The sequence below is a fragment of the Bufo bufo genome, chromosome 2, assembly GCF_905171765.1.
Source record: "Bufo bufo chromosome 2, aBufBuf1.1, whole genome shotgun sequence".
Taxonomy (NCBI): Eukaryota; Metazoa; Chordata; class Amphibia; order Anura; family Bufonidae; genus Bufo; species Bufo bufo.
In genome coordinates, this window is record NC_053390.1 from 174,584,667 (window position 1) to 174,656,755 (window position 72,089).

At 44.3% G+C, this 72,089-nt stretch overlaps 1 long non-coding RNA gene across 1 annotated transcript in view; it reads right to left on the reverse strand.

Annotated features, from left to right (window-relative positions):
- LOC120991387 overlaps positions 1–731 on the reverse strand; it is a 12,412-nt gene extending 11,681 nt beyond the window's left edge. The window contains exon 1 of the long non-coding RNA XR_005776656.1: positions 721–731. This is a non-coding gene — a long non-coding RNA (uncharacterized LOC120991387). The remainder of the gene's footprint in view (positions 1–720) is intronic.
- Positions 732–72,089: the final 71,358 nt, after the last annotated feature.

Consider the following 72,089-nt stretch of genomic DNA (forward strand, 5'->3'; position numbering starts at 1 on the left):
TGGTTGTGTTGTTTCCAAGAAAAAAAAGACTCAAGATCCCCTGCGCTGTTGGATAATGCGCCTAATTGATGACGAGGCGTACATGTGCCTAACCAGAAATCTACGACAACTCAGAGCTGCTGCAGATTTCGGTCTTCATTTATGCCAGAAAACAGGTGTAAATGAAGATAAATTTGTCGCTGTCTCTACATAGAGATGCCTGGCCCCACTATTCTCTACACTGACACCCTAATTTGCATAAATAATAAGTCCTTTTACTAGGGAATGCTGCAACCAATTTTTTTAAAGACATGTTATATTTTATTCAATAGGGTCAACCCTACTGGACAGTATGCCAAGTTTCATGGCCTTGATTCTACTGACAGGTGCACTTTAAATTACAATAATATGAATTCATATAAAATTAGACTATAAATATTTTAAAATCCGAGCTATTCCTATGATTTGTAGGAAAGAAGGCTTACAGTAAAATGCCCCTGAAATACTTACCATTTTTTTCTTTGTGCTTTTTTTTTCTATAGTACTCACATAAAAACTGATCTAGGACGAGTCACAGTGTGATCATTTCATTTCTTTGATATATATTAAGAATGGAATATTGATGACACAGATACATTTTAACATAGTTTAAGGAAACCACTTTAGGGAAATGAAATGTTTCAGAAGAAACAGAAGGCTGACAAAATGTGGCTTAAATATACAGTAATTTAATTGGATTACTATCCATAACAACACACATTCTGTGAGGCAAAAAATGGCAGTAGCTTAAGATCTGAAGAAAGATGTTGAAATTCCAAACAATCACTTTGAGTAAGGCATGCAGTGATGAAGAGTAGAGAAGGCCTTGTGGTTCATCCGGCGGTCGTTTCGCGGCGAACTTTGCGTGTTTGCGATTCGCCGAAAATGCGAACATATGGAGAAATTTGCGCCCGCCATATTCTTTTACATTGCGAAGAACTTTGACCCATGACACATCCATCAGGTGGTACAGGACAGCTAATACAGACATTTCAGCACATGGACATACCCCTTACCTTATAAATAAACCTGATCTGGCAGCCATTTTAAAATCAGTGTTTTGCCAGTGTAGGGAGAGGTTGCTGTGTGGAGCAGGGACAGGCTCTTAGGGACACCAAACGCTAGCTAATAGGGCCACAAAAGTCCTTTAAAGGACTGGAATAGGTGTGCTATATATATGTGTGATACACAGAGGGGTGCGATATACTTATAATATACTTTTATAATGAGTCAAAAACACATAGATCTATATAGTGATCACCTGGAAGTCAGGGGCCTAGGGGCTAGGGGCTTACTAGGGCCATTTTTATATAGGTTAAGGTTCCGGACGGGGTCACTCTTATCAGGGCGGGTGCTCTGTGGTTAGGCTATCGGGGCCAGAATAGCACCCCCCTGTAGGGCAATATCAGGGACAGTTCTTTGCCCACCCTGTCCTTCAATACCATATCATCATCTAGCCCACGGATAGATGTTTTTTGCTTTCCCTCCGGGATTCATGGATGTGCACTGGAACCCCCCGGATTGTGGTAGAACATATGGTTTCTGATTTGGTGCCGCCGAGCACCTGATTTAGTGCCGCCGAGCACTTGTTATTGCCTACCACAGCTATTCTTTTTGCTTAACTTTAATAATTTAATTTATTTTTATTTTGAGGGATATCTTTTCCATTCACACATCCGCAAAATGGGTCCACATCCGTTCCGCAATTTTGCCCATCCATTTTCAATGGGGCTGGATCCATATCCGCATTTGCGAATCCTCACTTCCGCATCCGTGCTTCCGTTTCCGCAAAAAAATAGAACATGTCCTATTCTTGTCCGCAATTGCAGGCAAGATTATGCATTTTCTATTATAGTGCCGGCGATGTGCGGTCCACAAATTGCGGAATGCACATTGCCGGTGTCCATGTTTTCCGGATCCGCAAAACACTTACGGACGTGTGAATGGCCCCTTATAGTAACATTATTAAAGGTTACGTTTTATCGTTATGTATATTCTAACGGATTGTCTTCCTTGTACAATGTTATAATATACTTTCTATGTTAGAAAGTATATTATAGTGCATTTGTATTGTGCGGCAGTTGTGTGCGGTTCTGCTGCGATACTGCAGGTATATAGAGGGACAAGCGTTATTGGAACAAATCATTTCTACTGGTGTGATATACCAGTCCCCCCCCAAAAAAAACTGATTGAAGCGGGGTGTTATATACCAATATACTTTCTTTATAGTGCATTTAGGTACTGTATAGTGCATTTGCGCATGCGCGTATGCAAAAATAATATTGCCGATATTTCACATTGAAAAAAATAATGAATGGAGATCGCAAATTCGAATAATACATCTGGAATGTCACTGTCCATGTTGTGGGACTATTTGTGCACTTCTAGTAATTATTTGTTGGCTGCAAACATGAGCTGAATTATTTTCAGGTTCGCCTGCCATTAAAATGAATGGGACCCGCCGCGAACTTGCGGTTCGTGAACATTTGATCGCGTTCGTGAACCGTCCCGGCAGATGTTCGTCCATCCCTAATGAAGAGACCATCAGTAAATTACTTATATGTCCTGCAGTTTGTGTTTGCAATCATAGAGGCACAAATAGTTAGAGATGACCTTGCGGTTCGTCCTGCGGTCGTTTCGCGGTAAACTTTGCTCTTTCGCAATTCGCCAAACATGCGAACATATGGCGATGTTCGCATGCACCATATTCTTTTGCATTGCGCCTAACTTTGACCCATGACACAACCATCAGGTGGGACAGGACAGCCAATTGAGATGTTTCAGCACATGGACACACCCCCACCCTAAAACAGAACCATATCTGGCAGCCATTTTACATTCTCTGTTTTGCCAGTGTAGGGAGAGGTTGCTTTGTAGAGCAGGGACAGACCGTTAAGGAAACAAAACGCTAGCTAATAGGGCCACAAAAGTCTTTTTAAGGACTGGTATAGGTGTGCTATCAATAGGTGTGATATACTTACACTCACCTAAAGAATTATTAGGAACACCATACTAATACGGTGTTATACCCCCTTTTGCCTTCAGAACTGCCTTAATTCTACGTGGCATTGATTCAACAAGGTGCTGATAGCATTCTTGTCACGAGTTGGAGGTCCCAGGAGAGACCACCGCATCGTCAAGCAATAAACAAACAGAAATCAGGTACAGACACATAAGAGTTTATTGCACAAACAAAAATCAGGGAAGGCAGCACAGACAAAACATGAGCTCTATGTACCGTCAGCACAGTGGGAGAAAACCCCCACTGCGCCACTGTCTAGCAATACTCCAGAGGGGCGTGACTAAGCAACTCCTGGTGTTCACTAGGGCCCCAGAAGGTAGGGTTAGGCTTTGCCGCAGGAAGTTGCCAGGGCCTATCTGGAGCGTGAACTAGACAGTGACAGCAGGAACGAATGGACAACAGGTACCAGAAGGTACCGACGGCACATAGGAAAACATAACAGACAGGCAAATACAAAACAGGGCAACTAATAATACAAGCAGGAGTTCACACAAGGGAGCAGGAGTGGCAATGAGCAGAGAAGGACTTGCTCCACCAGTAGTAAACTGCATGGCCTTGCGCATGCCACTCTGCTGCAAAGGCTTGCTGAACACAGACATATGAATACAGACAAAGTAACTAAAACATAACTGGCAGAACAGATAACAGAAAGAGGACGTCAAAGAGGACGGGAAAGGACGTAAATGAACAAGTAGGGAAACCCACGGAGCACAGACAGACAGACACGGATCCCATGGGTCAGCAGCATGGGAGAGAGAGTACAAACCAGGAGCAGGACAAGACAACACACACCAGGAGAGCTGACACAGAACTGAGGAAACCTCAGCCTTAGGCCTAGTTCACACGAACGTTTTTTTGCGAGTGTACGGGCCGTTTTTTTGTGTTCCGTATACGGTCCGTATACGGAACCATTCATTTCAATGGTTCCGCAAAAAAAACGGAATGTGTTCCGTATGCATTCCGTTTCCATATTTCCGTTTTTCCGTTCCGTTGAAAGATAGAGCTAGTCCTATATTTGGCCGTAAATCACGGGTCGTGCCTCCATTCAAGTCAATGGGTCCGCAAAAAAAACGGAACGCATACGGAAATGCATCCGTATGTCACAACGGAACTCAAAAACGGAACAACGGATCCGTGAAAAACGGACCGCAAAAAACAATAAAAGCCATACGGTCGTGTGAACTAGGCCTTATATACAGGTTGCATGGGTACAGCAAAGAGGCCACACCCATGGAGCAGACAGAGAGGATTAACTGCCAATAGGAACACAGGGGAGTTAACCCATACAGAACCACAAATAACACACAGAAACGAAACTTCAGCGAGGAGCGCCGAACGAGCAAGGACGGAAGGTCACGGCCAGAGATAGTGGCTGTGACAATTCTTTAGAAATGTTAGCCCATATTGATAGGATAGCATTTTGCAGTTGATGGAGATTTGAGGGATGCACATCCAGGGCACGAAGCTCCCGTTCCACCACATCCCAAAGATGCTCTATTGGGTTGAGATCTGGTGACTGTGGGGGCCATTTTAGTACAGTGAACTCATTGTCATGTTCAAGAAACCAATTTGAAATGATTCGAGCTTTGTGACATGATGCATTATCCTGCTGGAAGTAGCCAGCGGAGGATGGGTACATGGTGGTCATGAAGGGATGGACATGGTCAGAAACAATGCTCAGGTAGCCCGTGGCATTTTAACGATGCCCAATTGGCACTAAGGGGCCTAAAGTGTGCCCAGAAAACATCCCCCACACCATTACACCACCACCACCTGCCTGCACAGTGGTAAAAAGGCATGATGGATACATGTTCTCATTCTGTTTACGCCAAATTCGGACTCTACCATTTGAATGTCTCAACAGAAATCGAGACTCATCAGACCAGGCAACATTTTTCCAGTCTTCAACAGTCCAATTTTGGTGAGCTCGTGCAAATTGTAGCCTCTTTTTCCTATTTGTAGTGGAGATGAGTGGTACCCGGTGGGGTCTTCTGCTGTTGTAGCCCATCCGCCTCAAGGTTGTGCATGTTGTGGCTTCACAAATGCTTTGCTGCATACCTCGGTTGTAATGTTATCAACGTTGCTCTTCTATCAGCTTGAATCAGTCGGCCCATTCTCCTCTGACCTCTAGCATCAACAAGGCATTTTCGCCCACAGGACTGCTGCGTACTGGATGTTTTTCCCCTTTTCACACTATTCTTTGTAAACCCTAGAAATGGTTGTGTGTGAAAATCCCAGTAACTGAGCAGATTGTGAAATACTCAGACCGGCCCGTCTGGCACCAACAACCATGCCACGCTCAAAATTGCTTAAATCACCTTTCTTTCCCATTCTGACATTCAGTTTGGAGTTCAGGAGATTGTCTTAACCAGGACCACATCCCTAAATGCATTGAAGCAACTGCCATGTGATTGGTTGACTAGATAATTGCATTAATTAGAAATAGAACAGGTGTTCCTAATAATTCTTTAGGTGAGTGTATAATATACTTTCCAACATAGAAAGTTTATTATGTGCATTTGTATCATGCAGCAGTTGTGTGTGGTTCTGCTGCGAATCCGCAGCTATATAGAGGGACAAACGCTTTTGGAATTACTAATTGCAACTGGTGTGATATACCTGTTAGCCGAAAAAACTGATTGAGGGGTGTGATATACCTGCTTCCACCAAATAATGATTAAGGGGTTTGATATACCTGCTTCCACAAAATACTGATTGAGGGGTGCGATATAACTGCTTCTACAAAATACTGATTAAGGGGTTCTACATACTTGCATCCACAAAATACTGATTGATGGGTGCGATATACCTGCTTCCACCAAATATTGATTCAGGTGTTCAATATAGCTATTTCCACAAAATAATGATTGAGGGGTGGGATATACCTGCTGCTACAAAATACTAATTAAGGGGTTTTATATACCTGCTACCAAAAAATACTGATTGAGGGGTGCGATATACCTGCTTCCACCAAATATTGAAGGAGGCCTGCGATACACCGGCTTTCACAAAATACTGATTGAGGGGTGCAATATACCTGCTTCCGTCAAATATTGATTCAGGTGTTCTATATACCTAGTTCCACAAATACTGATTAACCTCTTCAGGACACATGACGTACCGGTACCCCCCCGTGTCAGCGATCGCCGCAAACCGCAGGTCAATTCAGACCTGCGGTTTGAGGTTTACCTGCGGTTTGCGGCGGCGATCGGCAGTGCCATCGGGTCCCAATGCGGCTGTAGGGGGAACCCGATGGCATGGAAGGCAGCGCGATGTCTAAGGAAGGCATCGCGCCTCCTTCCGGTGACGAACCTGTGAGATCCAGCCCCCTGGATCTCACAGGCCGGAAGCTGTATGAGTAATACTCACTGTATTACTCATACAGCCAATGCATTCCAATACAGAAGTATTGGAATGCATTGTAAAGGATTAGACCCCCAAAGTGGGACAAAAAATAAAGTGAAAAAAAAGTTTCAAAAAATAAGTTTCCCCCCCAAAAATTTAAAGTTTCAAGTAAAAATAACCAAAAACGTAATTTTCCCCAAATAAAAAAATATAAAAATTGGTAAAGAATCGGGGGGAAAAAAAGTATACATATTAGGTATCGCCACGTCCGTATCGACCGGCTCTATAAACATATCACATGACCTAACCCCTCAGATGAACACCGTAAAAAATAAAAAAAACTGTGCTAAATAAGCCATTTTTTTTCACCTTACATCACAAAAAGTACAACAGCAAGCGATCAAAAAGGCGTTTGCCCACCAAAATAGTACCAATCTAACTGACACCTCATCCCGCAAAAAATGAGCCCCTAACTGAGACAATCGCCCAAAAAAAAAAAACTATGGCTCAGAATATGGAGACACTAAAACATCATTTTTTTTGTTTTAAAAAAGCTGTTATTGTGTTAAACTTACATAAATTACAAAAATGTATACATATTAGGTATCGTCACTTCCGTATCGACCGGCTCTATAAAAATATCACATGACCTAACCCCTCAGATGAACACCGTAAAAAATGTAAAATAAAAACTGTGCTAAATAAACCATTTTTTTGTCACCTTACATCACAAAAAGTGTAATAGCAAGCGATCAAAAATTCACACGCACCCCAAAATAGTGCCAATAAAATGGTCATCTCATCCCGCAAAAATCATACCCCACCCAAGGTAATCGCCCAAAAACTGAAAGAATTATGGCTCTCAGACTATGGAAACACTAAAACATGATTTTTTTTTGCTTCAAAAATGAAATCATTGTGTAAAACTTACATAAATTTAAAAAAGTATACATATTAGGTATCGCAGCATCCGTAATAATTGCTCTATAAAAATATCACATGACCTAACCCCTCAGGTGAATACCGTAAAAAAATAAAAATAAAAATGGTGTAAAAAAAGCTGTGCTAAATAAGCCATTTTTTTTCACCTTACATCACAAAAAGTACAACAGCAAGCAATCAAAAAGGCGTTTGCCCACCAAAATAGTACCAATCTAACCGTCGCCTCATCCCGCAAAAAATGAGCCCCTAACTGAGACAATCGCCCAAAAAAAAAAAACACTATGGCTCAGAATATGGAAACACTAAAACATCATTTTTTTGTTTTAAAAAAGCTGTTATTGTGTTAAACTTACATAAAACCGTAAAAAAATAAAAATAAAAATGGTGTAAAAAAAGCTATTTTTTGTCACCTTACTGTACATCACAAAAAGTGTAATAGCAAGCGATCAAACAGTCACACGCACCCCAAAATAGTGCCAATAAAATGGTCATCTCATCCCGCAAAAATCATACCCCACCCAAGGTAATCGCCCAAAAACTGAAAAAATGATGGCTCTCAGACTATGGAAACACTAAAAAATTTTTTTTTTGGTTTAAAAAAAATAAATCATTGTGTAAAACTTACATAAATAAAAAGAAGTATACATATTAGGTATCGCTGCATCCGTAACAACCTGGTCTATAAAAATATCACATGATCTAACCTGTCAGATGAATGTTGTAAATAACAAAAAATAAAAACGCTGCCAAAACAGCTATTTCTTGTTACCTTGCCTCACAAAAAGTGTAATATAGAGCAACCAAAAATCATATGTACCCTAAACTAGTACCGACAATTCTGCCACCCTATGCCGTAGTTTCTAAAATGGGGTCACTTTTTTGGAGTTTCTACTCTAGGGGTGCATCAGGGGGGCTTCAAATGGGACATAGTGTCAAAAAAACCAGTCCAGCAAAATCTGCCTTCCAAAAACCGTATGGCATTCCTTTCCTTCTGCGCCCTGCAGTCTGCTCATACAGCAGTTTACAACCACATATGGAGTGTTTCTGTAAACTACAGAATCAGGCCCCAAAATATTGAGTTTTGTTTGGCTATTAACCCTTGCTTTGTTGCTGGGAAAAATTTATTAAAATGGAAAATTTGCACAAAAATTGCAATTCTGAAATTTCATCTCCATTTGCCAATAACTCTTGTGGAACACCTAAAGGGTTAAAGACATTTGTAAAAATCTGTTTTGAATACCTTCAGGGGTGTAGTTTATTAGATGGGGTCACTTTTATGGAGTTTCTACTCTAGGGGTGCATCAGGGGGGCTTCAAATGGGACATGGTGTAAAAAAAAAACAGTCCAGCAAAACCTGCCTTCCAAAAACCGTATGGCATTCCTTTCCTTCTGCGCCCTGCCGTGTGCCTGTACAGCGGTTTACGACCACATATGGGGTGTTTCTGTAAACTACAGAATCAGGGCCATACATATTGAGTTTGGTTTGGCTGTTAACCCTTGCTTTGTAACTGGAAGAAAATTATTAAAACGGAAAATCTGCCAAAAAAGTGAAATTTTGAAATTGTATCTCTATTTTCTATTAATTCTTGTGGAACACCTAAAGGGTTGACAACGTTTGTAAAATCAGTTTTGAATACCTTGAGGGGTGTAGTTTATAGAATGGGGTCATTTTTGGGTGGTTTATATTATGTAAGCCTCGCAAATTGACTTCAGACCTGAACTGGTCCCTAAAAATAGGGTTTTTGAAAATTTCTGAAAAATTTCAAGATTTGCTTCTAAACTTCTAAGCCTTGTAATATCCCCAAAAAATAAAATATCATTCCCAAAATAATCCAAACATCATGTAGACATATGGGGAATGTAAAGTAATAACTATTTTTGGAGGTATTACTATGTATTATAGAAGTAGAGAAATTGAAACTTGGAAATTTGCAATTTTTTACAAATCTATAATTAAAAATTATTATTTTTTACTTCATTTTACCAGTGTCATGAAGTACAATATGTGATGAAAAAACTGTCTCAAAATGGCCTGAATAAGTCAAAGCATTTTAAAGTTATCACCACTTAAAGTGACACTGGTCAGATTTGCAAAAAATGGCCTGGTCCTTAAGGTGAAATAATGCTGTGTCCCAAAGGGGTAAGGGGTGCGATATACCTGCTTCTACAAAATACTGAATAAGTGGTTCTATATACCTGTTTCCACAAAATACTAATTGAGGGATATGATATACCTGATTCCACCAAATATTGATTGAGGCCTGCGATACACTGGCTTCCACAACATACTGATTGAGGGGTGGGATATACCTGCTTCTACAAAATACTGATTAAGGGGTTCTATATACCTGCTCCACAAAATAATGATTGAGGGGTGCGATATACCTGCTTCCACCAAATATTGATTGAGGCCTGCTATACACCGGCTTCCACAAAATACTGATTGAGGGGTGCGATATACCTGCTTCCACCAAATATTGATTGAGGCCTGCTATACCCCGGCTTCCACAAAATATTGATTGAGGGTGCGATATACCTGCTTCCACAAAATACTGATTGAAGGTTTCATATACCTGCTTCAACAAAATACTGATTGAGGGGTGCGATATACCTGCTTCTACAAACACTAAATAAGAAGTTATATATACCTGCTTCCACAAAATACTAATTGAGGGGTGCGATATACCAGCTTTCACCAAATACTGATTGAGGCCTGAGATATACCTGCTTCCACAAATATTGCTCTTTTCTATGGACTTCGGCACAGTGTCATTTTGAAAATGATAGGCAGAAGAAGAGGCAGGCTATTCCACATTGGTGGTTAGGGGTGGGGCAGGTGTACCAGGCTGGAGCCTAAGTGGGAAGTTGGAGAAGGTGCATACGATTACATCAAAAGACGCACCAGAGTTGGTTGAGTGGCTCACTCAGCCTTCCGCTTCTGCATCCTCTTTATCCTCTGTATTTGAACCTTCCTCACTCTCTGAAATGTGCACCCCAAAAGACACCACCACCTCCATAGTCCCTCCACTCTAGTCAGAGGATTTATTTTCCCATCCATTTCCAGATTCTTGGCATCGTATGAGGAAGAGGAGGTAGCAACGGCCGCCACCCAGCGGTCTGACGACAGAACCCAGATCAGCCCAAGGAGGGTGGTCCCCGCTGTTGCTGCCTAGATCTCTAATGTCAGTGGTGGTGAAGGTGATGATGATGACATGTCGATGGACATCACGAGGGTGCCCACAAAAGAGGAAGAGGAGGGTAGTTCAGAGGAAGAGACGAAGCAGCAGATAGGGAGGAGAAACAGGCAGAACTCGCAGTGCACAGGAGGCAAAAAGCAGACTGCAAACATATCTGGAGCAATCCATCCACCATGCACGGTCACATCTTGCGCTCCCAGGTAGAGATGTCCCAAACTATTTGCCAGCGAACAGGCGAACATATGCGATGTTCGGTCCGCCCCCTATACATCATCATTGAGCAAACTTTGACCCTCTACCTCACAGTCAGCAGACACATTCCAGCCAATCAGCATACCCTCCCTCCCAGACCCTCCCACCTCCTATCAAAAAGCAAGGACAGCATCCATCTTAGATTCATTCTGAAGCTGCAGTGTCACAAATTTGACTAAGTTGTAATCGCAATGCGATTAATACAGGTTATATTAATCGCATTGCGAATTCAACTTAGAGCTGGGTGCCTAATGGTTGTATTGCTAGAATATAGCGAAGATTGAGAATATAGTGCTATATTCGTTATATTCGTCAATTCTAGCAATACAACCATTAGGAACTCAGATCTAAGTTGTAATCGCAATGCGATTAAGGCTGAGATCACACGGGCGAGATTTCCACGTGGGTGCAATGCGTGAGGTGAACGCATTGCACCCGCACTGAATCTGGACCCATTTATTTCTAAGGGGCTGTGCACATGAGATGTGATTTTCACGCATCACTTATGCGTTGCGTGAAAATCGCAGCTTGCTCTATATTGTGTTTTTATCACACAACGCAGGCCCTATAGAAGTGAATGGGGCTGAGTGAAAATCGCAAGCATCCTCAATCAAGTGCGGATGCAATGCGATTTTCACGCATGGTTGCTAAGATGACAGTCTATTCACTGTATTATTTTCCCTTATAACATGCTTAGTAGGTGGTCAATTGGGGGTTAAAAAATAATTAACTCACCTTCTCCTCTTGATCGCGTAGCTGCCGGTCTCTTCTTACTTCTTTAATCATGAGCTGCCGGCTAAAGGACCTGTGGTGACGTCAGATCACATGGTCCAATCACATGATTAGAGTTGAGCGAACACCTGGATGTTCGGGTTCGAGAAGTTCGGCCAAACTTCTCCGGAAATGTTCGGGTTCGGGATCCGAACCCGACCCGAACTTCATCCCGAACCCGAACCCCATTGAAGTCAATGGGGACCCAAACTTTTCAGCACTAAAACGGCTGTAAAACAGCCCAGGAAAGAGCTAGAGGGCTGCAAAAGGCAGCAACATGTAGGTAAATCCCCTGCAAACAAATGTGGATAGGGAAATGAATTAAAATAAAAATAAAATATATAAAAATAAACCAATATCAATTGGAGAGAGGTCCCATAGCAGAGAATCTGGCTTCACGTCAGCAGAGAATCAGTCTTCATGCCATAGCAGATAATCTGGCTTCACGTCACCCACCACTGTAACAGTCCATTGTCATATATTTAGGCCCCGGCACCCAGGCAGAGGAGAGAGGTCCCGTAACAGAGAATCTGGCTTCATGTCAGCAGAGAATCAGTCTGCATGTCATAGCAGAGAATCAGGCTTTACGTCACCCAACACTGGAACAGTCCATTGTCAGATATTTAGGCCCAGGCACCCAGGCAGAGGAGAGAGGTCCCGTAACAGAGAATCTGGCTTCATGTCAGCAGAGAATCAGTCTGCATGTCATAGCAGAGAATCAGGCTTCACGTCACCCACCACTGGAATAGGCCACTGTCACATATTTAGGCCCAGGCACCCAGGCAGAGGAGAGAGGTCCCATAACAGAGATTCAGGCTTCATGTCAGCAGAGAATCAGTCTTCATGTCATAGCAGAGAATCAGGCTTCACGTCACCCACCACTGGAACAGGCCACTGTCACATATTTAGGCCCAGGCACCCAGACAGAGGAGAGAGGTCCCGTAACAGAGAATCTGGCTTCATGTCAGCACAGAATCAGTCTTCATGTCATAGCAGAGAATCAGGCTTCACGTCACCCACCACTGGAACAGGCCACTGTCACATATTTAGGCCCAGGCACCCAGGCAGAGGAGAGAGGTCCCATAACAGAGATTCAGGCTTCATGTCAGCAGAGAATCAGTCTTCATGTCATAGCAGAGAATCAGGCTTCACATCACCCACCACTGGAACAGGCCACTGTCACATATTTAGGCCCAGGCACCCAGGCAGAGGAGAGAGGTCCCATAACAGAGATTCAGGCTTCATGTCAGCAGAGAATCAGTCTTCATGTCATAGCAGAGAATCAGGCTTCACGTCACCCACCACTGGAACAGGCCACTGTCACATATTTAGGCCCAGGCACCCAGGCAGATGAGAGAGGTCGCGTAACAGAGAATCTGGCTTCATGTCAGCACAGAATCAGTCTTCATGTCATAGCAGAGAATCAGGCTTCACGTCACCCAACACTGGAACAGGCCACTGTCACACATTTAGGCCCCGGCACCCAGACAGAGGAGAGGTTCAATCAACTTTGGGTTGCCCCGCAATATAATGGTAAAATGAAAATAAAAATAGGATTGAATGAGGAATTGCCCTGGAGTACAATAATATATTGTTAAGGGGAGGTAGTTAATGTCTAATCTGCACAAGGGATGGACAGGTCCCGTGGGATCCATGCCTGGTTCATTTTTATGAACGTCAGCTTGTCCACATTGGCTGTAGACAGGCGGCTGCGTTTGTCTGTAATGACGCCCCCTGCCGTGCTGAATACACGTTCAGACAAAACGCTGGCCGCCGGGCAGGCCAGCACCTCCAAGGCATAAAAGGCTAGCTCTGGCCACGTGGACAATTTGGAGACCCAGAAGTTGAATGGGGCCGAACCATCAGTCAGTACGTGGAGGGGTGTGCACAGGTACTGTTCCACCATGTTAGTGAAATGTTGCCTCCTGCTAACACGTTCCGTATCAGGTGGTGGTGCACTTAGCTGTGGCGTGGTGACAAAACTTTTCCACATCTCTGCCATGCTAACTCTGCCGTCAGAGGAGCTGGCCGTGACACAGCTGCGTTGGCGACCTCTTGCTCCTCCTCTGTCTTCGCCTTGGGCTTCCACTGGTTCCCCTGTGACATTTGGGAATGCTCTCAGTAGCGCGTCTACCAACGTGCGCTTGTACTCGCGCATCTTCCTATCACGCTCCAGTGTAGGAAGTAAGGTGGGCACATTGTCTTTGTACCGGGGATCCAGCAGGGTGGCAACCCAGTAGTCCGCACACGTTAAAATGTGGGCAACTCTGCTGTCGTTGCGCAGGCACTGCAGCATGTAGTCGCTCATGTGTGCCAGGCTGCCCAGAGGTAAGGACAAGCTGTCCTCTGTGGGAGGCATATCGTCATCGTCCTGTGTTTCCCCCCAGCCACGCACCAGTGATGGGCCCGAGCTGCTTTGGGTGCCACCCCGCTGTGAACATGCTTCATCCTCATCCTCCTCCACCTCCTCCTCATCCTCGTCCTCCAGTAGTGGGCCCTGTCTGGCCACATTTGTACCTGGCCTCTGGTGTTGCAAAAAACCTCCCTCTGAGTCACTTCGAAGAGACTGGCCTGAAAGTGCTAAAAATGACCCCTCTTCCTCCTCTTCCTCCTGGGCCACCTCCTCTTCCATCATCGCCCTAAGTGTTTTCTCAAGGAGACATAGAAGTGGTATTGTAACGCTGATAACGGCGTCATCGCCACTGGCCATGTTGGTGGAGTACTCGAAACAGCGCAACAGGGCACACAGGTCTCGCATGGAGGCCCAGTCATTGGTAATGAAGTGGTGCTGTTCCACAGTGCGACTGACCCGTGCGTGCTGCAGCTGAAATTCCACTATGGCCTGCTGCTGCTCGCACAGTCTGTCCAGCATGTGCAAGGTGGAGTTCCACCTGGTGGGCACATCGCATATGAGGCGGTGAGCGGGAAGGCCGAAGTTACGCTGTAGCGCAGACAGGCGTGCAGCAGCAGGGTGTGAACGCCGAAAGCACGAACAGACGGCCCGCACTTTATGCAGCAGCTCTGACATGTCGGGGTAATTGTGAATGAACTTCTGCACAACCAAATTCAGCACATGCGCCAGGCAAGGGATGTGCGTCAAACCGGCTAGTCCCAGAGCTGCAACGAGATTTCGCCCATTATCGCACACCACCAGGCCGGGCTTGAGGCTCACCGGCAGCAACCACTCGTCGGTCTGTTGTTCTATACCCCGCCACAACTCCTGTGCGGTGTGGGGCCTGTCCCCCAAACATATGAGTTTCAGAACGGCCTGCTGACGTTTACCCCGGGCTGTGCTGAAGTTGTTGGTGAAAGTGTGTGGCTGACTGGATGAGCAGGTGGAAGAAGAGGAGGAGGAAGCTGAGTAGGAGGAGGAGGAGACAGGAGGCAAAGAATGTTGCCCTGCGATCCTTGGCGGAGGAAGGACGTGCGCCAAACAGCTCTCCGCCTGGGGCCCAGCCGCCACTACATTTACCCAGTGTGCAGTTAGGGAGATATAGCGTCCCTGGCCGTGCTTACTGGTCCACGTATCTGTGGTTAGGTGGACCTTGCCACAGATGGCGTTGCGCAGTGCACACTTGATTTTATCGGACACTTGGTTGTGCAGGGAAGGCACGGCTCTCTTGGAGAAGTAGTGCCGGCTGGGAACAACATACTGTGGGACAGCAAGCGACATGAGCTGTTTGAAGCTGTCTGTGTCCACCAGCCTAAATGACAGCATTTCATAAGCCAGTAGTTTAGAAATGCTGGCATTCAGGGCCAGGGATCGAGGGTGGCTAGGTGGGAATTTTTACGCTTTCTCTCAAATGTTTGTGAGATGGAGAGCTGAACGCTGCCGTGTGACATGGTTGAGATGCTTGGTGACGCAGGTGGTGGTGTTGGTGGTACATCCATGTTTGCTGGGCGGCAGGTGCCAACGTTCCTCCAGAGGCGGAGGAAGAGGCCGAGGCGGCGGCAGCAGCAGAAGAGGCCGAGGCAGCAGCAGCAGAAGAGGTAGCAGGGGGAGCCTGAGTGACTTCTTTGTTTTTAAGGTGTTTACTCCACTGCAGTTCATGCTTTGCATGCAGGTGCCTGGTCATGCAGGTTGTGCTAAGGTTCAGAACGTTAATGCCTCGCTTCAGGCTCTGATGGCACAGCGTGCAAACCACTCGGGTCTTGTCGTCAGCACATTGTTTAAAGAAGTGCCATGCCAGGGAACTCCTTGAAGCTGCCTTTGGAATGCTCGGTCCCAGATGGCGGCGGTCAGTAGCAGGCGGAGTCTCTTGGCGGCGGGTGTTCTGATTTTGCCCACTGCTCGCTCTTTGTCTTTTGCTACGCTGTTGGCTCGGTCTCACCACTGCCTCTTCCTCCGAACTGTGAAAGTCAGTGGCACGATCTTCATTCCATGTGGGGTCTAGGACTTCATCGTCCCCTGCATCGTCTTCCACCCAGTCTTGATCCCTGACCTCCTGTTCAGTCTGCACACTGCAGAAAGACGCAGCAGTTGGCACCTGTGTTTCTTCATCATCAGAGACGTGCTGAGGTGGTATTCCCATGTCCTCATCATCAGGAAACATAAGTGGTTGTGCGTTAGTGCATTCTATCTCTTCCACCCCTGGGGAAGGGCTAGGTGGATGCCCTTGGGAATCCCTGGCAGCAGAGTCTTCAAACAGCATAAGAGACTGATGCATAACTAGAGGCTTAGACAGTTTCCCTGATATGCATGGGGGTGATGTGACAGACTGATGGGCTTGGTTTTCATGCGCCATCTGTGCGCTTTCTGCAGAAGACTGGGTGGGAGATAATGTGAACGTTCTGGATGCACTGTCGGCCACCCAATTGACTAATGCCTGTACCTGCTCAGGCTTTACCATCCTTAGAACGGCATTGGGCCCCACCAAATATCCCTGTAAATTCTGGCGGCTACTGGGACCTGAGGTAGTTGGTACACTAGGACGTGTGGCTGTGGCAGAACGGCCACATCCTCTCCCAGCACCAGAGGGTCCACTAACACCACCACGACCATGTCCGCGTCCGCGTCCCTTACTAGTTGTTTTCCTCATTGTTACCGTTCACCACAATAAGAAAAATATTATTCGGGCCAATGTATTGAATTAAAATTCAAGCCTTTTTTTACAGACACCTAACACTGTCTGGCTATCTATTTAGGTACCGTATTACACTAATACAGGCACACAAGTAATGACAGATTTGGTTGAATATAAATGTGAGGCCTATTTTTTACGCGCTGTGTGACAGATATATCTTTAATCACAGAATTAGACTTGTATCTGCACTGTAGCGTGTGTGTTAAGTTTTTCAGAATGACACTATCAGCACCTTCAATCTAAGATATCCTTTTTGGGATAGATTTAAAGTAGGCCTGATATAGCAGAAACTACTAATTTTGAGAATGGCAAATTTGGGAATAGTTTTTCAACCCAGAACAAAAACTGTGCTTTTACGGTCACTAAATATAACTTGACCAGCTAAAACTGTACTGATTTGGAGGAATAGAAATGTCAGGCCTATTTTTTACGGGCTGTGTGACAGATATACCTTTAATCACAGAATTAGACTTGTATCTGCACGGTAGCGTGTGTGTTAAGTTTTTCAGAATGACACTATCAGCACCTTCAATCTAAGATAATCTTTTTGGGATAGATTTAAAGTAGGCCTGATATAGCAGAAACTACTAATTTTGAGAATGGCAAATTTGGGAATAGTTTTTCAACCCAGAACAAAAACTGTGCTTTTACGGTCACTAAATATAACTTGACCAGCTAAAACAGTACTGATTTGGAGTAATATAAATGTCAGGCCTATTTTTTACGCGCTGTGTGACAGATATACCTTAAATCACAGAATTAGACTTGTATCTGCACGGTAGCGTGTGTGTTAAGTTTTTCAGAATGACACTATCAGCACCTTCAATCTAAGATATCCTTTTTGGGATAGATTTAAAGTAGGCCTGATATAGCAGAAACTACTAATTTTGAGAATGGCAAACTTGGAAATAGTTTTTCAACCCAGAACAAAAACTGTGCTTTTACGGTCACTAAATATAACTTGACCAGCTAAAACTGTACTGATTTGGAGGAATAGAAATGTCAGGCCTATTTTTTAGGCGCTGGGTGACAGGCTCAACTTGCCCCTGATGTAGTATATGGCCAAAAAATAACCACACTGTTGATGGTTAAATGCACTTGGGTGACACAGGCTCAGCCTGCACCTAATGTAGTATATGGCCAAAAATAACCACACTATTGATGGTTAAATGCACTTGATGAAAGCTTGACCCTGATGTAGGATATAGCAAAAATAACCACACTATTGATGGTTAAATGCACTTGGGTGACACAGGCTCAGCCTGCACCTGATGTAATATATGGCCAAAAAATAACCACACTATTGATGGTTAAATGCACTTGGTGGTAGCTTGTGCTGGGCACCACAAGCCACAAAATGGCCGCAGATCACCCCAGAAAAAAGTGATATAAAAACGCTCTGGGCAGCCTAAAAAAGTGAGCAATTCAATATCAGCACTTCAATGATCCACAGCTGGAAATCGATCACTGAATTAAGTCTTTTGGAGGAGTTAATCTGCCTAATCTCGCCCTAACATCGCAGCAGCAACCTCTCCCTACGCTTGATCAGCAGAGTGACGTGCAGCGCTACGTGACCCAAGCTTATATAGAGGCTGGGTCACATGCTGCACTGGCCAATCACAGCCATGCCAATAGTAGTCATGGCTGTGATGGCCTCTTGGGGCAAGTAGTATGACGCTTGTTGATTGGCTGCTTTGCAGCCTTTCAAAAGCGCCAAGAAAGCGCCGAACACCGAACCCGAACCCAGACTTTTACGAAAATGTTCGGGTCCGTGTCACGACACCCTAAAATCGGTACGAACCCGAACTATACAGTTCGGGTTCGCTCATCCCTACACATGATCCATCACCGTGGACGCCGGATAGCCCTCTTGCCCAATGGCTGACCGCTTGCTTGTCGGATCTGCTAGCCTGCCAACTACTGCCATTTAAACTGGTGGATTCGGAGACCTTTCGAAAATTTGTGGCCATTGGAACACCACAATGTAAGGTTACCCGGAAGGAAATATTTCTCCCAGAATGGCATCCCAGAGATAGATGGCCACGTTCTGCTGCAATTGAATATATCTCTGGCACACAGTGTCGGTGCCAAGATATGTCGGTCCCAAGAAACATCTGACCACAGACACATGGTCTAGCAAACAGGCAGGGAAGGTACATAACTTTTTATGCCCACTTGGTGAATTTCCTGATGGCCGTCAAGCATGTAACCCGTGGCACCCGTGTGGATTTGGTGTTACCGCCACGGATTGCATGCAGGCCTGCCTCCTCTTCTCCTCCTCCTACTCCATCCTCCGTCTCCTCCTCGGCTGACTCCTCCTTTTCCACTGCTACGCGCCTCTTCCGCTGCACCCCCCAAGCTCCCAGAACCTATTCGTGCCTGGTGAGACATTTGCCATGCTGTTCTGTGGCTATGTGCCTGGAAGTCAAGAGCCACCACCGGTCCTGCACTGCTTTCAGTTCTGCGGTCACAGGCCGATCAATGGCTAACCCCGCTCAATTTGACAGTTAGTAAAGTGGTGTGCGACAACAGTGCCAATCTGCTGAGCGCGCTGAAACAGGGCAAATGACACACGTCCGTGCATGGCACACGTCCTTAATAGTGTTGAGCGAGCACGGCACATGGCTGTACTCGGCCGAGTACCTCATGCGCTCGAGTGCAATGCTTGAGTCTCCTTCCCGCACGTTTTGCAGCTGCAAAGCAGCCAATAAATGTGCAGGTAAGTACTTCCCTCACTGTAATGCCAGTAGCCATGTTGGCTACTAGCATTACAGTGATTGGCTGGCACTCAATGACGCTTGTTCGGCTCATTCGAAGTCAGGGAGAGCTGAGCATAGGAAGGGACAGACCGTGTAGGGAGTTTAATTGAATATTATTTCCGTACAAAAACGTTTCTGAGACCCAAAAGTCCTTGTAAGGACTATTGTGTGTGACAGCAGCAATATATGTTTGTAGCACAACCTGCGCTAAATTACTCAGTGTTAGGGAGAGCTGTGCATAGGAAGGGAGTGTAGGGAGTGTAATAGGAAGATTTTTATACAAAAAACTTTTCAGAGACCCAAAAGTCCTTTTAAGGACTATTGTGTGTGACAACAGCAATATATATTTTTAGCACATTCTGCGCAAAATACAGTGTAATAGGTCGCTGCGGACTTAAATTATTAAATTATTTGCGCCGCATATACTGTGCAAAGTATGCGCATCCCTAAAATATCAGTGACATCCAGTGCAGTTTTTCCGTAGACTGTTTCTGCTGCAGACATTTAAATTATCTGCACCACATCTCTTGTTTAAAAGTGTGTGCATCCTTAAAATATGAGTGACATCCAGTGCACTTTTTCCGTAGACGGTGTCCGCTGTGGACTGTTAAATTATCTGCGCCACATCTCCTGTTTAAAGTGTACGCATCCCTAAAATATCAGTGACATCCAGTACACTTTTTCCATAGATGGTGTCTGCTGCGGACAGTTAAATTATCCGTGCCACATCTCCTGTTTAAAGTGTGCGCATCCCTAAAATATCAGTGATATCCATTGCATATTTTCCGTAGACGGTGTCCGCTGCGGACATTTAAATTATCTGCGCCACTTCTCCTGTTTAAAGTGTGTGCATCCTTTAAAGGGAACCAGTCACCTGGATTTTGTGTATAGAGCTGAGGACATGGGTTGCTAGATGGCCGCTAGCCCATCCGCAATATCCAGTCCCCATAGCTCTGTGTGCTTTTATTGTGTAAAAAAAAAACTATTTGATACATATGCAAATTAACCTGAGATGAGTCAGAGCTTGAAAATATGACTCTTCTCTGGTCACACAAGTAAGATATGACTCTTTTATGTTAATTTGCATAAAAAGCGGGAAGTACAAAAATGCATAATACTTATTGAATTCATCTGCAAATGAAATTAAAAGTGTAATTTATATGTTTAGGGTAACACAATGAACATTTAGAAATGCTCAGTAAGGGTAGCATAGTAGAGGTGACAGGTTCCCTTTAAATATCAGTGACATCCAGCGCACTTTTTCCGTAGATGGTGTCCGCTGTGGACTGTTAAATTATCCGCGCCACTTCTCCTGTTTAACCACTTCCCATCTGGGCCATTTGCCCCCTTCCTGACCAGGCCAAATTTTGCAAAACTGACATATCTCACTTTATGTGGTAATAACTTTGGAACGCCTTTATTTATCCTAATCATTCAGAGATCGTTTTCTCGTGACACATTGTACTTCATGATAGTCATAAATTTGAGTCAAAATATTTCACCTTTATTTATGAAAAAATCCCAAATTTACCCAAAAATTTGAAAAATTCGCAATTTTCTAAATTTCAATTTCTCTGCTTTTAAAACAGAAAGTGATACCTCATAAAATATTTATTACTTAACATTCCCCATATGTCTACTTTATGTTGGCATCATTTTGGAAATGTCATTTTATTTTTTTAGGACGTTAGAAGGCTTAGAAGTTTAGAAGCAATTCTTCAAATTTTTAATAAAATTGCCAAAACCCACTTTTTAAGGACCAGTTCAGGTATGAAGTCACTTTGTGGGGCCTACATAGTGGATACCCCCATAAATGACCCCATTGTAGAAACTACACCCCTCAAGGTATTCAAAACCGATTTTACAAACTTTGTTAACCCTTTAGGCGTTCCACAAGAATTAAAGGAAAATGGAGATCAAATTTTTAAATTTCACTTTTCTGGCAGATTTTCCATTTTAATCATTTTTTTTCTTTAACACATCGATGGTTAACAGCCAAACAAAACTCAATATTTATTACCCAGATTATGCGGTTTACAGAAACACCCCACATGTGGTCATAAACTGCTGTATGGGCACACGGCAGGGCGCAGAAGAAAAGGAACTCCACATGGTTTTTAGATGCCATGTCCCATTTGAAGCCCCCTGATGCACCCTTACAGTAGAAACTCCCAAGAAGTGACCCTATTTTGGAAACTAGGGGATAAGATGCCAGTTTTATTAGTACTATTTTTGGGTACATATGATTTTTTGATCATTCATTATAACACTTTATGGGGCAAGGTGACCAAAAAATTGGTTGTTTTAGCACAGTTTCTATTTATTTATTTTTACAGCGTTCACCTGAGGGGTTCAGTCAAGTGACATTTTTATAGAGCAGATTGTTACGGACGTGGCGATACCTAATATGTATACTTTTTCTCATTTATTAAAGTTTTACACAATAATAGCATTTTCAAAACCCAAAAATTATGTTTTAATGTGTCCATGTTCTGAGAGCTATAGTTTTTTTATTTTTTGAGAGATTTTCTTATGTAGGGACCCTTTTTTTGTGGGATGAGGTGACGGTTTTATTGGTACCATTTTGTGGGACATACGTGTTTTTGATCACTTGGTGTTGCACCTTTTGTGATGCAAGGTGACAAAAATTGCTAATTGTTTCACTTTAACACAATAATAGCATTTTTGAAACCAAAAAAATTATGTTTTAATGTCTCCATGTTCTAAGAGCTATAGTTTTTTTATTTTTTGAGAGATTTTCTTATGTAGGGGCTCATTTTTTGCGGGATGAGGTGACGGTTTTATTGGTACTATTTTGTGGGACATACTCGTTTTTGATCACTTGGTGTTGCACCTTTTGTGATGCAAAGTGACAAAAATTGCTTGTTTTGACACAGTTTTTTTTTTTTTTTTTTTTACGGTGTTCACCCGAGGGGTTAGGTCATGTGATATTTTTATAGAGCTGGTTTTTACGGACGCGGCAATACTAAATATGTCTATTTTATTTTATTTTTTTCTATTTAAAAAATTTTTTTTTATTCCTTACTTGGGATTTTTTTTTTTTTTTACATGTGAAACTTTTTTTTATTTTATTTTTTCAACCCTTTATTTTATTTTTATTTTATTTTACACTTTTCGTCCCCCATAAGGTCAAACAAGACCTCTGGGGGACATTTGCTCCACTTTTTCATTTTTTTTTTCACTGTTGATTTCTCCTGTAACTGGGGCTGACATAGTAGCCCCAGTTACAGGACAAATACACCCCCCAGAGAGGCTGTACAGCAGCAATCCAGCGCTGTACAGCCTCACAGCAGGGCTGATCGAGGTCTCTGAGAGACCTCACACAGCTCCTGCACACTCCGGTCACGGCGGTCACATGACCGCCGGGCCGGAACAGGAAGCGCACGGCGCTTCCTGCTCTGCAGACACAGCGCTCGGTGAGCGCTGTGTCTGCAGCGATCGTGAAGGCAGGGACACCTGGGAACTGTCCCTGCCTTGTGTTAGGGTTGCCCTGCTGTCACTGACAGCGGGCAACCCGATCAGCAGCTGCACGATTAGCGTGCAGCTGCTGTTTTTGAAAAGACGTTTTAAAACGTGCATTAGGAGATAGACGTCCACCCATAGGACGTTTATATCCTATGGGCGAACGTGAAGCGGTTAAAGTGTGTGCATCCCTAAAATATCAGTGACATCCAGTACACTTTTTCCGTAGATGGTGTCCGCTGCGGACAGTTAAATTATCCGCGCCTTTTTGAATCCAGAGGGAAAAAAAAACAGGCTGGTGTAGTGAGCTACATTTATATTTATATAAGCAGATATATAACGCGAGTTTGACCGCGACGCGTGGTTGATTAAGTGTGTGGTTGTGTAAGTGTATGACTTAGGATTAAGTGAGGGAGTATCTAAGAGCTAAATTATTTGTGGACATTGATGAGTGGCTGTATTTGACTGTATTGTGTGCTGTGATAACACTTTTTTTTCCCCTTCTCCAGAGGTTGCACAGGTCAGTAATTAGGGTGTGGCTGTCTAATTAGGGTGTGGCTGTCTAATAAGAAGACTATAAAAATTCAGCAGCGAGAGCAGCTCAGCCTTTTTGAATCCAGAGGGAAAACAAACCAGGCTGGTGTAGTGAGCTGCATTTATATAACGTGAGTTTGACCGCGACACGTGGTTGATTAAGTGTGTGGTTGTGTAAGTGTGTGACTTAAGATTAAGGTACTTTAGATTCAGGGACTTCAGTGGGGGACTGCAATTAGCCAGTTTCTTAGTACTACATTATATTGTATTTTCCGCTTTTGTGGTGTAATCCCCATTTAGTATGTGTTGCACAATTGACAACGCAGTCCAGTGCACATCTTGCATGATGTATGCAGTCCTGGAACAGCCGTTCGAGGGTGTATATCTTTGTTTAAGATCTGAGCAAATTACCCGTTTGGAATCGCAAATAGAGTCTCTAAATGGGCAAGTTGCAACACTGAGAGGCATTGATAATTTGCAAAAGAGTTTGCTTCTCACAGAGCAAGCACTCTTTGGGGTAGATGAGGAGGATGGTGACAGAGAGGAGGCTGAGGAAAGTGAGGTAGCTAGCTGGGTAACAGTTAGAAAGCGGGGTAGAGGGAAGAGTGCCAGGGAGGCTAGCCCTGATCTGACACACCGCAACAAGTTTGCACATTTGGCAAATGAGGGGGATGTTAGTCCAGGGACGGCACTGCTGCAGCCGCACACTTCCTCTGCCAGTCAGGGGAATGTCAGCTCCAGTAAGCAGGGGTCCAGGAGAGCAGGGCAGGCCAGACAGGTGCTGGTAGTGGGAGACTCCATTATTAGGGGAACAGATAGGAAAATCTGTCACAAAGACCGTGATCGCCGAACAGTGTGCTGTCTTCCTGGCGCTAGAGTTCGACACATCCCGGATCGGGTTGACAGATTACTGGGATGGGCTTGAGAAGATCCAGCGGTCATGGTCCATATCGGAACCAATGACAAAGTTAGAGGTAGGTGGAGAGTCCTTAAAAATGATTTCAGGGATTTATGTCAAAAGCTTAGGGCAAGGACCTCAAAGGTAGTATTTTCCGAAATACTACCTGTACCACGGGCCACACAAGAAAAGCAGCGGGAGATTAGGGAGATTAACAAGTGGCTCAAGAACTGGTGTAGGAAGGAGGGGTTTGGGTTCCTGGAGAACTGGGCCGACTTCTCTATCGGCTACAGGCTCTATCGTAGGGACGGGCTGCCCCTCAATGGGGAAGGGGCAGCTGTGTTGGGGAAGAAGATGGCTATAAGGTTGGAGGAGTGTTTAAACTAGGGACTGAGGGGAGGGAAATTACATTATAGGAGGGGAAGATAGTGCAGATAGAGACCGGGGGCCAGGTAGTGGGACTGGGGTAGGAATGGAAGGAGGGATTAGAACAGTTCAGAAGGAAAGGTGTAGGGTAGAAAATGTACATAAACCTCTCAAATGTATGTATACTAATGCCAGAAGCCTGACTAATAAAACTGGGTAACTGGAATTAGTGATGTGTGAGGAGGACTATGACATAGTGGGAAAAACTGAGACATGGCTGGATGACAGCTATGACTGGGCAGTTAATGTACAAGGTTACAGTCTGTTTAGAAAGGATCGTCAAAAACGGAGAGGGGGAGGGGTCTGCCTTTATGTAAAGTCCTGTCTAAAGCCCACACTCCGGGAATATATAAGTGAGGGACATGAACATGTGGAGTTACTGTGGGTAGAGATACATGGAGCTTAAAACAATAATAAATTAGTAATAGGAGTTTACTATTAACCACCTAGTATACCAGTGTTCACAGAAAATCTACTACTACATGAGATAGACAAGGCGGCAAATCATAATGAGGTGGTTATTATGGGGGACTTCAACTACCAGATATAGACAGGGAAACTAAAACTTGTATATCTCATAAAGGAAACAGGTTCTTGGCAATAACCAAAGACAATTACCTCTCCCAACTGGTTCAGGACCCGACTAGAGGGACAGCAATACTGGACTTAGTATTAACCAATAGGCCTGACAGAACAACAGACATGCAGGTTGGGGGACACCTGGGAAATAGTGACCATAAAGTAATAACCTTCCAATTATCATTTAAAAGAGCGTTTCTACAGGGAGGAACAAAAATACCAAACTTAAAAAAAGCTAAATTTAGCCAACTAAGAGAGGCCATAGGCCTAACTAACTGGGACAAAGTCCTCAAAAATAAAAACACAGCCACAAAATGGGATATCTTTAGAAGCATCCTAAAATCTCATTGTGAGAGGTACATACCGTATGGGAATAAAAGGTTAAGGAACAAAAAGAAACAATGTGGATAAACAGAACTGTAAAGAAAGCAATAAATGACAAAAAGAAAGCATATAAATCACTAAAACAGGAGGGTAGCACGGAATCACTGAAAAACTATAAGGAAAAAAATAGAACATGTAAAAAACGAATAAAAGCGGCCAAACTAGAGACCGAGAGATTAATTGCCAAAGAGAGTAAAACTAACCCTAAAATGTTCTTCAATTATATAAATGGTAAAAAGTATAAATCTGAAGTTGTCGGCCCTTTAAAGAGTAATGAAGGGGGAGTCGCAGAGAGTGATGAGGAGAAAGCAAAGCTGTTAAATATTTTTTTCTCCAATGTATTCACTGAGGAAAATAAACTGTCAGATGAAATGCTGAATGTAAAAATAAATTCCCCACTAAAAGTGTCCTTTCTGACCCAGGAAGAAGTACAACAGTGACTTAAAAAGATTAAAATAGACAAATCGCCAGGACCGTATGGCATACACCCCCGTATCCTAAGGGAATTAAGTAATGTCAGGTAAGTTTAACATCTGTTGTGGGGACTGCTATCTTAGAGCCATAGCCATAAAGCAAATAACAGCATGGCTTCATGAAGGATCGGTCATGCCAAACTAATTTAATCAGTTTCTATGAGGAGGTAAGTTCTATAATTGACAGCGGCGAATCAATGGATGTCGTATATCTGGACTTCTCCAAAGCATTTGACACTGTACCACATAAAAGGTTAGTATATAAAATGAGAATGCTTGGATTGGGAGAAAATGTCTCTATGTGGGTAAGTAACTGGCTGAGTGATAGAAAACAGAGGGTGTTTATTAGTGGTACACACTCAGATTGGGTCACTGTCACTAGTGGGGTACCTCAGGGATCAGTATTAGGCCCTATCCTCTTCAATATATTAATTAATGATCTTATAGAAGGCTTGCATAGTAAAATATAAATTTTCACAGATGACACTAAACTGTGTAAAGTAATTAACACTGAAGAGGACAGTATACTACTACAGAGGGATCTGGATAGTGTGAGACAGTGACAGGTCTCACTCAGGTTAGAGGCAAGGACGGGGTGGATAGTTCGGTCCACACCCCTATTCCACCACAGATGAGACCAGCTGGAAGTAATCAGGCTGGCATAAGGCACCTCCCAGAGTGTCAGAAAGGGGGGAGTATGTTGCCTGTGGACAGAGGCCTGGAGGCTCTGTCAGTGTGGTCCAAGCCAGGAGGGCTGAGAGACCACGATTCCCCAAGAGACACTGGACTGGAGACAGTGGGCGTACTGTGCTCTGTACAGCCAGGAGGCTGTGGGACATTGGCTTAGAAAGCCGCACGAGTTCACAGGGTGTGAACTGTAACTTAGGTGAGTCAGGAAACGCTGTGTTAGTTAGAGCCTAGCCGGGCAAGTGTTTATTATTTTGTATCATTTATGTTTGGTTTGCTGAGGTGCCAAATAAATGCACTGTTTGGAATTATATCCGTGTCTGGTGAAGTAACCTGTGAGAATGACCCCCGGAGAAGAGCTAATCCCCCACAATAGATTGAAGGCTTGGGCAGATAAGTGGCAGATGAGGTTTAACACTGACAAATGTAACGTTATGCACATGGGAAGGAATAATGCAAGTCACCCGTACATACTAAATGGTAAAACACTCGGTAACACTGACATGGAAAAGGATCTAGGAATTTTAATAAACAGCAAACTAAGCTGCAAAAACCAGTGTCAGGCAGCTGCTGCTAAGGCCAATAAGATAATGGGTTGCATCAAAAGGGGCATAGATGCCCGTGATGAGAACATAGTCCTACCACTTTACAAATCATTAGTCAGACCACACATGGAGTACTGTGTACAGTTCTGGGCTCCTGTGAACAAGACAGACATACCGTAGCAGAGCTGGAGAGGGTCCAGATGAGGACAACTAAAGTAATAACTGGAATGGGGCAACTACAGTACCCTGAAAGATTATCAAAATTAGGGTTATTCACTTTAGGAAAAAGACGACTGAGGGGAGATCTAATTACTATGTATAAATATATCAGGGGTCAGTACAGAGATTTATTTTATTTATTTTTTCCATTTTATATCTTTATTAGTATACAAACCATATACACAAAATAATTTCAAACTTAATATAATTAATACCATTTTTTTTTCTTTACCCCTACGCATTTCCCCACCAACCCCCCACCCACCCTGTGATGCGACCGCCCCACCAATTGTATATTTGGACAATCCTTCTCCCAGGCCCTTTGTCCCGGCGATTGTGTCTCACCGAATCGTGATTTAAGTAGTGATTTATATATATTAGAGATCTTCCTTCTTAGTGATAACTTCCCTACCCACTCATTTAGCAGAGAACAATTATCTATTTCTAGCAGTGATTTGTCATCCAAACTAAAAAGTGCCGACCGAAGCTGAAGATATCGGAACCAGGAAAGGTTCTCTACATTATGTGATAACTCTACAAACGACTTAATCTCTCTATTCTTAACAACCTGTGTGATATAAAGAATCCCTTTCTTTTGCCAGTATTGATCCATTGCTATACCCTCTAGGACGTGTAAGTGAATATTATGCCAAAGAGGCGTGAATATAAGTGATCCCTTTACCCCATCCATCCTCTAGTAGTAGCCCACATTTTTAATAGTAATTTTGTAGTCTCTTTATAACCCTGATCTCTATTATTCAACAGCCCTGATTCCAGGAATGTAAATATGTTATTATATAAAGAATTTCTTAGAAGTATGGAGTAAGTGATCAAAATTTAAAACTTAACATTTAATATAATCAATATAGAAAATAGGTCCCATGATAATTGGATGCAAATAGTACAGATATACAAGAAAAAAGAGCAATGCGGTGGTTCACCACACCGGTAGTAAGGTACAAACAACCAGAACACATTAATAAATTAAGAGGTGCTCGGCGGCACCCAAAAATAACCAGGTAGTCCTACCGCTCTGATGAGATGCTCCTTGGTAACGCGACTGCCTATCCGGTGCTAATGTATGTACACACCGTTATTGACGGCAGACGTGTAAGACAGGGTTAGGGATGCTAGGTTTGCTGACCCTGGTGATAGATACCCTAGGGGCCTACAATGACCTAAATGGCCTGACCACGGATCCCCGTGATCAGCCAGAAGCAGGAACCTAACCCTAGAATTTGTGCGCCCTAGAAAGCCCTCGCCTGCCTGATCCCTACACGCATGTTTCGCAGACAAAGATGAGTGAATAGCTCATCAGGGGAAACACGGGAGCTTGGGCTGAAACTGTGCAGAGAACGCTGACAATAGTATCGAATGCGAGCACTGCACAGAGGCAAAGTTTGACCACAGTCCAGATATGGAGATATGTGGCCAGACTAACTGTAGGGTAAATAGGGCAAACTGATACTCAACCCCTCTCCTACTAATACACTCATGGCGCATGGGCTGATGTAGCCTGAGGTAGCGCTCAAAACCGCCACCTTTTAAAGAGAGAGCCAGCCAAAAAAGAGGCTTGGCCAGGACACTCCCACCTGTCTCAGACGATGCGATGCGCCCACGCATGCGCGAGTGGACGGATCGCATAGGGAAAGGAGGTCACTCGGCGGACGCCTGTGAACTTGATGAAGTCACCGCGCCCGATCTCGTTTGTTCGCACGAGATCATACGGCAGTTGCCAGGCAATCGGGATGCTACTCCCTGACACTGTCGGATGGCGCCGCTCCAGATGTAAGGCTGCGCTATGGGAAATATGACATTAAAGGCAAACACATTAGTGAAAGAATCATGAATATATTGACAATACACGGACACATGTCGACAGGGGAAGGGACGGTAGAAAAGGACTACCATAAAGAGGCAAGGGGACAGGTATACGGGAGAAAGGAAAAAGGACAAAACAATAAAATAAATGAAGATTAATGAGCTGAAGACAGTGTGAACAATATTGCACAACATGGGGATCGGTGTGGGCTGCCTAGATGAAACAGCTATAGTTAAGCTGCTCATTCAGGCCAGTGGGTGAGACCGTGCGTAAGGTGTAAATCCAGCGGGATTCTCGCTGGAGTAGCACACGATCCCAGTCACCACCGCGGATTGGGCGCCCAACCTTATCGATTCCCATTGCCCTCAGACAGCCAGGGTTGCCCTGATGATAATCATGGACATGCTTGGAAACCACAGTGTCCCTCTTATTGGCAATGTCGCCAAGATGCTCGCCCAGACGCCTACGCAGTTCACGCCTCGTCTTGCCCACGTACTCCAAATTGCACTCGCAGGTAATCTTATAGATCACACCCTGCGTTTTGCAATTAATGAAGTCCTTGATTGGGAAAGACTTTTTCAAGTTGGAACTAAAGAAGGTTTTCCCTGTCTGGACAATACTGCAAGCTACACAGCCACTGCACCTAAAACAGCCTGTGGGCCTACGATCAAGCCAGGTTCCCTGCCTGGGCACAGGTGCAAAATGGCTGTGCACAAGGAGGTCTTTTAGATTGCTACCCCTTCGGAAAGTTATCTGGGGGTAGTCGTGTATGATGTCCTTTATGTCCGGGTCCATCATCAAAATGGGCCAATGTTTGACCAGGATCCCCTTCATTCTATCAGCACAGCCATCAAAGGTGGCTAACAGTCGGATCCTCTGGTCCCCAGCTACCTTAGCCTTGGGCACCAGAAGGTCCGACCGGGCCGTATCGGCCGCTCTATGATAAGCCTGCTTGAGAACATTATCCGGGTATCCCCTATTCAGGAACCGTGCCCTAAGGTCGTTCGCCTTCTTCCTAAAATCTGGCCCCTCGGAGCAATTGCTCCTAAGGCCCAAGTATTGACCACACGGGATACCCCTCTTAAGGGGGGTAGGGTGACTACTGCTCCAATGTAGGACCGAGTTGGTAGAAGTGGGCTTTCTGAAAATGGTTGTTGAGAGTTCATCAGTACCCTTTCTAGAGATGGAAATATCGAGGAAAGAGAGACTGTTAGGGTCGGACTCATGTGTGAATCTCAGACCTATGTTGTTATGATTCAACTTAGTGACCAAGCCAGAGAATGATGATTGAAAGTCATTCCAAATGATGAAAATGTCGTAGATATAAGGGGCCCACAATGCTATAGGCCCGGTACTCGACGAAATTTCCACAGAGAAAACACTGGTTGCCTCCCACCAGCCCAGGAGCAGATTGGCGTAGGCCGGTGCGCAAGAACAGCCCATCGCCGTGCCCCTGAGCTGGTGGTAGAGCTTGGTGCCAAAATGAAAAAAGTTGTGTGTCAGTAGATACTCAAGAAGTCTCAGCACAAAGTCATTGTGCTGAGAGAACTGACAACCTCTCATACTGAGAAAATGGCCCACTGCTTTAAGACCGGCTGCATGGGGGATAGACGAGTATAGTGCCTCGACATCAATACTCCCCAAAATTGCCTCCCTTTAAGAGGGGTTGTCACCTTATGGACTTTCGGCAGGCTGTAAAACGTGGCGTTCACTGGATGTTTAGGATATAAAAAGTCCAATTACATAGAAACATAGAAACATAGAATGTGTCGGCAGATAAGAACCATTTGGCCCATCTAGTCTGCCCAATATACTGAATACTATGGATAGCCCCCGGCCCTATCTTATATGAAGGATGGCCTTATGCCTATCCCATGCATGCTTAAACCCCTTCACTGTATTTGCAGCTACCACTTCTGCAGGAAGGCTATTCCATGCATCCACTACTCTCTCAGTAAAGTAATACTTCCTTATATTACTTTTAAACCTTTGCCCCTCTAATTTAAAACTGTGTCCTCTTGTGGTAGTTTTTCTTCTTTTAAATATGCTCTCTTCCTTTACCGAGTTGATTCCCTTTATGTATTTAAAAGTTTCTATCATATCCCCTCTGTCTCTTCTTTCTTCCAAGCTATACATATTAAGGTCCTTTAACCTTTCCTGGTAAGTTTTATCCTGCAATCCATGTACTAGTTTAGTAGCTCTTCTCTGAACTCTCTCTAGAGTATCTATATCCTTCTGGAGATATGGCCTCCAGTACTGCGCACAATACTCCAAGTGAGGTCTCACCAGTGTTCTGTACAGCGGCATAAGCACTTCACTCTTTCTACTGCTTATACCTCTCCCTATACATCCAAGCATTCTGCTGGCATTTCGTGCTGCTCTATTACATTGTCTTCCCACCTTTAAGTCTTCTGAAATAATTACTCCTAAATCCCTTTCCTCAGATACTGAGGTCAGGACTGTGTCAAATATTCTATATTCTGCCCTTGGGTTTTTATGCCCCAGGTGCATTATCTTGCACTTATCCACATTAAATTTCAGTTTCCAGAGTTCTGACCATTCTTCTAGTTTTCCTAAATCCTTTTCCATTTGGCGTTTCCCTCCAGGAAAATCAACCCTGTTACATATCTTTGTGTCATCAGCAAAAAGACAAACCTTACCAGCGAGGCCTTTTGCAATATCACTTATGAAGATATTAAACAAAATCGGTCCCAGTACAGATCCCTGTGGAACCCCACTGGTAACATTACCTTGTTTTGAATGTTCTCCATTGACTACAACCCTCTGTTGTCTGTCACTCAGCCACTGCCTAATCCACTCAACAATATGGGAGTCCATGCTCAATGACTGCAGTTTATTGATAAGTCTTCTATGTGGGACAGTGTCAAAAGCCTTACTAAAATCTAGATATGCGATGTCTACTGCACCTCCACCGTCTATTATTTTATTCACCCAGTCAAAAAAATCTATAAGATTTGTTTGACATGATCTCCCTGAAGTAAACCCATGTTGTTTTTCATCTTGCAATCCATGGGATTTTAGATGTTCCACAATCCTATCCTTTAATAGGGTTTCCATTAATTTGCCTACTATTGATGTCAGACTCACTGGTCTATAGTTGCTCGATTCCTCCCTACTACCTTTCTTGTGAATGGGCACGACATTTGCCAATTTCCAATCTTCCGGGACGACTCCTGTTACTAATGATTGGTTAAATAAATCTGTTAACGGTTTTGCCAGCTCACCACTAAGCTCTTTTAATAATTTTGGGTGTATCTCATCAGGCCCCTGTGACTTATCTGTCTTCACCTTAGACAGCAAACTTAGAACATCTTCCTCTGTAAAGATACATGCATCAAACGATTTAATAGTCATTCTTTCTAGTGGAGGTCCTTCTTCTTTTTCTTTTGTAAAAACTGAACAGAAGTATTCATTAAGGCAGTCGGCTAGCCCTTTATTCTCTTCTACATACCTTCCGTCCTTTGTTTTTAATTTAGTTATTCCTTGTTTTAATTTCCTTTTTTCATTTATATATCTGAAGAATGTCTTATCCCCTTTTTTCATAGACTGAGCTAGTTTTTCTTCTGCCTGCGCTTTAGAAGTTCTTATAACTTGCTTGGCCTCTCTCTGCCTAATCTTGTAGATTTCCTTATCTTCATTGCTCTGGGTTTTTTTATAATTACAAAATGCTAGCTTTTTATTTTTAATGATTTGGGCCACTTCTGCTGAGTACCACATTGGTCTCCTCCTTTTTTTGCTTTTACTGACGAGTCTAATGCAATTTTCTGTTGCCTTCAATAATGCACCTTTTAAGTAGTCCCATTTCTCCTGGACTCCATGTAATCCGTTCCAGTCTGATAAGGACTCATTTATGACATTTATGACTCATTTATGCAATTCCTCTGCAGAGATAGATTTTTTGGAGTATGTGTGAGCAGATCCTCCGGGATAAAAACAGTTATGAAGTTCTGTTATCCAACCCGACAGACTCATACCTGCTAGAACTGAGGGATATCCTGCAGGATGCAAAAACTAAAAAATTGATCTCTGCAGAGGAATTGGACTTTTTATATCCTAAACATCCAGTGAATGCCACGTTTTACAGCCTGCCGAAGGTCCATAAGGGGACAACCCCTCTTAAAGGGAGACCTATCGTTTTGGGGGTTGGCTGTATCAGTGGAAAATCTTGGCATTTACATCGATAAAGTCCTTATACCCTTTGTAGTGTCCCTGCCATCTTATGTCAGGGACACTATGGACCTACTTAAAAGACTTGATGGCGTGAACATCGAACCCCAGGCAATTTTGGGGAGTATTGATGTCGAGGCACTATACTCGTCTATCCCCCATGCAGCCGGTCTTAAAGCAGTGGGCCATTTTATCAGTATGAGAGGTTGTCAGTTCTCTCAGCACAATGACTTTGTGCTGAGACTTCTTGAGTATCTACTGACACACAACTTTTTTCATTTTGGCACCAAGCTCTACCACCAGCTCAGGGGCATGGCGATGGGCTGTTCTTGCGCACCGGCCTACGCCAATCTGCTCCTGGGCTGGTGGGAGGCAACCAGTGTTTTCTCTGAGGAAATGTCGTCGAGTACCGGGCCTAAAGCATTGTGGGCCCCTTATTTCTATGACATTTTCATCATTTGGAATGACTCTCAATCATCATTCTCTGGCTTGGTCACTAAGTTGAATCATAACAACATCGGTCTGAGATTCACACATGAGTCCGACCCTAACAGTCTCTCTTTCCTCGATATTTCCATCTCTAGAAAGGGTACTGATGAACTCTCAACAACCATTTACAGAAAGCCCACTTCTACCAACTCGGTCCTACATTGGAGCAGTAGTCACCCTACCCCCCTTAAGAGGGGTATCCCGTGTGGTCAATACCTGCGCCTTAGGCGCAATTGCTCCAAGGGGCCAGATTTTAGGAAGAAGGCGAACGACCTTAGGGCACGGTTCCTGAATAGGGGATACCCGGATAATGTTCTCAAGCAGGCTTATCGTAGAGCAGCCGATACGGCCCGGTCGGACCTTCTGGTGCCCAAGGCCAAGGTAGCTGGGGACCAGAGGATCCGACTGTTAGCCACCTTTGATGGCTGTGCTAATAGAATGCGGGGGATCCTGGGCAAACATTGGCCCATTTTAATGATGGACCCGGACATCAAGGACATCATACACGACTACCCTCAGATAACTTTCCGAAGGGGTAGCAATCTAAAGGACCTCCTTGTGCACAGCCATTTTGCACCTGTGCCCAGGCAGGGAACCTGGCTTGATCGTAGGCCCACAGGCTGTTTTAGGTGCAGTGGCTGTGTAGCTTGCAGTATTGTCCAGACAGGGAAAACCTTCTTTAGTTCCAACTTGAAAAAGTCTTTCCCAATCAAGGACTTCATTAATTGCAAAACGCAGGGTGTGATCTATAAGATTACCTGCGAGTGCAGTTTGGAGTACGTGGGCAAGACGAGGCGTGAACTGCGTAGGCTGGGCGAGCATCTTGGCGACATTGCCAATAAGAGGGACACTGTGGTTTCCAGGCATGTCCATGATTATCATCAGGGCAACCCCGGCTGTCTGAGGGCAATGGGAATCGATAAGGTTGGGCGCCCAATCCGTGGTGGTGACTGGGATCGTGTGCTACTCCAGCGAGAATCCCGCTGGATTTACACCTTACGCACGGTCTCACCCACTGGCCTGAATGAGCAGCTTAACTATAGCTGTTTCATCTAGGCAGCCCACACCGATCCCCATGTTGTGCAATATTGTTCACACTGTCTTCAGCTCATTAATCTTCATTTATTTTATTGTTTTGTCCTTTTTCCTTTCTCCCGTATACCTGTCCCCTTGCCTCTTTATGGTAGTCCTTTTCTATCGTCCCTTCCCCTGTCGACATGTGTCCATGTATTGTCAATATATTCATGATTCTTTCACTAATGTGTTTGCCTTTAATGTCATATTTCCCATAGCGCAGCCTTACATCTGGAGTGGCGCCATCCGACAGTGTCAGGGAGTAGCGTCCCGATTGCCTTGCAATTGCCGTATAGTCTCGTGCGAACAAACGAGATCGGGCGCGGTGACGTCATCAAGTTCACCTCCTTTCCCTATGCGATCCGTCCACTCGCGCATGCGTGGGCGCATCACATCGTCTGAGACAGGTGGGAGTGTCCTGGCCAAGCCTCTTTTTTGGCTGGCTCTCTCTTTAAAAGGTGGCGGTTTTGAGCGCTACCTCAGGCTACATCAGCCCATGCGCCATGAGTGTATTAGTAGGAGAGGGGTTGAGTATCAGTTTGCCCTATTTACCCTACAGTTAGTCTGGCCACATATCTCCATAATCGGACTGTGGTCAAACTTTGCCTCTGTGCAGTGCTCGCATTCGATACTATTGTCAGCGTTCTCTGCACAGTTTCAGCCCAAGCTCCCGTGTTTCCCCTGATGAGCTATTCACTCATCTTTGTCTGCGAAACATGCATGTAGGGATCAGGCAGGCGAGGGCTTTCTAGGGCGCACAAATTCTAGGGTTAGGTTCCTGCTTCTGGCTGATCACGGGGATCCGTGGTCAGGCCATTTAGGTCATTGTAGGGCCCTAGGTTATCACCAGGGTCAGCAAACCTAGCATCCCTAACCCTGCATTACACGTTTGCCGTCAATAACGGTGTGTACATCCATTAGCACCGGATAGGCAGTCGCGTTACCAAGGAGCATCTCATCAGAGCGGTAGGACTACCTGGTTATTTTTGGGTGCCGCCGAGCACCTCTTAATTTATTAATGTGTTCTGGTTGTTTGTACCTTACTACCGGTGTGGTGAACCACCGCATTGCTCTTTTTTCTTGTATATCTGTACTATTTGCATCCAATTATCGTGGGACCTATTTTCTATATTGATTATATTAAATGTTAAGTTTTAAATTTTCATCACTTACTCCATACTTCTAATTGACTCAGGCGGTCTCTAATAATCATCTATACTGGTGTATTTTTTGTTATAAAGAGTTTCTTACCAAACTACTTAAAAAGGTGTAAAGGTGTAATAGAGGGAGTCTCAGCCAAGTCCCTATTTTAACCCTAGTTTTTGTTATCAGTGGGATCAAATTAAGTTGTACAGAGTTTTCAACCTTGGGAGATATCGTCATACCCAAGTATTGGAAAGTGTCAACAACATCTAGCTGGGTTATCGTGGAGTTCTTTTGGGACACCGGATCTAATGGCATCAAAGTTGTCTTTGACCAGTTTATATCTAGGCCTGACACCTCAGCAAATAGTTTAACCATGCGGATGATTCTTGGAACAGTCATTTCTGTATTCTCTACAAAAAAAAGAACATCATCTGCATATAAAGAAATGCGATCCTCCACACCCAGGATTCCGAATCTTTTAATTTGTGCATCCTGCCTAATAGCCAAAGCCAAAGGATCAATATAAATATCAAATAAGAGTGGTGATAATGGGCAGCCCTGGCGAGTACCTCTGCTTAAGTCGAAACTAATAGTAAGGTTCCCATTAATACTCAACTTAGCCATGGGAGATCTATAAAGTAATTTAATCATATTAATGAATCTCTCCCCAAAGCCCATCCTGGCCAGAACCCTCCACAGGAATCGCCACTCCACCCGGTCAAAGGCCTTAGAGGCGTCCAATGACAGGATGGAATGAGCAGACCCCCCAGGAGCCTGCATATTAGCATATTAAAGCCGATGGAGATTGTAATGAGTACCCTTATTTGGGATGAAACCGTTCTGGTCAGGATGGACAATGGAGGAGATGACCCCAGAGAGTCTTGTGGCCAAAATCCTTGCCAGGAGCTTTACATCTGCATTCAACAATGAGATCAGTCTATAGGATCCCAAATCTGTGGGGTCCTTACCTTTTTTTGGAATTAGTATTATTACCGCTTCCATCATTGAACCCAGCAGGTTCCCCTCCTCCACCGATTCAGCAAGGACCCCCAGCAATCTAGGAAAAATAACCTCCTTATATTTAGTATAGAATTCATATGGGAGTCCGTCTGAACCGGGGGTGGAATTACCCGAGCATAATTTAATTGCCCCTTCGAGCTCCTGAATTGAGAGGTCAGCCTCCAGTACCTTTTTTTGAGTCGGAAAATAGTAGGAAAAACAATACCATCGAGATAGGAATCCATCTTTTCATCCGTAATCTTAGAATCGGCTCTATAAAGGCCTTTGAAGTAGTCAAGGAAGACCTCCTCTATGAAGTCTTGTCCACTAACTATCCTCCCATTAGCCAATCGAATAGTATCTATATATTTTTTGGACTCCTGACTCGAGATCACTCTGGATAGAAGTTTCCCTGGTCGCCCCGATTCCGTAAAGTATTTTTGACCCTTAAAAAAAAGACTCTGTTGGGCCTTCTCCAGCAAAAAGTATGCTTGTGTAGTCTTCTGCATAGTTTCCCTATTTTCCTCTGTCTTACTTATATAGAAAGATTGTGTAGCTAAGGAGGCTTGTTCTTTTAAATTTTTCTCATTTTTCCCATACTCCTTTCTCAAATTGGCAATATTACTGACCATTATTCCCCTCATATAGGCCTTGAAGGCATCCCATACTACTTGGATATTAGCTGATCCACAATTTGTATCCCAAAATTGGTTGATTTCCTTTTGTATAATTTCATGTTTCTTTATTACTGATAGCCAATAGGGGTTTAATCTAAATGCAAACCTCCCTGTTTGTTTATCAGGAGTCAGGCAGAGTTCGAGGAGTAGGGGTAGATGGTCCGAAAATGACCTAATCTCGTACTTCATGCGTTTTACATACTGCAAATATTTTTTATTAATCAGGGCATGGTCTATTCTGGACATAGATCTACCTGATTTACTAATACATGAGAAAACCCTTCTCCCCTGTCCCAGACTTCCTCAGATCCAGCCACAGAGCAAAAACGTGCCAAGGGAGACCCCTGAACAACGGAGTCTCCCGAGACACCCATAGAAACCCTGTCTACCGCAGGGTTGATAATCAATGTAGGACATTCTGGCCATTTATCAATACATTTTAACAAACAATTAAGTACTGAGAAAGAGAATGGAGGTGGAATATAGACAAAAGCTAGAATGCACATCTTCCCAGCCAATTTACAGTATAAGAAGACAAATCTCCCCTGGTGGTCAACAGAAGATGCCTCGCACGTAAAGTCAATTGTTCTATGAATGTAGACAGTCACTCCCCTAGAGTGACTAGAAAAGGTAGAGTGACACGTGTGCGCAGCCCATCCCCTGGTGGCCACCCTGGAGGTCTCCCTGGCAAGATGTGTTTCTATCAAACATACAATAGCTGGGAGGTGTACCGCATGTCTCTTTCTTCTGTCCCCCAGACCTCTAACATTCCAGGTAAGAATTCTGATTGACATTTATAACAGAAAAGGAGAAAAAAAAAAAAAAACACAACCCTCTCCTCCCCACTCTGGACGCATCACAGCCCATAACCACCCCCCAAACCAATTTATCCACCGCATAATGCAGCAGATCTCTCACCTATGACCATCCCTCCCCCACACCCTGCCGCTCATCACCTCCCTGCCTATTAAACAGAAAAGAATAAAAAGTATAGAACATCAAATGTCATTTCGTTCAAGCCACTCCGCAGCATTATCCGGCGTATCAAAAAAAAAAGTTGTATCCTTAAAAATAATCCGGAGTTTGGCTGGAAAAAAAGTGAGTACTTAATATCCCTTTCTCTTAACCTCTTTTTAACATAAATAAAGGAACGTCTCTTTTCTTGGAAATCTTTTGAAAAATCTGGAAAAAAAGCCAATCTATTTCCATCATATAAAACGGGAACATTCCCTCGCCCTTCTTAGTACCATATCTCTGTCCTTTGAAACCAGCATTTTGGTGAGAAGTGTCCTTGGTTGTCTCCCAGGAATTAATTTACCAACTGGAACCCGATGGGCTCTTTCTACTAGGAACATGGGTGAGAAGTGTTCCCTGCCAAAATTTTCAAAAATCATCGTCTGTATAAATTGAGTAGGGTTCTTCTCTTCTGGGCCCTCTGAGATCCCCAAGATTCTTACATTATATCTTCGTGTTCTATCTTCCAGGTCCACCACCTTTCTTTTAAGGAGATTAAGATCTGTCCTCAAGGTGGACATCTCTATATTTACTTTTTTAGATACATCCTCTATAATGACCATCGAGCTCTCCACTTTATCAACTCTCTCCCAATTTTAGACAGATCATCCCTGATCAATCCCACATCGACTTGTATTACCCCAAGCTGGGTTGTAATAACCTGAATTAAGTCCCCATTCTGTTTAACCGCCAGTAATATTTCTTTTAGCGGAGAGGGGTTGGTATTGATCGCATTTTCTCCCTCTATCCCCTCCTCCCCTTGAGGGTACCCAGCAGCTTTTTGTACTTCAAGTTCAGGGTTCACTTCAGAGTTATCAGTTCTTTTTGTGCTGGACTCCTTTTGCTCGCCCCTCGTGTTAATCCTTGGGGACCTCAAGAATTGATCTTTTTTTGCTCCTTCAAAAGGTTTAGTGGCCAATTTCTGACCGGAAAGATCCACAGAGCGCCTACTAGCCTTTGGAGCCTTTTTTTTTTTTTTTCTCTTTTTTCTCCTTTTCTTTTTCTCCCTCTCTTTCCACTCCCTCTTTTCTCTTCCTCCTTTTTTTTTTCCTCTCTCCTTTTTTCCCCCCCTTTTTCTCCTTTTCTTTTCCGCCTTTTTCCTATTTATGTATTTTTTTCCCCCTTAGCTGCTCCTTTATGTTCAGTTCCCAATTCTTTAGATGCAGTATCACCTAAACCAGGAATACGGTAATAGCCTTTTGTTGGTTAGTTAAATGGTTAGCTCATTAGTTAGTTAGTCACAGAAAAAAACAGTAAAGGAGCAATCTCACCCATTTCGATTTCTCAGGCCATCAGCCGACTCGGCTGAGAAACAAATGAAGCGCAGCCAGGGAGACCAGCAGGACCAAACAACGATCCACAGGGAGCCAGAGGACCAAACAACGATCCGCAGAGACTGAAGCGGGGGTTACCTGGAGAAACAGGCGGAACACCAGGAGCCAGCCAAAAGGAGAGAACACCAACACCAGCCAGCGACCAGCACCAGTAGCCGGGGGGGGGGGGGGGTTAGGGGCAGAGGCAGAGAAACAAGTAATCAGCAGGCAGTCCCAATCGCGGTCCCAAGACAAACAGGCAGAACCGCCAGGTAGCCGAAGTCCAGCAAAGCCCCAGACGCCGTCAATTGAGGTCCAGGACGGGAGAGCAGGAAACAGGGAGCGGAGAAGAGGGGGAGGCGCGGCCCCACACAGGGGAAGGAGGAGACAGGAGCGGAGATACCAAGCAGGAAGAGCGGAACAAGCTGTGATCCGGACAGTCCGGGCAGGAGAGAGGCCCGGACTCCGGACACCCAGGACCAACTTTATCAGGAAGAGCCATGTGAAAGGCCCTGGCATTCACGTCGGTCGCAGGAACCTACATTCTTTACTCTGAACAGTAACCCTTCCAATGCACAAGGTAATGAAGATATCCGCGAAGAATACGTGAGTTCACTATCCTGGCAATCTGAAACTCAAGATTACCATCCACCATGACAGGAGGTGGTGGCAGGGAGGACGGTTCAGCAGGTTCAACATATCTTTTCATCAATGACTTGTGAAACACATTATGAATCTTCAAAGCCTGCCGAAGCTCAAGACGAAAAGCAACCGGATTAATAATGGCAGAGATCTTGTAGGGCTCAATAAACCTTGGCCCCAACTTCCAATAGGGTACCTTCAACTTAATGTTTCTTGTGGACAGCCACACAGAATCACCCACTCTCAGGTCCGGACCACTCACACGTCTCTTGTCAGCTGATAGAGATGTGGACTACATTCTTTGATTCAGCTAAGAAAGCTCCCACATACTTTAGCTCTCAGACAACACCTTATCTTCTCCAGAGCACAAAGGTTCCATCCTACCCAAAAGAACACGCCTCCTTGCTACGTCATATATGCTTTTTCTGCTCTTAGAGAACTCCATTACAAGATGGCCGCTATAGCTAGATATTTACATATCACAGTTAGTAAAACAATGCACAATGCGCAGATGCCAAGTGTTATCTCTTTTCTTATTTTGATATGTTAGCCAATGTAACAATGCCACATGCCTCAGGGGGAATGCCCCTCTGATGACTTTATAAACTGCTGTACTTCCTGTAATAAAGGAGAATTTGCTTTGACACCATGGTGTGTGTCATAGTTACAGTATTTTCTTCCGTCCACGTAAAAACCCTTGGGTTACTACTAATTTGGAGCAGTAGAGCAAATGTGATCCGCCCTGATTAGGAGCTTTTTTATCAGTTGGTGCCCGATACGTGGGACCTGGGAGAAGTAACGTCACTAGCCGAAGTTTGGGGTTCCCAGAGCACGGTGGACCACGCTTGAGGAGGAGGACTGCAGCCTCAGAGACAAGGTGACAAAATGTGGTTACCTCATCTGCCTCTTGCTGTGCTCCACTGTTCTGCTATTGAGGTTACGTATGTAGTAGCAACTTCGGTTGATGTAAAATCCTGAGTTTCTAGAATCCATATTTTGAGTTTGTTCTCCTGTGTTTGTGTTTTGTCTGTGTGGTTTGTGTCAGGCACCTTCACAGTTAACGATTAAGCAGAAAAAGAGATTTCCCCTGGCAGGGGGGGGTGGAGCCGCATTAGGGACTACTAAATTATCTGTCCAGTTCAGACAGAGGGTGTAGCCCCGGGGTGCTCCGTAACAGGGCTTGATTTAGGGGTTACTGATTTATCTGTCCTAGTGACGGAGGGTGTGACCCCGGGTTGCCCGGGTGGGACTCAAATTAGGGGCCACTAAATTATCCTAGTGACGGAGGGTGTGGCCCCAGGGAGTCCCGGGAGGACTATAAATTATCTGCCTGGAGTGGCGGAGGGTTAGTCCTGGACTGGCGGACCAGACGTGGTAGCCAGGGAATTCACAGTTAATAACCTGCACAAGGGGTGAGCCCTGCTTGGGAGTTTGAAAAAGAATTTGCCTGCATTTGTCTTGGTTGTAAGTGAAAATCCATGGGGCAGTCGCAGTCACTGCCCGAGGGCAAGTATACAGCTCATCAGCTGGTAGCCTGAGAAGAAGGGAGTAAGCATGTCAAACATTACAAAAAGCTGATGAAGATAGCTGGTGCACATGAAAACGGAGAGTTAAACTCTGCAATGTGGAAGAAAGTTTTGTCTCAGTGTTGTGGAAAATTGTGTGATGAAGGCTTACTGAGTGCTGCGCAAGCTTGGCAGCGAACAGCAGACTGCCTGGCTGCTAACGAAGGATCAGAGAGATGGGATGAAGGTCTAAAAATGTATGTTTATATGCCACAAAGTAGGGTGCCGCCACCCCATAATGGCGCCGGTGGAGCAGTATCTGGTGATTTGTACTCTGAGAGGCCCCGCCCCCCAGTGGGGTGACAGTGAGCTGACCAGCAGGATGGACGTGCATACATTGTGGTCAGCAGAATCCTGATGCCCGAGATACGTGTCTTGCTTGTGGTGGCTCCAGGGGCGGATTAAGTGCATCATAGGCCCGGGGCTGTTTCCCAAACTTGGGCCCCTTTCCTCTATTTATCAATGACCCCCCCCCCCCCCCCCCCCAATTCGGTGTTCTGCCCCATATTTATAGTAAATATTTAAAGATAACTACACAACATGAAATTCTTTGCAAACTTCGAACCTTTATTGAAGTTTTTATAACAATGGTAAATGGTCCTTCAAATAATATATTAAATGGATTATTATTTTTTTTTTTTTATTACAGGGAAAGATTTATCCAAACTAAATTAAAAGGAAAAGTGACTTGGTTACTTATAGCAAACAATCAGATTCCACCTTTCATTTCCCAAATGAGATCTGAAAAATGAAAGGTGGGATCTGATTGGTTGCTCGGGACAACTAAGTCAGTTTTCTGTACAACCAGTTTGGAAAATGTACAATAGTGCCATACTGTATACAATAGTAAGTGTCAGAGGACATACACTCTTACAGACCACATACATTTATAACATCCCCCATAATCATGTTCAGGAAACGAACAATCTAGCATCCGAAAATATTACAAAAAATATTAAAAAAATCATATGTGCACTCTCCACCCAGTAACTGCCTCCAAGGTTGGCGCAAGTAAATGTGCCTTGTGTATAATGAGACCCCAGTATAAGGCTTTGTCTTACTTGAGTAAATGGCATTTATCATGTAGAGAAAGTTAATACAAGACACTTACTAATTTATTGTGATTGTCCATATTGCTTCCTTTGCTGGATGCATTTTCCCAGTGTTGAGCGAACTTCTGTTTTCAAGTTCGGTATATAAGGTATGGGTTATCTAAGAATTCCATTATGGATTCTGCAAACAGGAATCATAATTTAGGGTCCGTGGTAGCGTGGTAGTGTTTGAACATCAAAATGGTGGATTACTATTGATCCTTCTCCTCACACGTGCCCAGACCAGCACACCAAGTGTTTGAACATCAAAATGGTGCATTATTAATCCCTGTATCATACAGGATTAATAATCCACCATTTTGATGGTCAATAACTTGGTGTGCTGGGCTAGGCACCTTTAAAGAGAAGGATCAATTGTAATCCACCATTTTAATATCAAACACTTGGTGTAATAATCCACCATTTTTATAGTCAAACACACTTTGTGATGGGCAGTGGCACCTGTGAAAAAGAGGCAGAGCAGAGGCCAGACAGCAGCAGCCATTTCAGTCAGATTAGAGCCAAAGCTGCAGAGTGGCTGTAACCTGTAATCTGACTAAAATGGCGGCTGCTGGCCAATGTCTCTGTGCCACTGCTCTGTCTCTCTCCTCACAGGTGCCCAGTAGTGTTGAGCGAACTTCTGTTTTCAAGTTCGGTAAACGGTATATAAGGTATGGGTTATCTAAGAATTCCGTTATGGATTCTGCAAACAGGAACCATAACTTAGGGTCCGTGGTAGCGTGGTAGTGTTTGAACATCAAAATGGTGGATTACTATTGATCCTTCTCCTCACACGTGCCCAGACCAGCACACCAAGTGTTTGAACATCAAAATGCTGTATTATTAATCCCTATATCATACAGGGATTAATAATTTATCATTTTGATGGTCAAAAACTTGGTGTGCTGGGCTAGGCACCTGTAAAGAGAAGGATCAATTGTAATCCACCATTTTAATATCAAACACTTGGTGTAATAATCCATAATTTTTATAGTCAAACACACTTTGTGATGGGCAGTGGCACCTGTGAAAAAGAGGCAGAGCAGAGGCCAGACAGAAGAAGCCATTTCAGTCAGATTAGAGCCAAAGCTGCAGAGTGGCTGTAACCTGTAATCTGACTAAAATGGCCACTGCTGCTCTGCCTCTCACTCACAGACACAACCCACAGTCCCATTGCCCTGCTGCCCAGGCCATCACCATTCATTAAAATGTACTAGCTTTGGCTGCTGCTGTGCCTGCTCACTGGAATGCTGGAAGATAACCCCTACGAAGCAGGTCCTCCCTCCTTGCTGCTTTCTCTCACAGACCCAGCCACTCCAGCCAGGCTGTCCTGACTCCTGGCGCTGGCAATAGTAGTGGTGGCACTGAGAAGATCGGGGGCGGGCACATCGGTAGCGGGAATAAAGCACTGCAGCGCGCCTTCTGTGTTCTGTGACGGAGGAGGCGGAGCTACAGTGAGTGACTGACTGAGTCACGTGCCCCCCCTCCTCTCCTCGGCACTCTGTCTTTCGCCGAATCGCGGCGCTGACGGGGGCGGGATCAAGAAAGCCGGCCGGTTGTTACTGTCTGCACTGCAGCAGGCAGCGCAGCGGCGCGTGTAAGTGAAGCGCTGGCTGTGCGTCGCTACTGCAGATATATTTTAGTAACTTTGGGTCTGGTGGTGGGCCCTTCACTCACCCTGGGCCCGGGGCTGCCGACGCAAACGCCCCAATTATAATCCGCAACTGGGTGGCTCCCGACCCCACCCTTCCAGAAGTGGGAGGGCCTCTGTGACGACCCATTTCCGGTCCATAGATTCAACCACCTCTTTTCAGACGGTCCTCTGCCCTGTCCAGCCCCCACCACAGGGTGACACACAGTCAACTCCGAGTTGCCCTGACCCTCCGTTGATAACATTTGATGAGACCTGTGAAGACACAGCCAGACAGACTACAGGGACAATGCTGCAGCCAATAACTCCCTTGTATCCTGTGATGAATCTAGATGCCACATATTACGTGCTAGGCGGTCAGGTTGCCCATTCTGCTGCACCCCTAAATCCCTTGAATGTGCCCATCATGATGGGAGTGGAGACGCAGGGACAGAAAGAGCAGCAGAAGGAGGAAGAGACAAAACCTTCACAAGACCCAGCAGTCAGCTTGCCTGTTAGCCCCCCTTCCTTCAGGCAATTGCCAGGAGTAGCATCCGGGGAGGGGGGAGAGGCAGGGGCGGTGTGGAGTGGAGTGCAGAGAGGGAGGGCAGTTGGAGAGAGAGAGAAAGTGACTTGGAGGTGGCCAGGTTAGCTGGGCAAATAGAGGTCCTGACCAGACAAGCTCAGACCCCTAAGCCTCCCCCTAAAATAAGTTATCAGGGGAGATATGTATCTTTCAATCCCACACAGGCCACCAATCTGGTGAACTCTCCCCGACCAACAAACTATGCCCTTCTATAGGGCATTAGAACAGATCAGAAAAACGCATTCTGCCACATGGCGAGACCTCTCTGGACTTACTCAAATTAAGGCAGGGGATTCTTTTTAGCCAACTATGGCTAAGAAGCTGCCAGCCCCGAAACATGGGGATGAAGAGTACCAAAAAAACAAACAAATCTGCAGAGCATTTCTGTATAATGGACTTAGTTATGATTATGGTGCACCTATGTGAAGGGATGTATCTTTGTTACACTATGTATTAGCCTTTATTTTTGATTTACCTCGTTTTAGTCACTTTGCACAAAATGGGTGTTTTTTTTACTAACAGAATATGACAGCAGCATATAACGCTTGAATTTCACATGTACAGATGCAGCAAGGGCTGTAAAATTTAGTATTTTGCCCAAAATGGGTGTTTTTTGAATAACAGAATATGACAGCAGTATATAACGCTTGACTTTCACACGCACAGATGCAGCAAGGGCTGTAAAATTTTGTATTTTGCCCAAAAAGGGTGTTTTTTAAAACCCAGAAAATTAAAGCTGTATTTCTAGCTTAAATTGCACACTGACTAATGTGGCAGAGGCCCAAGATGGAGGTTATTGCCAAAAATGTGTTTTTTCAAAGCCAGAAAATTATTGAAGTATTTCAAGCTTGTTTTAACAATAACAGAAGCAGAAAAGACTGCAATAATAAGTACTTTGCCCAAAATGGGTGCTTTTTTTTTACTAAAAGAATATGACAGCAGTATAAAACGCTTGAATTTCACACGTACAATGCAGCAAGGGCTGTAAAATTTAGTATTTTGCCCAAAATGGGTGTTTTTTGAATAGCAGAATATGACAGCAGTATATAACGCTTGAATGTTTTTAGATATAGGGTTTTAATCCATCAGCAAAGGCACTAGACAGCATTCTGTTTTGCACAGGGTTCACCTTAGAGAACCCCAGGTCCTTAAACATTTGTTCCATTCAGTTTGCAAATTTTTCCACTGATTCTGCCTTATCTTGTTTCATATCCTGAATTTGGATAGCCTGATCGGCTAGTCTGGTCCTAGCCCAAGTTTCTAATAATTCACATTATACTTATGAAGTTTTTTTTTTTGAGAACATGGATAAATGGACTGTGGGGACAATGAAATAATGTCCCAGACAGGTCCCCATGAAATGTTGTACTACAAAGAACCAATCCCGGTTCGATAGTATGCAGATAAATCTAAGCTCACAATTTGTAGTGAGCAGATCGACCATAGAGAACGGTTACTATAAGAAAGATAGAGAGAAAGGCTGAATAAAGCAGCTAAAGGAAAACTGTTCATTAAGTCCCAGGGGATATACAGTTACATCCACAGGGCTTCCTTTAGGAGAATTCTGTTGTCCCAATCGCCACCCCTTGGTGACTGCCGTATAACTTCGATAACCTGGACTTTAAGCGTATTAACATTGCCATCTTCTGTCTGTGAACGCATAATGTTGGTGAATTTCACTCTAAAATGTAACAGACAAATAATGAATTTTTTTTAACTGTCTTCTAGGTATAGCAGTGGTATATCACACCCAAAAATTGGCGAATTTCACCCAAAAATGTAACAGACAAATTAGTGATTTTTTTTTACCTGTCTACTAGGTATAGCAGTGATATATCACAACCAAAAATTTGTGAATTTCACTCGAAAATGTAACAGACAAATTAGTGAAATGACATAAAATAAAATAAAATACGTACAAATAAAAAAAAAACTTGATTTATGAGGTGGAGGTCCATATGGAGTAGGAGTTTAAGGAGGCGGTGGAAGCAGCAGTGGAGGAGGACGAGGTAGCCAATACTTGTTTTTGGTTTTTATTATTATTATTTTTTTTTATTAGGGTACACCCCAAAAGAGTGTAAAATATCCAAAATACAAGATTGAGCAATTGAGCTGTAGTATAACAATGGCTGGTTAAGACCGGTATACATGTCTATTCTGCACAAGGTACGGACAAGTCCTGTGGGATCCATGCCTGCTTCATTTTAATGAACGTGAGCTTGTCCAGATTGGCTGAAATGCTGCCTCCTGCTAAGACGTTCCATTTTAGCTGGTGGTGCTGGTTGTTGTGGCGTGCTGACAAAGCTTTTCCACATTTTGGCCATGCTAACCCTGCCTTCTGAGGTGCTGGCGGTGCCCCAGCTGCATTGGCGATCTCTTCCTCCTCCTCTGCCTTCGCCTTGTGCGTCCACTGTGCCCCCGCTGTCAGGTGGGAATGCCACCAGCAGCGCGTCTACCAGCGTGCGCTTGTACTCGCGCATCTTACGATAACGCTCCAGTGATGGAATTAAGGACGGTACGTTGTCCTTGTAACGGGGATCCAGCAGCTTGGCCACCCAGTAATCAGCACAAGTTAGAATGTGGGCAACTCGGCGGTCATTGCAGAGACACTGCAGCATGTAATCGCTCACATGTGCCAGGCTGCCCAGAGGCAATGAAAAGCTGTCCTCTGTGGGAGGTGTATCGTCTGTGTCCTCTGTATCCCCCCAGCCACGCACCAGTGATGGCCATGAGCTGGTCTGGGTGTCACCCTGCTGTGAACATGGTTCCTCCTCCTCCATCAACTCATCCTCCACCTCGTCATCCTCCAGAACTGTGTCCTGGCTGGACAATTGTGTACCTGGCGTTTGTGGGTGCAGGAACCCACCCTCGGAGCCACTTGGGAATGACTGACTGGAAACCCTATGAAATGATCCCTCTTTCTCCTCCTCCTCCTGTGCCACATCCTCTTCCATCATCGCCAGCAGCGTTTTTTCAAGGAGGCATAGAAGTGGGATAGCAACGCTGAGAACGGCGTTATCGGCACTGGCCATGTTGGTGAAGTACTCGAAACAGCGCAACAAGTAACACAGGTCTCGCATGGAGGCCCAGTCATTGGTGGTGAAGTGGTGCTGTCCGCTGAGCGACTCACCCGTGCGTGCTGCAGCTGAAACTCCACTATCGCCTGCTAGTGCTGCTCGCACAGTTTGGCCAGCATGTGCAAGGTGGTGTTCCACCTTGTGGGCACGTCGCATATGAGGCGGTGAGCGGGTAGGCTGAAGTTACGCTGCAGCGCTGACAGGCGAGCAGCAGCAGGGTGAGAACGCCGAAAGCGCGCACAGATGGCCCGCACATTATGCAGCAGCTCTGACATATCGGGGTAATTTTTAAGGAATCTCTGCACCACCAAATTCAGCTCATGCGCCAGGCAAGGGATGTGCGTCAAACCGGCTAGTCCCAGAGCTGCTACGAGATTTCGCCCATTATCGCACACCACCAGCCGGGCTTGAGGCTCACTGGCAACAGGAGGCAAACTGAAGCGCCCTGCAAGTCTCGGTGGTGGAAGGACATGCGCCAAACTGCTCTCCGCCTCAGGCCCAGCCGCCACCGCATTTACCCAGTGTGCTGTTATGGAGATTTAACGTCCCTGACCGTGCTTACTGGTCCACGTATCCGTAGTGAAGTGCACCTTGTCCCAGATGGCGTTGCGCAGTGCACACCTGATTTTTTCCCCCTCTTGGTTGTGCAGGGAAGGGATGGCATGCCTGGAAAAGTAGTGGCGGCTGGGCACGTTGTACTGTGGGACAGCCACTGCCATAAGACTTTTAAAACTCTCCGTCTCCACCAGACAGAATGACAGAATTTTAAAGGCCAGTAATTTTGAAATGCTGGCATTCAGGGCCAGAGGTCGCAGGTGGGTAGGGGGGTACTTCCTCTTCTGCTCCAGTGTTTGGGAGATGGAGAGCTGAATGCTTCGGTGGGACATTGTGGAGATGCTTGTTGACCCAGATGGTGGTGTTGCTGGCAGATCCTCTGTTTGCAGGGTGGCAGGTGGCACTGTCACTCCAGAGGTGGAATAAGAGGCCGAGACTGCAGCAGAAGAGGAAGCAGGAGTAGCCAGAGACCTTTCTTGTTTTTTAAGGTGTCTACTCCACTGCAGCTCGTGCTTTGAACTTAAATGTCTGGTCATGCAGGTTGTGCTCAGGTTGAGAAGGTTTATGCTTCGCTTCAGGCTCTGATTGCACAGCGTGCAAACCACTCGTGTCTTGTCATCAGCACATTGTCTGAAGAACTGCCACGCCAGGGAACTCCTTGGAGCTGGCTTTGGTGTCCTCGGTCCCTTGCTGCGGTGGGCAGTAGCAGGCGTACTGTCTCGAGGATGGCGGCTCCGCTTTTGCACCCTGCTCCCTCTTCTGCTGTGCTGGTGGCTCTGTGCGATCACCGCCTCTTCCTCCGAACTACGCAGGTCACTCACATGACCTTGATTCCATGTGGGGTAGAGGACCTCATCATCCTCCACATCATCTTCCACATAGTCTTTACCCCTGCTTTCCTTGTCTGTGTGCACACTTTCGAAAGCCACAACATTTGGCACCTGTGTTTCGTCATCATCCGAGACGTGCTGCGATGGTCCTCCCATGTACTCACCTTGAAACATAAGTGGTTGGGCATCGGTGTACTCAATATCTTCCACTTCTGGGGCAGGGCTAGGTGGGTGGCCCTGGGAAACCCTGCTAACAGAGTCATCAAAAAGCAGAAGACACTGCTGCATGACTTGGGGCCTAGAATGCTTGGCTGATTTGCAAGGGGGTGAAGTGAAAGACTGATGGACATCGGCTGCAGGTGCCAACTCTGATCTTTCAGCAGGAGACTGGGTGGAAAACAATGTGAAGGAACTGGAGGCACTGTCAGCAACCCAATCTACTATTGCCTGTACTAGTTCTGGCCGTACCATTCGTAGAGCCACGTTAGGCCCGACAAAATACCGCTGAAGGTTCTGTCGCCTACTCGCACCTGAGGAAGGTGTTTCACTTGTGCGTGTAGCTGGCACAGATAGACCATATCCTCTCCCTGCAACAGGAGCTCCACCAGCAGCACCACGACCTGGGCCACGTCCCTTATTTGACACTCTCCTCATATTTCTCAAATTTAGGATCTTGCCCAAAAATGGGTGTTTTTTTTATAACAGAATAGAACAACAGTATCGAACACGTGTATCTCACACGTACAGATGCAGACAAGACACAAATTAAGATTTTTGCACAAAATGGGTGATTTTTTTATACCAGAATGTGATAGCAGTATATAACGCTTGAATTTCACACGTACAGATGCAGACAAAGCCGCAAATTAAGTATTTTGCCCACAATGGGTGTTTTTTTAATACCAGAATAGCATAGCAGTATCTAAAGCGTGTATCTCACATTGACAGATGCAAACAAGGCCGCAAATTAAGTATTTTGCCCTGAATTGGTATTTTTTAAAACCCACAAAATTATAGCTGTATTTCTAGCTTAAATTGTACACTGACTAATGCGGCAGTGTCACAGCAGACAGGATATCAAATACATAGAAAAACAAACAAACAAGTTTCTAGGCGAGAAGCTAGGGATCAAGGTCACCTCCTGATAAATCCCTACCAGCTCTCCCTATACTGCTATGCCCACATTCAGACCCTTAAGGTGGGAATAATGTGTTCTCGTGCCTGGGCTGAAAATACCCTAGAATCCCTGAGATGGTGAAAGGGGAATAGAGGCAGCCTGCTCCCTCAGACACTGGAGGGGCAGGCGTCTCTCTAACAGCCTAGAAAGCAAACCACAAGAGAACAGAAAAAACACTTCTCTTTTCTGAGCAGGAAAAGCCAATCCTTCCTTCCTTACTTCCACAGAGCCTGACAGAAACTATAACCCGCAAGGAACACTGGGAGTGGCTGTGATTTAAACTGAAACCAACGACCCCACCCAGTGCACCTGAAGGAAGGCGGATCTAGCTCGACTCCAAAACAAAACAAAAGACTAGTCTAGCAGACCTCCGCACATAGCCTGAGCAGGGAATGACAGTACCCCCCTTCTACGGGTGACCTCCGGACACCCCGGCCCAACCTTATCCGGGTGGGAACTGTGAAAAGCCCTAAATAGTCGGCTGACACTAACATCCAGAGCCAGAACCCACATCCTTTCCTCAGGGCCGTATCCCCTCCAGTGTACCAGGTACTGAAGGGAACCCAGAAGAACTCTTGAGTCAAGAACCCTGGAAATCTCGAACTCTAAATTTCCATCAACCAGAACAGGAGGAGGAGGCAATGGCGATGGTTCCACCGGTTTCACATATTTTTCCAGTAAAGACCTGTGGAACACATCATGGATCCTCCAAGTCTGCGGGAGATCCAGCTGAAACGCTACTGGATTGACCACCGCAGATATTTTGTATGGTCCAATAAATCTTGGACCCAGTTTCCAAGATGGTACTCTCAGTTTAATATTTTTAGTAGACAACCACACCAAATCACCCACACACAGGTCCGGACCAGTCACACGTCTCTTGCCAGCCATTCGCTTATACCTCTCACCCATCTTCTCCAAATTCACTTGGATCCTCTGGCAGATAGAAGACAAGGCAGAAGAAAATCTCTCCTCCTCTGGCATCCCAGAGGAACTAGTCCCAGAAAAGGTACCAAACTGAGGATGAAAACCATATGCACCAAAAAATGGCGACTTACCCGTGGACTCCTGCCTACGATTATTCAAAGCAAACTCTGCTAGGGACAAGAATGAGGACCAGTCCTCCTGATTCTCAGCCACAAAGCACCTCAAGTAGGTCCCCAGGTTTTGATTAGTACGCTCTGTCTGCCCATTCGACTGCGGATGAAAAGCCGAAGAGAACAAAAGTTGAATGCCAAGCCGAGAGCAGAACGCCCTCCAAAACCTGGAGACAAACTGTGTGCCTCTATCAGAAACCACATCCGAAGGAATGCCATGCAATTTCACGATATTATCCACAAAAATCTGTGCAAGAGTCTTGGCATTGGGCAGACTAGCTAACAATATAAAGGGAGCCATTTTACTAAAACGGTCAACAACCACCAAAATTACTGTTTTCCCGAAGGAACTCGGCAGATCCGTAATAAAGTCCATAGACAAGTTCGTCCAAGGACGAGACGGAATAGACAAAGGAAGAAGTGAACCAGCAGGTCGAGTATGAGCAACCTTTGACCGTGCACAGGTTTCACAAGCTGCCACTTAATCCTCAATGCTCTTACGTAACCCGGGCCACCAGAACCTCCGGGACACAAGATCAAAGGTGGACTTACCACCAGGATGTCCAGCAAGGACAGTATCGTGATGTTCATTGAATACCTTGTATCACATTCTATCAGGAACAAACAACTTCCCTGGGGGAAAAGAACCAGGAGCCCCCTCCTGGGCTCCCAACACCTCCATCTCCAATTCGGGGTACAGAGCGGAGACCACCACCCCATCAGCCAAAATCGGAGAAGGATCCTATGAATCACATCCCCCAGGAAATCTGCGAGACAACGCATCTGCCTTAATGTTTTTAACCCCCGGGCGAAAAGTAACCACAAAATTGAACCTGGTAAAAAACAGTGACCATCTGGCCTGTCTAGGGTTCAGACGCTTGGCAGATTGCAGGTAAGCCAAATTCTTATGATCCGTATATACTGTAACGGGGTGAGGGTGTCCAACCAGTGATGCCATTCCTCAAAGACCAATTTGATGGCCAGCAATTCTCTATCTCCTACATCATAATTCCTCTCGGCGACCGAGTGCTTCTTGGAAAAAAAAGCACACGGAACCCATTTGCCAGGAGATGAACCCTGCGACAGCACTGCTCCAACCCCCACCTCTGATGCATCAACTTCCACCACGAATGGCTGAGATACATCGGGCTGCACCAGAATGGGAGCTGACGCAAAACATCCCTTAATACAAACCGGATTCCAAAAAAGTTGGAACACTAAACAAATTGTGAATAAAAACTGAATGCAATGATGTGGAGATGGCAAATGTCAATATTTTATTTGTAATAGAACGTAGATGACAGATCAAACGTTTAATCCGAGTAAATGTATCACTTTAAAGGAAAAATTCGTTGATTCCAATTTTCACGGTGTCAACAAATCCCCAAAAAGTTGGGACAAGTAGCAATAAGAGGCTGGAAAAAGTAAATTTGAGCATAACGAAGAGCTGGAAGACCAATTAACACTAATTAGGTCAATTGGCAACATGATTGGGTATAAAAAGAGCTTCTCAGAGTGGCAGTGTCTCTCAGAAGCCAAGATGGGTAGAGGATCACCAATTCCCACAATGTTGCGCAGAAAGATAGTGGAGCAATATCAGAAAGGTGTTACCCAGCGAAAAATTGCAAAGACTTTGCATCTATCATCATCAACTGTGCATAACATCATCCGAAGATTCAGAGAATCTGGAACAATCCCTGTGCGTAAGGGTCAAGGCCGTAAAACCATACTGGATGCCCGTGATCTCCGGGCCCTTAAACGACACTGCACCACAAACAGGAATGCTACTGTAAAGGAAATCACAGAATGGGCTCAGGAATACTTCCAGAAACCATTGTCAGTGAACACAATCCACCGTGCCATCCGCCGTTGCCAGCTGAAACTCTACAGTGCAAAGAAGAAGCCATTTCTGAGCAAGATTCACAAGCTCAGGCGTTTTCACTGGGCCAGGGATCATTTAAAATGGAGTGTGGCAAAATGGAAGACTGTTCTGTGGTCAGACGAGTCACGATTCAAAGTTCTTTTTGGAAATCTGGGACGCCATGTCATCCGGACCAAAGAGGACAAGGACAACCCAAGTTGTTATCAACGCTCAGTTCAGAAGCCTGCATCTCTGATGGTATGGGGTTGCATGAGTGCATGTGGCATGGACAACTTGCATGTCTGGAAAGGCACCATCAATGCAGAAAAATATATTCAGGTTCTAGAACAACATATGCTCCCATCCAGACGTCATCTCTTTCAGGGAAGACCCTGCATTTTTCAACAAGATAATGGCAGACCACATTCTGCATCAATCACAACATAATGGCTGCGTAGGAGAAGGATCCGGGTACTGAAATGGCCAGTCTGCAGTCCAGATCTTTCAACTATAGAGAACATTTGGTGCATCATAAAGAGGAAGGTGCAACAAAGAAGGCCCAAGACGATTGAACAGTTAGAGGCCTGTATTAGACAAGAACTTGAGAAACTGGTCTCCTCGGTCCCCAGACGTCTGTTGAGTGTTGTAAGAAGAAGGGGAGATGCCACACAGTGGTGAAAATGGCCTTGTCCCAACTTTTTGGGGATTTGTTGACACCATGAAATTCTGATTCAACATATTTTTCCCTTAAAATGGTACATTTTCTCAGTTTAAACTTTTGTTCCGTGATTTATGTTCTATTCTGAATAAAATATTAGAAGTTGGCACCTCCACATCATTGCATTCAGTTTTTATTCACGATTTGTATAGTGTCTCAACTTTTTTGGAATCCGGTTTGTAGTTGAAAAGGCCTGCAATGCCTAATCCGACCAGACAGAGACGTCTGCGCCCTTCTTAGTCATATCGGTAAGAGGTCCTACAATGGTAGAATAGTTCAAAATAAATTTTCTATAATAATTAGTAAACCCCAAAAACCGCATCAAAGCTTTCTGATTCTCCGGGCGGTCCCATTCCAGAACCGCCCGGACCTTTTCGGGGTCCATACGAAAACCAGAGTCAGAAAGCAGATATCCCAGAAACGGAAGCTCCTGCACAGAAAACACACATTTATCTAATTTGGCATATAATTTATTCTCCCGAAGGATCGTCAAAACCTGTCTCACGTGATCCTGATGGGTCTTCAGATCAGGAGAGTAAATTAAAATGTCATCCATTTAAAACTACCACGAACCTCCCCACAAAATGATGGAAAATGTAATTGACGAATCGCTGAAATACCGCTGGCGCGTTCGTTAACCCCAAAGGCATAACCAGATTTTCAAAATGACCTTCGTCCGTATTGAAGGCCGTTTTCCACTCATCCCCTTCCTTGATTCTGATCAGATTGTAGGCCCCTCTTAAATCCAACTTGGAGAACACCTTGGCTCCAACAATCTGATCAAAAAGATCGGAGATCAAAGGAAGGGGATACGGTCTCAGCGATCCATCCTTTTTTTTAACAAAGAAAAAACCCACTGCTACTGGGGACTTAGATGGCCTAATATGACCTTTTGCCAAACTCTTGGCAATATACTTCCGCATGACCTCTCTTTTAGATTGAGAAAGATTGCAAAGCCGAGACTTTGGCAATTTAGCCCCTGGAATGAGATTAACTGGACAATCATAGTCACGATGAGGGGGCAATTCCTGAGGCCCACCCTCCGAAAACACATCCGCAAAATCCGAGAGATACAGAGGTAGAGCCGTAGTAGACACTCCAGAGATAGATGTGCCAAGACAATTATCCGAACAAAATTCGCTCCAACCAATGATCTGTTTTGCTTGCCAATCTATAATTGGGTTATGTTTTGTCAACCATGGTAACCCTAAGACTATAGGAGCGGGCAAGTCCTTCATGACAAAACAAGACATAATCTCAACATGTGAATCACCCACCCTTAACAGAATGCCATGAGCAATATGAGTGATACTCCTTTGAGAAAGAGGGGAAGAATCAATTGCGAAAACCGGAATCTCTCTTTCTAAAGTGCAAGTACTTAGACCCAGATTTTGAAGAGAAAGAGAATCAATAAGGTTTACCCCAGCACCACAGTCAATGAATACTTCAACAAAAAAAATTCTTGAGTCGAGCGCCACCATAGCTGGAAGGAGAAAACGAGTACTACAGGGAGTTTGCATACCTGTTTGCTCCACCACTTCATTCACACTACCAAGAGTCAGGAATGTTTTTTTTTTTCTCTTTATGTAAATCTCTTTGTGACTCTTTCTCATCAACATGCGGTTTAACAAAAGGACAAGCAAAAATAAAATGACCACTTTTCCCACAGTAATAACATAGTCTATGCAATCTCCTAATGTCTCTACTACCAGAATGGAAAGATACCTGACCCAGCTGCATGGGTTCCTCCCCTACCCCAGAGTTACATGTAATATCACCCTGGGGAGCAGGTGAGACAAAACCACTCACAGAAGGGATCCCTTGAGCGGAGGGAGCCTTACACCTCTCTCTAATATGTCTATCTAACCGTACTGCCAAAGACATAGCATTCTCCAATGTATCCGGGTACTCATGAAAGGCAAGGGCATCTTTCAATCTCTCAGATAACCCTTGACAAAACTGACTACGTAATGCGGGGTCATTCCACTCTGACTCGGTAGCCCATCTCCTAAACTCAACGCAGTAAGCCTCTGCAGTATGTTCACCTTGCAATAAATTACGCAATTTAGATTCCGCCATCGAGACCCGATCTGGGTCATCATAAATTAATCCCAAGGCTTTAAAAAAATTCCTCCACCGACCGGAGGGCCAGAGAACCGGGCGGCAGAGAAAAGGCCCAGGATTGCGCGTCCCCTTTAAGCAGAGAAATGATTATACCAACCCTCTGACTTTCATCACCAGACGAAGATGGACGCAGCCGAAAATACAACTTGCATGATTCTTTAAAGCGTATAAAATCATCCACACCCCCTGCAAATCTATCAGGGAGAGCGACTTTAGGCTCCCCATAAATTTGACATAAATTTGGCATTCTGACACCGTGTGACCGGATTACGCAGATCCGCAACCTCTAGGGATAATCCCTGCATGCGATCAACTAGCGTATTAATTGACTCCATCTCAAAACCGCTGAGCAATGGCAGTCAAAGTATTGGTGGGCTATAATGTCATGGCGGACAGGATATCAAATACATAGAAAAACAAACAAACAAGTTTCTAGGCGAGAAGCTAGGGATCAAGGTCACCTCCTGATAAATCCCTACCAGCTCTCCCTATACTGCTATGCCCACATTCAGACCCTTAAGGTGGGAATAATGTGTCCTCGTGCCTGGGCTGAAAATACCCTAGAATCCCTGAGATGGTGAAAGGGGAATAGAGGCAGCCTGCTCCCTAAGAACCTGGAGGGGCAGGCGTCTCTCTAACAGCCTAGAAAGCAAACCACAAGAGAACAGAAAAACCACTTCTCTTTTCTGAGCAGGAAAAACCAATCCTTTTTTCCTTACTTCCACAGAGCCTGACAGAAACTATAACCCGCAAGGAACACTGGGAGTGGGTGTGATTTAAACTGAAACCAACAACCCCACCCAGTGCACCTGAAGGAAGGCGGATCTAGCTCGACTCCAAAACAAAACAAAAGACTAAAAGACACGTGCTGCTAATCTAGCAGACCTCCGCACATAGCCTGAGCAGGGCATGACAGGCCAGAAAATTATTGAAGTATTTTAAGCTTGTTTTCAACAATCACAGATGCAGCAAAGGCTGCCATATTAAGCATTTTGCCTAAAATGGGTGTTTTTTTTTAACTAACAGAATATGACAGCAGTTTAGAACGCTTGAATTTCACATGTACAGATGCAGCAAGGGCTTTTAAATTGAGTACCGTATTTTTCGCCCCATAAGACGCACTTTTTCTCCCCCCAAAATGGGGGAAAAATGCCCCTGCGTCTTATGGGGCGAATGCTGTCAGTTTTACATCGCAAACTGCGATGTACAAGCGATCGGGGAGGGACTGGGAGGAGGAGCTGGGGGCCGGCAATAGCGGCGGGGCGGTGCAGTCAGTGTACTATAGCCCCGCCGCTCCAGTATACTAATATAAAATGTCTTATTCAATTAATAGTTATTAAACATGCCCCCCAACTTTTAATAGTACCTTACATCCTAACCGCTTTAGTAGAATGCAGGCAGGCAGGCCGGGCGGGTGGCATTGTAACTCCCTGATGGCACGTGCCTGCACCGCCTACTTTATGAATGAAGCAGGCGGCGCAGGCAAGTGACGTCACTGAGGGGCGCCGGCCGTCCGGCCTGCCTGCCGGCATTGTACAGAAGCTGTTAGGATGTAAGGTACTATTAGTGGTTGGGGGGCATGTTTAATAACTATTAATTGAATGACATTTTATATTAGTATACTGAAGCGGCGGGGGGGGATCTGTGGATGACATTTTTATGGGGGACATCTGTGGATAGCACAGTTATGGGCTGGGGGGGTCTGTGGATGGCACTGTTTTGGGCTGGGGGGGGTCTGTGGATGGCACTGTTATGGGGTGGGGGGTCTGTGGATGGCACATATATAACAGTGCCAGCCACAGATCCCCCCTGTAACAGTGCCAGCCACAGATCCCCCCCTGTAACAGTGCCAGCCACAGATCCCCCCCTGTAACAGTGCCAGCCACAGATCCCCCCCTGTAACAGTGCCAGCCACAGATCCCCCTGTAACAGTGCCAGCCACAGATCCCCCCCATAACAGTGTCCGTCATCCACAGATCCCCCCATAAGTGTCCGTCATCCACAGATCCCCCATAACAGTGTCCGTCATCCACAGATCCCCATAACAGTGTCCGTCATCCACAGATCTCCCCCATAACAGTGTCCGTCATCCACAGATCCCCCCATAACAGTGTCCGTCATCCACAGATCCCCCCATAACAGTGTCCATCATCCACAGATCCCCCCATAAGTGTCCGTCATCCACAGATCCCCCCAATAACAGTGTCCGTCATCCACAGATCCCCCCCATAACAGTGTCCGTCATCCACAGATCCCCCCCATAACATTGTCCGTCATCCACAGATCCCCCATAACAGTGTCCGTCATCCACAGATCCCCCCCATAACAGCGTCCGTCATCCACAGATCCCCCCATAACAGTGTCCTTCACAGATCCCCAGTAATAGTGCCATCCACAGACCACCATTAGTTTCAAACCCACCAAAAGCACACCTTTTGGTTAAAAATATTTTTTTTCTTATTTTCCTCCCCAAAAACCTAGGTGCGTCTTAGGGCGAAAAATACAGTATTTTGCCCAAAATGGGTGTTTTTTGAATAACAGAATATGACAGCAGTATATTACGCTTGAATTTCACACGTACAGATGCAGAAAGGGCTGTAAAATTTAGTAGCTTGTCCATAAAGGGTGTTTTTTAAAACCCAGAAAAATAAAACTGCATTTTTAGCTTAAATTGCACACTGACTAATGCGGCAGAGGCCCAAGTTGGAGGGTATTGCCAAAAATGGGTGTTTTTTTCAAGTATTTCAAGTATTTCAAGTATTTCAAGTATTTCAAGTATCAAGTATTTCAAGCTTGTTTTAACAATAACCGATGCAGCAAAGGCTGCAATATTAAGTACTTTGCCCCAAAAGGGTGTTTTTGGAACTACAGAATATGACAGCAGTATATAACGCTTGAATTTCATACGTACAGATGCAACAAGGGCTGTAAAATTGAGTATTTTGCCCAAAAATGTTTTGTTTTTTTTTTAACCCAGAAAATTGTAGCTTTATTTCCAGCTTAAATTGCACACTGACTAATGTGGCATAGGCCCAAGATGGAGGTTATTGCCAAAAATTGGTGTTTTTTCAAAGCCAGAAAATTATTGAAGAATTTCAAGCTTGTTTTAACAATAACAGATGCAGCAAAGACTGCAATAATAAGTACTTTGCCCAAAAATGGTGTGTTTTTTTTTTTTCTAATAGAATATGACAGCAGTATATAACGCTTGAATTTCCCACATACAGATGCAGTAAGGGCTGTAAAATTAAGTATTTTTGCCCAAAAAGGGTGTTTTTTAAAACCCAGAAAAATAAAACTGTATTTCTAGCTTAAATTGCATACTGACTAAGCTGGCAGAGGCCCAAGAATGGAGGGTAATTGGCAAAAATGGGTATTTTTTCAAAGCCAGAAATTATTGAAGTATTTTAAAGCTTGTTTTAACAATAACAGAAGCAGCAAAGGCTGTAATATTAGGTACTTTGCCCAAAAAGGGTGTTTTTTTTAACAGAATATGACAGCAGTATACAACGCTTGAATTTCACACTGACAGATGCAGACAGGCCGCAAATTAATTATTTTGCCCAAAATGGGTGTTTTTTGAATAACAGAATATGACAGCAGTATTATAACACTTGAATTTTTACTCGTACAGATGCAACAAGGGCTCTAAAATTGAGTATTTTGCCCAAAAAGGGTGTTTTTTAAAACCCAGAAAATTATAGCTGTATTTCTAGCTTAAATTGCACACTGACTAATGCGGCAAAGGCCTAAGATGGAGGCTATTGCCAAAAATGGGTGTTTTTTTCAAAGCCAGAAAAATGTTGAAGTATTTAAAGTTTTTTTTAACAATAACAGATGCAGCAAATCCTGCAAAACTAAGTACTTTGCCCAAATGAGTCATTACTTGTATACCTTAACCACTCCTTCCCCTCAAGGTAACACAGCCGACACCTTCGGCTCCTCCTAGCTTCTTTCCTCGCACCCCTGCATGCGTTCCATAGGCAGGAAGAGTCAGGGACAGTAGCGCTGATGCACTTCCGTTTTGAGAATCACATGTGCGTTCCACACACATTGCATGCGTTCCAAAGGACCGGAAGTTGAGTTTACACCAGTATTCATGCCGCGATTCGCTAGATTAGGAGGTAGAGTATCGTTTTTAGGCACCAGAATTCAAGGTATTTAAGGCAGTGTGACTATAATACAAGTGCACCTTACCATACCAGGATGTCTTTTTCTATGCAACCATTATAATTGATGCTTATGAACATCAGATATGCAACTATCAGAATTGACGCCTGTGACATCTGATTATTCTATGACGACTGGCAGGGTGCTGTCAAAGTATGCCACCACCTGCTGGTTTCAGGTCCTGCTTCAAGTCTACTTGCTCCTGCTGGTGAGCAGTTCTTCATTATGCTGGTGATGAAAGCTGCTCATCAGCGGCTCTAGACTTAGGCTGCTGGTGCTGATGTCACTTGCGACCAAGTCGAAGATCCAGTCAACCAATTAAGAACCGCTGGGTTGCTGGTCAAGACACGACCGCTAGCTGACATTGTGGACCTGAGGCCTCGGAAAGAAACCTCTGCTGCCACGCCCCTTTACTCTGCTGCACCCTGTGCCTGTGCCAGAATCATTTACGGCTCTGACACTCCTCCGTGCAGGGCCTGCCACTTCTCTGTCTAACATACTTTAGTCGAACTAAATAAATTAAAAGCAAATTAAAACACCTCTAAAAGCGCCAAATAGATTTTTTTTTTTTTATTGAGGCAACTAAAGGATTTCAATTGGCAATGAAACGATTTTATCCTAAATAACAGCAAAAGTGAAACTGCGTTTATATTTCTCGTTTGGAAATAAAATAGGCACTAAACGATATCTACGTAATAACAAAAAGTGAACTGTGAATATTTTTCTCTTTTTCTGTGGAAATATGACAATAAATGCTTTTAGCTCAAAATAGTGAAACTGCGTCTATATTTCACGTATTGTAGTGAAATATGACAATAAACGCTTTTAGGGCAAATAACAGCAAATATGAACTGCGTCTATTTTTCTCGTATTGTAGTGAAATATGACAAGAAACACTTTTAGCGCAAATAACACCAAATATGAACTAAGTCTATTTTTCTCTAGAAATATGGCAATAAACGCTTTTAGCGCAAATAACACCAAATGTGAACTGCGTTTATTTTTCTCGTATTGTAGTGAAATATGACAATACATGCTTTTAGCACAATAACAATAAAAAAGTGACCTGTGTAAATATTTCTCGTATTGTATTGAAATAGGCCACTAAATGATATCATCGCAGTTAACAGCAAAAGTGGACCTTCGGATATATTTATCTTTTTCCACAGATAAAAGCCACTAAAGGCTTTTCAACATAGCACTTGACACCCCATAACTAATTGCTGGAGTGACAGAGCTGTATTATGAGACTATCTGGATCCCAAGTAATGTTTCCCTGCACTTGTAAATCGCTTTTTTTTCACAATGAGGATTTTCATATGACTCTCCCTAGCATCTACACACGTCTCTCCCTGCCTGTGAAATTATTCCTCTCAATATCCTTTCCCTGCACTAGTAAATCGCTTCTTTCCTTTTTTTTTAACAATTAGTTTTTCTTTCACTCTCCCTAGCGCTGCATACATGCCTGTCCCTGAACAAAGTACAATAGTGAATGGCAGACTCTAAGATGCCGCTGTATTTATAGGGCTGTGACATCGGCTGGCTGCTGATTGGCTGCATGCATGGCATTATGGTTCATTCCCGCCCTTCCCGGAGTTCCTTGCCCCATGTCCTCACACGTTATAGCCGCCATTTTAGACGCCATTGTAGCGGCTAGCCGCCATGTTAGGAAAAATTTTGATTTGTTACCACGAAGCGCAAGGGAATTCGCATTCGTTCACAATCAAATTTTTCTTGAAATTCAGAACGAATTCGACTTTGTCAGCTTTGATTCACTTATCTCTACTGGCTACCACATTCTGTTATGGAAAATTTTATCTGTGTCACTCTGACAGCTCATCATATGTAGAGAAGAAAAAAAGAAAGTCGCGGCACTCACCGGAGTAGTAATTATGTTGCAGCTTTATTCAAACTTCATGAGAAGGTGCACATATAGGATCCTGGGGCGGACACACTGTAGCAAATAGTAGCGGCTACGGCTGTTTCGCGCGTGGGATCGCGCTTCCTCTGGCCGCTGTAAACGTCATAGCGCAAGCCTGCGCTTTATAGGGACGGGCTAGATGCGGCCGGTACCATCGGCCACAGCTGTGCGCCGCGGATCAGTGACATAAATAAACTTAACAAATGTGAGCAGGGAAGGCAAATGTACATGAAATGATAAGTGAACATCTATGATGTACAATTTAAATACAATTATGCAAAGGCACGGTGAGAACACAAATCACATTATGGCAACAGATGCACGCAGTGACTGATAATTTACAGGTACTATACGCCTAACATAACTAGCCACTAACACAATGACAGTATTTCTTTGTAAAAAGACTGACAAGTTGTTACGGTCATTTAACCCTGCCTCGTCCCATGGCCCCAGTAAGTATAATCCAACCTTGCTTCCCTCTGCAGGAGCAGGCGATGCCGATCCCCTACTCTAGGGATGGGTTGGACATGTTCCACTCCTGCAAAGGAAAGACAACGCGATGGGCATCATGGGTGGTGCGGACATGCTCAATTAGTCGTGGGCAACCTCTGCCTGACCGTATGTAACCGACGTGTTCACGGATTCGTTCAAATAAGGGCGGATCGTTTGCCGATGTAAAATCTTTTTACAGGTGCAAAAGACGACATATACACATAGGATGTGCGGTAATTGATTAAAGTCCCGTACGACATGCTCAATTCCATCCTATCTGTAGCCTTTTACTGCAAACATTAAGTGCACAAAAAGAACAGTGACCACATCTATAGTTGCCTCTGGGTTTCTTAAGCCAGGTCTCTTCTGAGGCATGCTAAATACGCTTCTGACCAGCTTCTCCATTGAGGGTGGGCACCTTCTAAATGTGACTAAGGGTCGTTGGTTGGAGAAGTTATCAAAGAGGGATCCCCTTTCAATAAGTCCCAATTCTCATTAAAAGCCTGCCTAATTGCTATCTGCCGGCAGGGCTATACTTAAATGAAAAGGCAAAGTGAGGGGGTATCCTGTTCCTTCTTTTTTCCTTGAGTAAGAATTGCGGTCAAGTTTTGCGGCCCTACATAGGGCTGCTGAGACGCTTCTCGATGGATAACCCCGGTCCAGCAGTCTGTATCTAAGTTCCCCACTATTCGCTCCTCCACCAGACCAGTTTTCACCGACATCGGTAAAGCGTGCCTTCCCATATGGACAATTTGTCCGTCTATTGAGGATAAACGATACTGATGCCGGGTTTCTCGAACAGGCTGGGGAACTTAGAGACAGACTGCTGGACCGGGGTTATCCATCGAGAAGCGTCTCAGCAGCCCTATGTAGGGCCGCAAAACTTGACCGCAATTCCTTACTCAAGGAAAAAAGAATGAACAGCATACCCCCTCGCTTTGCCTTTTCATTTAAGTATAGCCCTGCCGCAGAAGCAATTAGCGGGCTATTAATGAGAATTGGGACTTATTGAAAGGGATCCCTCTTTGAATAACTTCTCCAACCAACGACCGTAGTCACATTTAGAAGGTGTCCCACCTCAAGGATAAGCTGGTCAGAAGCGTATTTAGCACGCCTCAGGAAGAGACCTGGCTTAAGAAACCCAGAGGCAACTATAGATGTGGTCACTGTTCTTTTTGTGCACTTAATGTTTGCAGTAAAAGGCTACAGATAGGAGGAATTGAGCATTCGTACGGGACTTTATCAATTGCCGCACATCCTATGTTTTTATGTCGTCTTTTGCACCTGTAAAAGACTTTACATCGGCAAAACGATCCGCCCTTTATTTGAACGTATCCGTGAACACGTCGGTTACATGCTTTCAGGCCTATGTTGCCCACGACTAATTGATCATTTCCGCACCACCCATGATGCCAATCTGCGTTGTCTTTCCCTTTGCAGGAGTGGAACATGTCCCAACCCATCCCTAGAGTAGGGGATCGGCATCGCCTGCTCCTGCAGAGGAAGCAAGTGGATTATACTTACTGGGGCCATGGGAGCAGCAGGGTTAAATGACCGTAACAACTTGTCAGTCTTTTTACAAAGGAAATACTGTCATTGTGTTAGGGGGCTAGTTATGTTAGGCGTATAGTACCTGTAAATTATCAGTCACTGCGTGCATCTGTTGCCATAATGTGATTTGTGTTCCACTGGTGCTTTGCATAATTGTATTTAAATTGTACATCCATAGATGTTCACTTATCATTTTCATGTACATTTGCTTCCCCTGCTCACATTTGTTAAGTTATTTATGTCACTGATCCGCGGCGCACAGCTGTGGCCGATGGTACCGGCCGCATCTAGCCCGTCCCTATAAAGCGCAGGCTTGCGCTATGACGTTTACAGCGGCCAGAGGAAGCGCGTTCCCACGCGCGAAACGGCCGGTAGCCGCTACTATTTGCTACAGTGTGTCCGCCCCAGATCTATAGTGCACCTTCTCATGAAGTTTGAATAAAGCTGGCAACATAATTACACTCCAGTGAGTGCCGCGACCTTCTTTTTTTTTCTTCTCTACATATGATGAACTGTTTACTGGTCTCACTTCTATCACGCTGAGCACCACAAAGCAAAGTAATTTATACCACAGAACCGGCAGGTTTTTCTCGCGTAGGGCTGCAAGTCAGTAAAGGCAGTGCTGCTGTATTCACCTTCTATTCTTAGTTTCACTCTGACAGCTACAACAACTTTTAAACAAATTCTATGTCACTGTGCAATGCAACAAAAATTTTTGCCCATGTGGAATCCTTCTGTAAGGTCCGAGATCCCTTCATACTATGAACGTATTGGTATTTTGCTTTTAACATGTATTTGGGTTAAAACCCGATGGGCAAAACTTGCTGGATGGATCAAACATGGCAGCTGGATTATTGTAATACAGGAGGCGTCTCGTTGGTTATTGAATGAATCACACAAATCAATTTACCAACGCAACCCAATTCATTGTAGCTATATGTTCTTTTAGCCAGTGTTTGGTCAGTGTTTTGCATTGGTATTTGATCAGAATTTGTAAGCCAAAAGCAGGGAGTGGGTCCAAAATGCTGATCAAATGCAAATAATTCCATTACATTTTATCTTGTGTTTTTGTCCCATCCTGTTTCTAGCTTACAATTACTGATCAAATACTGATGGCAAAACACTGACAAAATACTGACCGTCTGAAAGAGGCTTTAAGGATGCTGAAAATACAGGATTAGGGCTCATGCACATGACCGTTGTTGTTTTGCGGTCCTTTTTTCACGCATCCGTTGTTCCGTATCAAGTTTGTTTTCTCTCTGATTTATGTCCTCTTCCGTTCCGTTATTCCACAAAACATATCCATATGGTTTCCATATGCAATCCGTTTTTTGGCGGATACCGAAATGGAACAGTAACTTACTAATCACTAAACACATGAGCAATATGGGCTGGGCATAGCATTTCTACAGTATGGATCCGCAAAATACGGATGAAATACGGATGACATTTGGATGTGTTCCGTGTGCGTTCCGTATTTTTTGCGGACCCATTGACTTGAATTGGGCCTCGGTCCGTGATTTGTGGACAATAATAGGACATGAGGAAAAAATGTGGGGGGTTCAGTCAGCACAACCCTATATGCAGGTGCACATCGCTATGGCGAAATACACATACAAACTCAAAAACACAAATGCAATAGCACTCTGCAACCAGCACTCTGCCCTGCCTCTATGCTGGATGTTGAATGAGGCATTGGTGTACATTTTGGCCAAGCGTAATGAGTCACTCAACCACGTCAAGGTCGCCTATATGAGTGGTCCCTAACACTAGTACCTACCTGTTATGGGCCATGATAGCCACACAAAGTCCAAGGAGCGCAGGTACAGCATGCACGCCAGGCACATTTTACTTTTAATCCCGTCTGGTGCCGTGACAGCTTTCATCGGATACACATACAAACGCAAAAACACAAATGCAATAGCAGCTCTGCAACCAGCACTATCTGCCCTGCCTCATTGCTGGATGTTGAATGAGGCATTGGTGTACATTTTGGCCAAAGCGTAATAAGCCACTCACCACGTCAAGGTCGCCTCTATGAGTGGTCCCTAACACTAGTACCTACCTGTTATGGGCCAGCAGCGATCTCCTCCTCCGGCTGGCCCTGTCAGCATTTCAAAAATTGCGCGCCTGTGTTGATTCGGCACAGGCGCTCTGAGATAAGGAGGCTCGCCTCCTCAGCACTCCCTCAGTGCGCCTGCCGCCGATGACGTCACCGAAAGAGAAAGACATCATCGGCGCAGGCGCACTGAGGAGTGCTGAGGAGGCGAGCCTCCTTATCTCAGAGCGCCTGCGCTGAATCACACAGGTGCATGATTTTTGAAATGCTGACAGGGCCAGCCGGAGGAGGAGATCGCTGCTGGCCCTGTCTATCAACAGGAGGGGGGGCGGGTTTTTTGCGGCTTGCTACCAGCAAGGTAGACGCCCTACTTGCTGGTAGACAGATAATTAGCATATTATAAAAGTACGTTTTTTGACATATCTACTGAACCAAAATGATTAATAACATAATGTATAGATATATCGCAGGATAGGGATTATATGTACACAAAAAAAAAAATGAGTTTAGTGGGGTGACAGAAGCCCTAAAGAAAGAGGTTTATAAGGACTGGTCTGTCTACTGCCCCCCAATTGGCTCATCAGGATGTCTTCAACCTCTGAGCCAATCAGGGCAAGACTTTTTTACACAGTGTCATATGATCCTCAATCTTCTTCCTCCCTCATGGTTTTTGCCCACCACTTTTCACAGCAAAATAGCACTGAGAACAATTTTTATTCGATTCGTCCATTTGTCTTTTTTTTTTTGGTGGACACATTTTTGTACATTCAGAACAAATCTAATTTTTTAGGATCAATTCGTTCATCTGTAGTCCAGATCTATTCAAGTCAATAGAAATATTAACATAATATTGTACAGTAGTTTTGCGCTCAGTATAGTTATATTTTTCATACGGAATTATATTAACATTTTTTTTCATTAATATATTTGTCTATATATTCTACAGGGAAGACCATAAATATTCCACAACAGCATATGCTTATGCAACACTGCATTTTTTACATGTGTTACATTGATATAATCCCCTTAGGCCCTTCCACAATAATCGCTGAATGCATTTGTTCCATGGGATGTTTATCACAACATGACCTGTAACCATGCAAAGTATTTTGGAATTTATTTCACTTGCATATGTAACTATAACATAAAGAAAAAAAGAAAAACATAAATGGTATTTATCTCCCAGCAATTAGAGGCTCAGAATCACACATGTGAACTTTTAAATGAATTCACTGTTTAGAATTAGTCAGTATGAAAATGCAACTATATAAAATTATATCTTTCCTTTTACAGATATAGAGAAGCAGAATTTAATTTAAGTGGTTGTTTAAGCAATTTCCTCAGTTCAGAGCAGAAATTTGAACTATGCTTGCGTCATACTTCACTATACACAAGCTCAAATGTGAAAACTTTAAAAGCAGCCCACAGGCGGAGAAAAGCTGATGATTTAAGTATGTTGACACATAAAATAAGAAAAAAGAACATCATAAATGCAAGCTGCACCAATTATATCTTTTCATTTAAATTGGAGAGTGGTTTAAAAAACATAATAGAATTTTGACCGTGTTTTTACAGCCATATACAGTCAGGTCAATAAATATTGGGACATCGAAACAAATTCTAACATTTTTGGCTCTATACACCACCACAATGGATTTGAAATGAAACAAACAAGATGTGCTTTAACTGCAGACTGTCAGCTTTAATTTGAGGGTATTATATTCAAATCAGATGAACGGTGTAGGAATTACAACAGTTTGCCTATGTGCCTCCCACTGTTCAAGACCAAAAGTAATGGGACAATTGGCTTCTCTGCTGTTCCATGGCCGGGTGTGTGTTATTCCCTCATTATCCGAATTATAATGAGCAGATAAAAGGTCAGAGTTCATTTCAAGTGTGCTATTTGTATTTGGAATCTGTTGCTGTCAACTCTCAAGATGAGATCCAAGAGTTGTCACTATCAGTGAAGCAAGCCATCATTAGGCTGAAAAAAAAAAAAAAAAACATCAGAGGGATAGCAAAAACATTAGGTGTTGCCAAAACAACTGTTTGGAACATTCTTAAAAAGAAGGAACGCACCGGTGAGCTCAACAACACCAAAAGACCCGGAAGACCACAGAAAACAACTGTGGTGGATGACCGAAGAATTCTTTCCCTGGTGAAGAAAACCCCTTCACAACAGTTGGGCCAGATCAAGAACACTCTCCAGGAGGTAGGTGTATTTGTGTCAAAGTCAAAAACCAAGAGAAGACTTCACCAGAGTGAATACCAGAGGGTTCACGACAAGATGTAAACTATTGGTGAGCCTCAAAAACAGGAAGGCCAGATTAGAGTTGCCACATGACATCTAAAAAAGCCTTCACAGTTCTGGAACAACATCCTATGGACAGATGAGACCAAGATCAACTTGTACCAGAGTGATGGGATGGGAAGAGAAGAGTATGGAGAAGGAAAGGAACTGCTCATGATCCTAAGCATACCACCTCATCAGTGATGCATGGTGGTGGTAGTGTCATGGCGTGGGCATGTATGGCTGCCAATGGAACTGGTTCTCTTGTATTTTATGATGATGTGACTGCTGACAAAAGCAGCAGGATGAATTCTGAAGTGTTTTGGGCAATATTATTTACTCATAATAAGCCAAATGCTTCAGAACTCATTGGACAGCACTTCACAGTGCAGATGGACAATGACCCAAAGCTTACTGCAAAAGCAACCAAAGAGTTTTTTAAGGGAAAGAAGTGGAATGTTATGCAATGGCCAAGTCAATCACCTGACCTGAATCCGATTGAGCATGCATTTCAGTTGCTGAAGACAAAACTGAAGGGAAAATGCCCCAAGAACAAGCAGGAACTGAAGACAGTTGCAGTAGAGGCCTGGCAGAGCATCACCAGGGATGAAACCCAGCATCTGGTGATGTCTATGCGTTCCAGACTTCAGGCTGTAATTGACTGCAAAGGATTTGCAACCAAGTATTAAAAAGTGAAAGTTTGATTTATGATTATTATTCTGTCCCATTACTTTTGGTCCCTTAACAAGTGGGAGGCACATATGCAAGCTGTTGTAATTCCTACACCGTTCACCTGATTTGGATGTAAATACCCTCAAATTAAAGCTGACAGTCTGCAGTTAAAGCACATGTTGTTCGTTTCATTTCAAATCCATTGTGGTGGTGTATAGAGCCAAAAATGCTAGAATTGTGTCCATGTCCCAATATTTATGGACCTGACTGTAAATATATGAACATGCAATAAACTGATATAAAAGTAAATGAAGCCATCTATCTATAAAAACAAGAAAAGATTTTGATAACCAAATCCCATACTTCACTATTAGTTAGTAGAGCAAGTTGGAACCTCAGGCATTTCCCTGGCGCTCATAATTTTGTTTGTGCAATCATTACTCTCTATGGCTTAAATTGCTTTCCTGAATATGCTTATCGAAATAGATTGAGGTTTGAAGTGGATCCAGGTAATCAGAAAAAATAATTATATCTATTATACTCACAAGGATTTTCAGGGAGATAGCACTAATCTTCATTATGGCTGTCGATAATTGCAAAAGCAAGTGAAAATGTTTATGTAGTGATGGACAAACAAGAGCAGCTGCATTTTCAAGTAATTCTGATGATCAATTTACAATCCTGGCATTGGTGCAAAAGAAATGTGTTAGCAACACTGCCAGAATATCAAACTGTACAGAAATATAAAGTGTCTGGATATTGTAACATGATATATTTTTTAATTTTGCACTGAGTTGTTGGTAAGGATGAGCAAATTTATTGAAATGTTATTCATGTCCGATTCAATTGTACATGAATTAAAGTTGCGCCAATTGCCCTGAAAACTGGTATTATATAATGCCCTCTGTTTTCCTAGCATGCAGATTTTATTTTTCATAAAAAATATCTATTTTTTAAAATTTTGATGAATTTTTGCTCTCACTCTCCTCCCTCGCAGCTCCCTTAGCTCTTAAACCCTATTACACTGACATGTATAGCTATGGGTAAACTCATGTTTCAAATTGTTAACAATGAACATGTTTAAAACCACACTGCACCGTTTCATGTGTTATTGTTTTTCATATTTCAAAGTTTCAAAAAATTAATTGTCAGAAGAAACAGTGGCTTGTTCTGAACAAACCTGAACAAAAAAAATCTCTATTTTAATTGGGAGCAGCAGTACCGTGTGAATGTGAAAGGGGTAGGATAATAGTGGCATGTGACCCCAATAGTAGTGGCTACAGTAGCAGCACAGCATGGAACAGACAAGGCAGTATATGTGTGTTTAGCTGTGGTGTTAGTAGTAGTGGCAACTGTCTACCAGCAATGGTAGTGGTAATGGTAGTGGCAGTAGTGGTAATAAAAGTGACAGTAGGGGATTGTAACGGTCACGTCCACACACACACACAGGGGGAAGGGTAGTGACCACTGCGCTCCACCCTCACCCCAGGCCCTGCCTACTTGCCTCACGAGTCCTGATGACAGGGGACAACTGGACGGCAGTCCCTAACTTAGGATATGTGCAGGGAAGACAGACAAGACAAAATACGGAACATGAACGGACCGGGTCAGAACCAAGAGAGCTACGTAGTACAACGGATT